Below are 52076 nucleotides of genomic sequence, written 5' to 3'. Positions count from 1 at the left end.
AGTAGATCATCCAGTCCAACCTCCCTGTTTAGGCCGGGTCATCCCAAAGCACATTACACAGGATTGTGTCTGGACAGTTTTTGAATATCTCCAGAGAGGGCGACTCCATAACCTCTCTGGGCAATCTGTTCCAGTGCTTGGTCGCTTGCACAGTAAAGTTCTTCCTCATGTTTAAGTGTAACTTTCTTGCATCAGTTTCTGCCGGTTGCCTCTTGTTGTATTACTTGGCACCACCAAGCAGAGCCTGGCTCCATCCTCTTGACACCCTCCCTTCAGATACTTATAGACATTGACGAGGTCCTCTCAGTCATCTCTCAAGGCTGAACAGGCCCAACTCTGTCAGTCTTTCCTCAAAAGAGACGTGCTCCAGTCCCCCAATCATCTTTGTTGCCCTCTGCCGGACCCACTCCAGGAACTCCACATCTCTCTTGTGCTGAGGAGCCCAGAACTGGACATAGTAAAATACAATAGTATTACACTTAAAAATTAGTATAATAGTAATACATTATGATCACAAAGTCATTAAGGTTGGAAAAGACCTCTAAGATCTTCAAGAACAGCCATTAATTCAGCACTGCCAAGCCCACCACTAAACCATGTCCCCAAGTGCTACATCTACACGTTTTTTGAACACTTCCAAGGATGGTGATTCCACCACTTCCATGGGCAGTCAGTTCCAATACCTGACCACCCTTCCAGTGAAGAATTTTTTCCTAATATCAAATCTAAACCTCCTCTGGTGCTACTTGAGGCCATTTCCTCTTGTTTTACACCTTGGTACATGGGAGATGAGACTGACACCCACCTGTCTACAACCTCCTATAGGGTAGCTGCAGAGAGCATTATATTTATGAGGTGGTTTTTATACTAAAAAAAAATGTAAAATGCCAAATCAAGACGGTTTTTACATTTTGTGGGTCTCTGATGGTGACACTGTATTTTCTGAGCTGTCTGTGGCTGTTTAGCTGCAAACCTAAATTCAGCTAGTGCTGGTAATCAGATGCAAACTTATGTTCTCAGCAGAAAAATAAAGTTGATTGTCTCTCTGTTTGATCAACTATCAAGCTGATAACTGAAGGCCTCAGAGGAGTGTGAAGTTAACATTTCCAGACTCAGAACTGAGTGGAAAATAGCAGTGTACTCATAGGGGAAAAGCTTACATGGAATTGGATAAATAATTATTTGTTCTAAATGTAAACAGCTTTTGTGTAAATAGATGTAGAAGAATACGTAATATAAACAATGAGAAATGCTATAAATAAATTTAAGAAGTACCATGAGAAATTGTGATATATGGGGCACCAGTGCTTGCATACCTAGCAGAGACATGTTGTAGCCAACAGGCACAGTACACGTTGAAGGCAGTGCTTCCTTGTCAGTAATGGGAAATATCTGGTTAGGAAACAAACAATGCTTACCTGTGTATTGTTTACCTACATATGCATGTAATGGATGACCAATGAAAACAGAAGGAATATAATTGAAGGTCTGCTTATACTTGCTTCTATTGCTCTTAAAATTGGGTTGCCTTCCGTCTTAAAAAGAGGTTCTTTATTCTGTAAGAAATGTTCATAATACTCTTCACTGTATGCTTATTCAAAGTGTGTTGCAGAACAATCTGACATACCCATGTTTGTCCTGTCAACACCTGGTGTCAATACTTGTCCATCCTGGGCAGATGGACTCATATTTTATCAAAATGGCAATGCCCAGGATAAGTGTGTACTCAAATTCTATGCCAAGCTCCTAATCCATTCCCATAGTGACCCAGAAGACAACTGGAAATGCAGCCCCAAAGAAGTTGTTTTACTCATGCTAATACCTTATTCTTATTTTGAGGACCAGTCTACTGTTTTTACTGTTTTTCTGCCTTATTGCTCTGTCACACTCACTGGCTAACAGCCATTCCTATCCAACCTTATTATGTACCACGATACAATCTGTCCACTACTTTGTGCCTAATGCAACTTTACCTTGATTTTAGATCATTAACCAAGTGGCATTCTAAATGGTACTTACCATGCCAGCCCAAATCCAACTGGTCACCGTTATTAGACAGACTTGGTCTAATCTTAGCTAGAGTCCTGATCCACTACTTGTCCCAAATACTATACTATAGAATTTTGAGTTTAAAAACTCAACCACTCAACCATAATAGCCTTGAACCCCCAAAGAGGTCCAAACGGTGATTTATCTCCTAAATGAACACCTCATCTAACCAGATCTCATTTTAACAAAACTGAACTACCTATGATCCTATATTTGTGTAGCAGAGTAGTAGAGAGAAGACTCTTGGTCAGACACAAGAAGTATGACACTGGTTATGTGGATTATTATGATTAGATTTATTGCTAATACAGTATCTAAATATTGCCAAGACAGTATACAATAATAAATAATAATAATAATGGCCAGTCTTCGCAAGCGAAGATTTGGGAAAGGTCATAAACCCTTCGAGCCTGCGCAGTGGATTTTTTAGGTGAGACACAGCGTGCGCTGAACTGAGCCCACCCTTTAATCCTGAGGTTCATCTGCCGGGGCCGAGCAAAGCTTGGACAGTGGCAGTGAGGTCCCCAGGACGTAGCTGGATTGCCATACAAGGCTGACGAGCTCCAACTGCCCGGGGGGCCGGGAATTGAACCCAGGTCGCAGCGGTGCGAGTCCTGCACTCTAACCACTAGACCACCAGAGGCCCCACCCAAGTATACAATATAAGAATGTCAAAAGGATTATCATATAAGCAGCTAGGAACATACAGGTTTACATTCTTTGTCCTTACAGAATGCACAATCGCAAAGCATCAAAGGACCTATGGAACTATTTCAAGATTTTATCACCAGATTTTGGTGCTTTTACTCACCCATTGAAAAGTGAGCGTTCTTTGGGCTGGACATCCTCTGCAGGTGTCCCTACCAGGATAGGGGGAACTGCCTGGAAGTTGCCTGCAATCTTGGGAGACCAGTTGGCCCAGTTGGCTCAGTCTCCAGCAGTATTTTAAACACTTTTGCAAACCAATGTGTACCAAAGTCAATCAAAACCATCACAGCTCCTGGTCTCTGGAATGCATCATTATGCGAGCATCCAAACAGTTCCTCCTGTAGTGCCCACTGGGTGTTCTTATCTTAGTAAGATCATATTTCTCATCAGAGACAATTGCAAAGGAAAGGGTGTGCATGTGTGGGGAAGGGCACATTCAAAGACCTGGCTATCTTATCTCAGTCACACTTTGGCAGAGGATCTACGTATTGGGGTGGAGCTGAGGGCCAGGGATGCCACAGCAGAACAGGCATCTTGCTTTGCCTAAGGGAGCCAAGTGTCCATGAGGAGAAAGAGTACTGCCCTTCTGTGATGGGATTGCACCCAGGTGTCTGCCAAGGCATGAACTGCTATCAGACTCTGTGTTAGGTAACAGAGAGCCACACACCCCACCAAACAAGGAAGAAAAGCAGCATTTGCGTGAGGATGAAATGACCCTCTTCATCCAGAGACAGAAAAAGAGACGCACTTTTCAAAATAACTGTAAATATATTACTCTGGCAAAAACACCTTCATCAAAATGACCATTTGTTTATGGATGGAAACATTTATGAGAAAAATGGTTAAACTTCGGAGTTCTTTTTCCTGAATGCCATTCATTTTAGAAGGTGGATGATAAATGAATATAAAGGTGTCTTTGAATTCATAATATGTAAAGCTTGTCTATTTCTTCATGGTCTTAGAGAACTTAGCTGTAGTAGTGAAAATTGAAAGGGTCTAAAACACAATGCTCTTTAGAAATTACTCTCCCTATTTTCCTGACATGCTTGCTGACATGCATATGTCAGAAATGTTCTGCCTGAGTTCTTTGAAAATATCTTCCGGTTTTTGAAAGTGCCAGATGAATAGAGGACTACAATTTAAATATAGGGGTGTGGGTTTGATGGTACCCTAGCCCTGCCTTTGTGTAGTATCAGTCTGTATGCAGAATGGTCACTTAAATTTATGATTTAGTAACTGAAAACAGAAAAGATAATAGATAATTATTTCCTTCTTCCCTGTTGTTTTCTTTACTCTTAAGTATCGATCATATTGATTGCTTTTTTTTTAATGTGAATTTTCTTTTGCTGGGACGAAAAGAAGTATTTTTATATGTGTGAGGCCCTTGATCTTTAAATAGAAAAGTTTAGGTTCTTGGTTAATGTTTATTAAGTTTTATAATCTTATTTTATTGGTGAGAAATGTCATAGAAATTCATCACATGGGTAGTAAAGTATGTGAAATTAGAGGAATGATTGTGTAAAAGTAGCAAAATCGAGTGTATGAGATCACATCCTGTTCATTTTAGCTATTACTGAGCAGTGCTTAAACAGCCTCAAAGCCTTCTCTCTGAATAGCCTGGGGGTGCACAAGAAGTTGGGAGGGGTTACACCTGGGATTCTGACCCTAGCTGACCAAAGGGATACCTCACATCATATGAAACAGTGCTCAGCAAAAAAACTTTGGAGGCGGAAAAGGAAGGAATGATGGCGTTTGCCTTCCTAAGTAATCATTACATGCGATGGAACACTGCCTTCCTGGAAGTGGCTGAACACCCCCCTGTTGATGAGAAGTAATGATGAGCACCGGATTTTGTTTGTTCGCTTTATCTATTAACTGTCTTTATGTGAAGTCACTTTTTTTTTCTCACTTTACCCTTCCTGTTCTTCCCCCCTTCCCACAGCAGTGTGAGAGGATGTGTGGGGCTGAGCTGCCTGCTCAGATTAATGTGCTTTTTGGCACCCAGTGTGGGGCCAGAGGGATTCAAGTTAATGACAGATTTGATAGGAATATGCTCTACTGGATTTATAGCTGGTACATCTGTTTAGCTATTAATTGGTAGGCTGTTGCTCTCACCACAGGACTTTCTTGCTTTGCTCTATATTGGAGTGCAGCAATTGGTCTTGGCTGTCCTTTGCTGTAGTGCTTTTCATTTTACCTTCCTATGCTCAGGAACGTTTTGATAACAGCACTGGCTTCGTGTCTGGGCTGGTGGATGCCCTGGACACTGCTGGTGTTTCTATACTGCTGTGGTAGGCATGCTGTAATTACAGTCTGAAATCTGGTTAAAGGGTCTGTTAATAACTCCGTGCTGGAGCAGATGCACCTCAAAGTGTCTGTGGCTGTGGATAGGTCCATAGTGAAGCAGGCACACCCCTGAATCACAGAATCATAAAATCATTTAGGTTGGAAAAGACTGCTAAGTCCACCACTAAATCATGTCCCTAAGCACTACATCTACATGTCTTTTGAATACCTCCAGGGATGGTGACTCAACAATATCCCTGAGCAGCCTGTCCCAACGCTTTACAATCCTTTTGGGGAAGAAATTTTTCCTAAGGCCCAATCTAAACCTCCCCTGGTGCAAATTTCCTCTTCTCCTGTCACTTTTTACCTGGGAGAAGAGGCCAATCCTCACCTGGCTATAACCTCCTTTCAGGTAGTTGTAGAGAGTGATAAAGTTCCTTCCTGAGCCTCCTTTTCTCCAGGTTAAACAACTCCAGCTCCCTCAGCTACTCCTCATAAGATTTGTTGTTCAGACCCTTCACCAGCTTCATTGCCCTTCTCTGAACATGCTCCAGCACCTCAATGTGTGTCTTGTAGTGAGGGGCCCAGAACTGAACACAGACTCATGGTGCAGCCTCACCAGTGCTGAGTACAGAGGGACTGCCGTGGTTCTGCTGGCCACACTACTGCTGATACAAGCCAGGGTGCCCTTGGCCTTCTTGGCCACCTGGGCACACCGCTGGCTCATGTTTAGCTGGTGGTCGACCAGCAATCCCAGGTACTTTTCTGCGAAGTAGCTTTCCAACCAAGGAAAAGTCTGCAGCCTGTGGGTAAGTCCATACCAGCATAGCAAGGGGAAGATTTAAATGCAATATTAAAACTTATAGCCTGGTTCAAAGGGACCAAGTATGGAGATTGTAACGGATATAACTTTAAACTGTTGTAACCCATTGTTTGAGTTGCGTTATGGGAAGTACTACAGCAGAAACCACCTGAACAGAGGGCAAGGCTCACAAGAATACCTGCAAGTGTGACCCAAATTGAACAGATTTTGGCAACCAGTAGCTCCACATAACACACTGCCTCTCCTGTCCTGAGCAATCACCATAACAGCTGGAACCCCAGTCATGGAAGGAGGGAGCTCAATGGGCATTTCATAGACATTTTATGGGGTGGACCATAGAGTAAAGAAGTGATATCTGTCTATAAATTAAAGGACATGGCGTGCGTGTGTATGATTAATGGGGATACACTGGATAATGTAGGTCTTGAGCATTACACAAATGATATAGAATATGTAGTAGAGATTGTACTGGTTTGGGCTGCAATGGAGTTAATTTTCTTCGTACCAGCTTGCATAGTATCATGTTTTGGATTTTTTTTTTTCTTGTAATTATAAATTTACTTAAAAGTTGCAGTTCATGTGGTGCTCAACTTTAGAATTAGATCAACATCTGAATAGTTACACGTGTGTAGCCCTAGTACACTATAAAGGTACATTTTCATAACAACCAATCATTCCATTAACCACCAAATTGAAAACCAAATAGATTACACAAAACTTTATTTTTTTATTGGCTTTGATTTGTCTGTATACCATTCATTTTTAGTCAGTACCTCCACAGCTACTGAAAAAAAAAACAAACATATAAGACGCTGAAAGAAGAGTGAGACAAAGATGGATTGAAACTAAACGGGAGGAATCCTCTGGTGCTAAATAAGGGAAGGGATCTGAAAACATAGGCGTGACACAGAACACGAAGTAAGAAACTGTCTCCTTTCGTGTTGGTTTCGTGTATTCGACACGTTCTTTAAAGATAACAATTCTCTGGGATTTTAACCAAATAGCTGAGTACTTGAGTTTGCATTTTATCGCTTAGTAACTCCTAATCTCCGTTTAAGAGTTTGCCCAGTACCGTTCTTATCTTGAAGAGTTCCCTGAACACAGATAATTCTTTTCAGCCTTTGATCTTTCAGGGTCGTTTTCCTGCTTCCTTTGGCTTTCTGCAAAACTGACACTGATGCAAAAGCTAAGATCTCATAAAAAAACTTACGAGCAAAGTACTAAGAACTCTTGAAGCAGAAGTACCATCTCACTCGCAGCTAACCCAGCTGGGGAAGACAGAAGGCGCCCAGCTGAGGGGCAGATCTCGGCAAAATGGAGCTTGAGGATGGTATCACCAAGGATCACAGAGGATCTTTGGAGGAAGTATCTTTAAAAACAACAGAGTACGTGAAGAAAAAAAGCGTCCTGAAGTACAAAGTCATCTGTGTGGTAAGTAGGTGCTGCTCTTCAGTGCTGCTAGTGTAACAATTCTCAAATCTGCAGGATTTTTAGAAATTTAATTCTATTATAATCATTCAGGGTAACTTGATAATCGGTGGTTAAAATTTTACTGCATGACTGCACTAGCTTCACTGGCAAATTTCTGAAGTTCTTCTGATACCTATCAAGCAATTTATTTTTTTTTTCCGGCAGTTTTTGTTTTACCTCGTTAACCTGACAGCTTTATTGCTCAGCAAAGACATTGCTTCAATATTTTTAGACATTCAGTTAAGACAGATGCGTTTGTGGCCAAAACAGCCGCAGTTCCTTTTGCTTACTTTTTTGTTTTTCGATTTGTCGTTAACAAAACAGATCATGTAGGCAACACGTTCGCAAAAAACACTCAGAAAGCAAGGCATGGGAAAAGCCTAATTAAGCATTTCGTTCAGTATTGTCAGTCCCACATCTCAAATATGGTGTCAACTTTCCCTCTTTCCCAAGGTTTTAAGAGTCATGCAGTTGCCTTATAAATAATAATGTGTTTTGTTATGGCTTTAAAACCTTTTGTTGTAACTTCTGTTTGTGACCACACAAGAAACAAACTTTAGATATATATATATATTTTAGAAAGACTCAAGACTTAATTTTGAAAAGAGCTCAATGAAAAAAGAGAATCAAGATACTTTATTTTTCAGCTCTATGTCATCAGAACAATTTCATATGATACGATTTCCTATTTAATGCTCCATTGTTCAAGGATTGCATAAAACATTAGGCAAATATTGGAAATTGTGAAAAAAAAAAAAAGAAGAAGAAAAATATGACTTTTTTTCCTTAAATCTCCAGTAAAAAGCAATGAATCATGAGAAACAATGTAGGAAAAATGCGTGACTGTGAAGGAAAGTAAAGTGTGCTTTAAAGCGCTACTTAGAAGAGTAAAGTGCATATTCGTGCATTAGTTTTCAAATGCCTACCTATACGAAACCCAAAATCTAAATACTGGAGGTGTAAGCTGTTAATATTCTACACTGTTTATCTATGTTTTTGATAAACTATAAGCATGAAGTACTTCCTTGGCAACTTTTTTCTGAAAGCTTAGGCAGAGAATTGTATGCTCATTAATAGTAATCACACTGCCTAATAAATCCTCCAGAGAACAGAGCATATGCATTAGGAACAACTTTTCTATCCATAAGTAGCTGTAATCTTGAATTTAGACATAGAAGTTAGCTGTGGAAATCTTGAAGATTTGAATAGGTGCTATCGATGCTATTTCACCTTAAAAATTAATGTCCCAAAATCAAGAGTCTTTGTGTAAATGTTATAATAAATGCAGCATCTTCTCTGGGTACCTAATACAAGTTTTGGGGATTAACTTCAGCTGTCTTATTACTTGTAGCAGTTGAATTACTTGCTGCTGTAATAGCTGTACTTTCAATTTAGTATCATCTAGTTATGGTATTATTTATTATTAATTTCAATTACAAATGTAATCTCCCCTGTTACAACACGGGACTAGCCACAGGTTAAAAGGCCTTGACTTGTAAGCAGTTCACAAGGTGAACTGAATTCTTATGCTTCTCTTGTCTTCAGGCTCAGAATGTCTCCAGTTTTTTGATTGACAAGTTCAGAGAAGGGATAAGTTCAAAAGAAATCACATGTTCATAGAAATATTAATCATACAGTTAATTTCTAATAAACTTAACAGTTTATCACAGTTGTGAACTTTGGTTTTCCTGTGTCTATGAAACAGGTTCTGCTGTGTGCTTTGGTGGCTGTATCCCTGGGACTAGGTTTAGGACTAGGACTGAACCGTGGTAACCAGGAGCAAGGTATGTATGTTTATGATACTTTCAGCATAGTTACCAATGAAGCTGGATCTGGTAAAGGCTTTCAGCAAAGGCTCTTTTATAGTGTAATGTAAATGATCTGTGGAAACTCACCACCTGTGAAAATAAAGCTCTTGCATTTTTCAAGTTGGACTGTAAAAACTGAACACTCACAGTCTATACTCGAAAAACCTATTCTAAACCTTGCTGATCTTTCCAGAAATGTGAAACTTAGTTCACAACAGATTTGAAAGTTTTATTATATTGGTACTTTTGGGAAATTCGAGATATGCATTGTCTTATTACATATGATGTCTTTCAATATTTTGTAGAAGAAATATTATTGGACCACCTTCAGGACTCATACTTTGAGTATATTACTGCAGGTGGTTGATGCTAATACTGATCACCAATTTTCTCTAAAAACTTAAATTTCTGTAAAACTATGGTAAAAAGGGCATAATGGTTTGAATTGATGAAATGTTATTTTTTAGTTAGAAAAACAAAGTAGTGTTTTGATGAGCTGGATGAGAACAAACAAACACAGCACACAGTGAATTAAATAAAACACTTTCTTTAGAATCAGAACAACAGTAATCTCACATTGGAGGAGTTCGAGGAAGCACAGTCTGTTTCTCATTCCTAACCAACACATATTCTAGTTGTTTACCTAGTAGTTTATCAGGTCTTAGCTCCTTCTGAAGTCTTTCAATGCTATAGGCCTAGCAAATAAGGTGAAGTAGAACTGTAATTGTTTTTTGATGATGCGTGTGTTGTATTACAACTTTCTGTGTAAAATGTGTAGACACTTGCTGGTTGAGTCTTCACTGACATTTACTTGAAGAACTTGCTCATAACTGAAGTAAGTAATGGCACCAAATCAGCATGTTATGATTTTGGTGCCTCTGTATGCAGGTGTTATAGAGCAACCCTAAGTAGGGACTGACTAACTTTATTTGCAATTTTCATAACCAGACTTACTTGGGAAAGATGAATTAGCAGCCCATGGTATTGCAGTGCAGACTGGGAGGTGCAACCTCAGCCCTGAGCATCACGCACCTTTGTGCAGCTGCATTTGCTATGAGTGCAGTGGGAAAGAGTGTTGCAGTTAAGGAACAAAAGGAGTCACAGTCGAGGTTGGTGCTGGGGGATTGTGATCTTGGGAGAATGGGCCTAGAAAGGAATCAGGATTATCTGTCATTCTCTATGTTTAAAAATTAGCACAGAGATTGTGTATGGTGATAATAAAATTGTTTTTGTATACTTGAGTTTATATACTCAAGGTTAATTGCCTTATAGCTCCTGTAATATTATTGACTATATCAAATAAAAGTTAATGAAGTACTAAATTCCTGACCTTGCACAGTTGTGTAAATATTGTGAAGAATTAGAAACACGGTCTGAAAATTATAAGAGGTATGAACAATTCCATTACAGACAGAGGAAAAGGTTCATATTTTTGTATTTATTTTTTTCTGACTCAGACTCATGATTCTGTATCATTTTAAATCACGTAGACCACCTGAACAACTCTATGTTGTTCTAAAGCCACTGGATAGAGAAAAAATAAAATTAAGTACTCTAAATTTTAGCCAAAAAAGCACAGCATATACTTATGTATATTTGTGAAAAATTCTAACTCCTTCTTGACAGAACAGACTCCAGTCATAACACACTTAACTGTCAATTACTTCTTACCATCCCTACTTTTGACATGTCCATTTATGACCATTACATATATTGTTTATTATTATTGTAGTTATTTGTAAGGCTTTCTTGTGTTGAACAGTAGTTGTTGATTTAAGCACTTCAAGTGCAAGGTACAACATGAGAACTTTCTACATGTGAAACAAACTGTCTAGCTTGAAAAAAGTCTTTTTAGCTCTGCGTGGTTTCTACACAGTGGATATGAAAGCCCAAATTTTGTAGGCAGTGCACCCTGCAAAAGCACAAACCTTCTGGGAGTTAGAATTGTACTGGCAAACCGGAGTAGTTACTTATACCTATCCCTGTCTAACACTGTGAGTAGAGAAGAAAACTGGAAATGCAGGTGCTCAGCATGGTTCAAACAGTATTTCTGCAGTACAGAGAATGTGGATACAAGGTTTGTCCATGTGGAGGCTAGTGTGGACCTGCAGGTGATGTTTGGATCTTTGCCCTGGTGTCCCTCAGGTGCCCTGACCTGGCTATGGTGCTGGGGTGGGCCCTGGCTGCTGGTCCCTGCCCAGCTGCCCCTGGGGAGCCCTCATGGCTCTGGGTGCCCAGCCCTGAAGGAGCCCCCATCCCATGAAGCTTCTTGGCAGGTATATTAGGGAACATCCAAAGTGGGACTCACTCTTCCTGTTTTGTCTCAGACCCAGAAATGAGCAAGGGAGATGCCAGTCTCCCCCTGCTCATGCTGGGAGTGTGGAACACCCAGGCATTGCCTCCTGTGCCACTGCTCCTGGAGAGACTTGTTGCAGAAGCAGCCCTGCCACAGGCTGTGGGCCAGCATGGTCCCAACAGCTGTCAGGACCTTCAGCACCCAGAGGAATTTCTACAGCTTCCATTTTGCCTCGTTAGCTTGTGTGCTAGTGACTGCATTGGAAAATGACTTGGGAATTGGATTTGGGAAATTATTCAGCACGTTTCTCCTCGCAGCCTATGTCCATGACCCATTTAATCGACCTACCTGGGACAGGGTTATCCGAACACTCGGTTTTGCTGCCTTCTCCTTACAGTCAGCTGCAGACACAAGTGCCATGACCTACGCAGGAAAGACGTGCCTGGCTGCCAGTGTGACAGTGGCTGCAAGGAGCGTCGGGACTGCTGCTGGGACTATGACGACACCTGCATGGAGCCAAGTATGTTCCCCTACAAGGAGTGCTCACTGGTGTCCATTTTATTTTGAGTTTGTTTTTTTCATGTGACTGTAATAGGAAAAGGGTAATTCTTGTATTTATGCAGTTATTACAGAAGTTATGTCATATTCCCTCAGGGGATAGAATCACAAAATAACACAGTGGTTTGTGTTGGAAAAAGACCACTGGAGGTCATCTAGTCCAACCTCCCTACTCAAGCCAGGTCCCCTAGAGCACACTGCTGAGAATTGTGTCCAGATGGCTTGTGAATGTCTCTAGGAAAGGAGATTCCACAACCTCTTTGGGCAACCTGTTCCAGTGCTCTGTCAGTCTCACATAAAGTTCTTCCTCATATTCAGGTGGATGTGGCAGTGTCAAGCTGCCTCTGCAGTCATATTGCTAGAAGGCCATAACTTGGTGATCTGACAGGACACAAAATCTTCTCGTGTCTTTCTCAAATCAGATTCCTGTATTTTTGTCCCCTATGGATAAACAAAGCATTTGTTGTGCGTATTTCCTGGTACATATAAAGCTGTAGATGAGCATGAGCAGAAAACATACATTATCTTTAAACACAACCCTTGAAACGATTTGTGCTTTTGAAAATGATTGAGTGTTTCCTGGTCAGTTATGCTCTCCAGCCTCATGCGGACCTTGGTGAGGGCCTGGGATTGGCGGAGTCCATTTATCTTGCAGGGGACCAGCCCAGCTCTGCATCAAGACGAGGCTCCTCTCCAGTTACTAGCTCTGCTTTCCCAGCAGCTGGTCAGATATTTCTTCATCTTTATTACTTTTTCTGCGGGCTTCAGTCCTTACTTCCCTTTTTCCACTCTGCCAGGAATCATGTGCAAGAGCTGGAAAAAGATCAGTTTCCTTCTCTTTCTTCTCTGTAGGAGAATATGAAGTGGTTGAGATCTTCCTGGAAAGATGGAAGGCATTGAGGAGGATGACTTTGGGGACACCTTTGTAAAATAATTATTCTGTAACTCTATTACAGAATTCACTGGCCAAAGAAATAGGCTTTATGTGTTAAGTGTAATGTTGAGTTCTCCTTTCAAAGAAAACTTGTAAAGCTACTCAAGCAGTATATGCAAATTGTAATTTTTTTTCTTTACCTGTCTGGGGGATTTCCACACAAAGGAGCTTACATAAGGTTCTGGGACCTGAACCATAATATTTTTCTTCCTATTTTCAGCTCGATCTTGGAGGTGCACTAATTTCCGTTGTGGTGAGACAAGGATAGCTGGAAGCTACTGTTCTTGTTCTGATGATTGCTTGCAGAAAAAAGACTGCTGTGTAAATTACAACAGCGTTTGCAAAGGTAAATCAAAATGCAAAAAAATTTTCATTATAAATTATCCCATGAAATAGATAGATGGGCAAACATGGAAAATATAAATGTAAATGCATTTTTTCCTCAAGACTAGAGTCTGACAGTGACATTTTGGAAAATTAAGGTATTTTGAGATAAAGCTTTTGGTATTTTTAACTGTGAAAAACAGTTTCTCGAGCGCAATGTGAATGTGTGTCATTCATAAAAAGACAGAATGATTTGAATATTGTGGAAGTATACCAAGTGTGGGGGCTTTGGGTTGTTTTCTTTTTCTTTTTTTTTAATTTTTTTTCCAAGAACAGATGGAGACATTTTTCTGCTTCAAACTTCATGCAATCCAAAGTACATATTGTAGTAATCATCCCTAATTTAAAATTTCCCATGTTTTTTTAGAACTCTATTTTCAGATTGTATTTCTTATGTTTTACTTATTTCTGAATATCTTTGTTCATGGCTAATTGTTGTCAGGGTTGACAGAGAACCTGTCAGCAGCCTGGCAATTAGTGATGAGGAATTTAAACAACTTTTAGGAAATACTTACTGTAATGCCGGACGGAACAAACGTAATGCAGCCCAGACCAAAGGTCACCAATCAAAATTTGTATAGTGTCACCAATAGCATGTCACAGCATGGACGGTGTCTTCAGTGTCACCAATAAGAGTGTGTGCAGTGTCTACAGTTTTTTATGCTTGAGACTTTTGACCAGTTGTGTTGTGGCACGATAGTGTACAAAGAGTATAAAAGAAACACTTGAGAGCAATAAACAGCTTCCTGATCACCTTACACCTGGACTACGTCTGATATCTGTGTCGCTTTGGCCGTTCCGACATTATCAGCGACAAATTGTTTCATACAGGTTCTAGCTAAACACATAAAGGATAGCACTGGTATATTTCGATTACAGGAACCATATCTGAGGAGTATACTGATGACATGGTATCTGTTATCAGAATTCTGTTATATTGTGAAGTGGCAGAGATTTAAGGCAACCCAGCCAAATTATATTTGTTATCTAAACACAAACTGAAGCTAAACGCAGTCAGGTGTGTGAGTAGGTGCTAAATTGATTGAGCTGATGTACTTAAGTTTACTGTACATCCCTGCCATTGGCTGCTAACCAAGAAAGAAATTACCAGCTTTCTGTGGTGAACTGAGAACTTCAGCAGACATTGCTTCTTCTATTTTCTTCATAATCTTTCCTTTTAAGATGCTTTATTTTTTTCGTATCTTATGGACCTCCCTTATTTCTTACAAAGAGATTGGCAAAGTTCAGGAGTATAGCTGTGAAGTACATGGAAAATGTTCAAAGGAGAACAGAAAGAATTACTTGAAATTTGAAAGCCGTGGTCAACAAGGAACGATTGAAGGAATTTGAGTGCTTTACAGTGTGCTGATTTTGGCCAACTTGGGGCTTAGCTTCCAGCTAGGGTTAAACCACGACATACAGAAAGAAAAAGAATGCTAAAGGGAGCCCTAGCAATCATCTCTAAGTGTGTAAGTGGTATCTGCAAAAGAAAAATGCAGTAATCCAGTGTGGACAAGATACAGTTTAAATATTTTTCATTTAAAACCAGAAAAAAACTAAGCTAAGCTTTCATAGTGCTGTCTTCTCCATTTTGTTTGTTTGCTTCACTCTGTAGTATATGTGTTTTGTTTTTATAATTATAAATAATTAGCCCTTCCAGGATTTGAGGGCTTAATAAGTTGATTTCCAAAGGTATCTTTAGCACTACATTTCTGTATCAAAGCAGAAAAAAATCCAGGAAGTGCTCTAAAAAGATCATTCTGGAAAATTCTTTGTTCTTTTGGTGTGGGTTTTTTTTCAATGCTAACTCAGTATTTTCTTTTTCTTTTAGGTGAAATATCTTGGGCAGAAGAACCATGTGTGTCCCTTGAAACTCCTCAGTGTCCAGCTGGGTAAGATAAAAAAATTTTGTCTTCTGAGCAAATAAAATCCTTGTGATGGTCAGAAATACTGCAGTGTTCTGAAGCAGATTTTCATATTTACTGAGAGTAAGGTTCCTGCTCTGAGGAATATTCTACAGAAGTGGTTGTGGCTAGGAATGCTTTTTCTTTCTAAAACCTTTGTCATTTTGTTGTACATTCATTGATCATTTACAGTTTAGAGCAGAGTACAGGAGTTCAAATCCAGATTAAAAGTCAGTCTGCAAAGACCTGGAAAAATTATTAGACTTATCTCAAGGTTCATTTATCACAAATTGTTCATAGTCCATTTTATGTTACCGTATCGTATCTGTGGCAATTCAGATAAATCACCTTATGCAATCAGTAATAAGTGTTAGAATCTGAGATTGCAATTCTTTAACCAGCAGGGTTGTTTTGGGGTTTTTTTGCTTCAATTATTTGTGGGAAGAAAGGTGTGTGAAAAAGAAAACTATGAAAGTAGCTTTATATCTAGAAATGCTAAAACAATTTTGCTATTTTTGCTGTGTTGCAGAATCATAGGTAGAGAATAGACAGAAACATAATTTTAAAGTTGTCCTCAAAGAAAAATGACTAAATTTCTGGTTCAGTTATGGTATTTGTGATGTTATCCATTATTGTATTTTACTGCCAATTTAGTTTAATTATAGCAGTAAGACCATTAGTATTGTGGCTTCTTCATGGGTTCCTGCATGCACCTGCTGACATAGGTATAAAAATATACTTTTTAGGTTAACAAATAACTTGCTGAGTTAACACAGTTTCATAGGCTAAAGCTTAGAAACTAGGAGAGGAGGGTTTCTTTACACCATTATGATATAAAGCTCCCTTTAATTTCAGATTCAAATCAGGAAGCTGTTTTATACAAACTGTATTTATGCAAACTATTGATGCCAGTGTAGTTCTCTCTTTTGGAAAGACAAACAAAGAAAACGAAAAACAAACTAGGGTAGTGATTACTGCCTGATGTCAATATGTAACTTTTTTTTAATAGTTACGACTCAAAGTATTACTCAAAAAACTGGTGATACTATGCGTAGTGAAGCCTGCTTCAAACTACATTTTTATAAAACTACATTTACTACATGGTCATAATTTTTATGTTTCTTTATATGTTTCTGAGGAGACTGCAGAATATATAATGATATTAAAATAAAGACTGAGTTTGCAGAACTAGATGACTTATTGATTTTGTCACTCGATATTAAGAGGTGCTATAGCACCAGCACTTCATAACCACTTTTTTCCACTTTTCTAACCATTTTTCTTTAGTAGTCCTTTTACATTGGTTAAAAGAAAGCATCCTTAATAACTTTGAAGTTTATTTCACCTTCTAGTTTGAATTTTTATAACAAGTATTTAAATATTGTTCTAGAAATCAGCTGCAGTTTGTGTCTGTTTTATTGTACTTACAGTGTGAGTTCAGATCTGAGTCTGTTATCCTTGTTTCTTTACCCAAAATCTTACCCTAAGCCCATTAGCAGCTGCTGCTTTTCTTTTGTAGCTTTAAGCTTAGTTTGTCAGGGGCCTGGAGGCAAAGAAGTGTTCTCCAGCTCCATGAGAGTTGGTAAACTTGAAAGATATAATCCACAAAGAGCACGGGCTGCTTAGTGATGTCTTCATAAAGGAAATGTGGTAAGGTAAGGGGTTAGCCAAACCTGACATTGCAAATGCATGACATTTCTCAGCACTGAGGCTAATTGACTATAACTGCTTGCTGGGAGACTGCTGTACTTTTGCAGTCCTTGTGTAGCTGCCCTGAAAGATTTTTTAAAATGCATTAAGACTCAGGAGACTGAATTTATCCCATTTCTATGTACGTATGTACTTTGGCTGTTCTTTAATCTGGGTTCGTATTTGGATGCTAGTCTGCAGAATTTCTGTTTATTCGTACTTGTAATTAAATATCTTTAATTAAAATATTAACAAAGCCCAGTTTCTTTTTCCAGACTTATAAAGTAACCAACACTCCAAACTTCTTTATCAAGATAAACTCCTATTTTCTTGTAGTTTTGATCTGCCACCACTTATCCTTTTCTCAATGGATGGGTTTAGAGCAGAATACTTGCAAACTTGGAGTTCTTTGCTGCCAAATATTGAAAAACTCAGTAAGTTACCAAGAGTGCTTTGACTACATTCTTTAAAATCTGCATGCAACCTCTCCAGTCCCTTTTGCTCCTGTCACTCGTATATGTTGCTCAGCAATAAAAAAAACCAGAAATCAGGTTTCCCTCATCTGTTGTATATTTTCATTATTATATATTCTACATTAATTCTAATATTTGACTGCAGAGCAAATATGACTTTTTTTTAACAAGGCCTTTAGTACTGGTCAGCACCTTTTTATTAAATAAGTTGTTTAACACTGAGAAAAAATTATGGGGAAGAATTTCCTGCATTCTCTGTTCTGCATTGAAAACCAGTTGAATAGCTGTTAAGGAGATCAACATTAAAGTATAATACTAAGAGAAAATGCATTGGATTATTGGGAAATTTTCCTCAAAGATTGATTTTTTCAAGTCAGATATTTTAAGATGTTAAAGAGAAGCTCCATGTTTAAAAGTCTGACAGTGAATATGATTATATTAGACTTAAATGAAATATAAATTAAATATTGGTATAATTTAATATCTTGATATTATTGCAGTAAGGCTCAAGTAGCTATTTTCCGGTATTACTCAATATTGGGAGGAAGAGTAAGTTGAAGTTCTTCTGCGTGTGCTCTAAAGGGCTCTAAAAATGAGAGCCATTAGTGTACACTTGGTTAAAATTTCCTCACTTTATAGAGCTCTCTAGACACTTTGTACATGGACAAAATGTCTCCATATTTATTCATTTCTTCTCAGCAGTAATATTCTAAATTGACAGTATTTGTATCTCTTCTGAATATGTCATATTACATTTCTATAGTGCTCATTTGGAAACTTCACCTGAATGTTACAAAGTACTAAATTTTACTAAATAGTTAACAATCTTCTTTATGGATAATGACAATATCCAGAAACCTGAGCTTGAAGCAATGTGCAAACCTGACTTCTTGTGCAAATGGTTTATTCTTTGATGTCGTTCTGACTTGAAGGAACCTGAATCATTGAAGAAATCATGCATGCTGAAGTAGTGCTCAGTTCCAGTCTTTTGAAACAGGTGAAAAGGAAATGCCAAATTGACAAAAGGAACGAATACGATGCAATGAGTATGTTTCCAAAAAATAATTTCAAAAATGTACAGATATTATTCAGCATTACTCATCTTTGTGGTCAATTACTTATGGACATTCATGCTTATATTTCTCATAACTCTACAGGAAATGGAAATTCCTTTCTTTGCAAAAGAGAAAATGTACAGATATTATTCAGCATTACTCATCTTTGTGGTCAATTACTTATGGACATTCATGCTTATATTTCTCATAACTCTACAGGAAATGGAAATTCCTTTCTTTGCAAAAGAGAAAATGTAATGTTGATTTGTAGCATAAAATATTTTCTCTTTATTAACTCCATTAACCTAGAACTTTCCATAGAGCTTTCAAGCTAGTTGTTACAAAATATGTACACTATGAATATATCCCCTTTACTGTTCAAGAGAAATCCATAAAAAATTATGCTGATTTTCTCATGTATTTGTCAATTATTCAGCCCTTCTTCAAACACTCTTAAAGCCTTTTTTTTTAGTACCTACTGGCACAGTTTTGTTGAAAACTTTCAGACTTTCATTATTGCATTGTTTAGTTGAAATCAGCTTCCATTCTTTGACTGAAATTCTGTACATCAAAGAGTAAATTATTTGAGTATGAATGAAATAATCATCTGGCTACAGCTTAATATAGTTAAGAGTTAGATTTAAAAATGGCATTAAGACGTCTTCCAGTCTTCACCTCTTTCTTTTGTGGTTAAATAAGTTGGATACTACAGTGGATTTAGACATTAGAGATGCTCAGGTGCTACATACCTTGGATTCATGAAAAATAATGCAACGTTTGGAAATACAGGTAGGACACCTGGCGTGGGATTTGCTATATAGCAGGACACCTACATGTCTACATGTGTCTACATTTGGACATATTCTTGGAGGTGTCTGCATGTGAGATGTTGAAATGCTCATTGAAGTCAGTGCCTTCATGGTTAGTACGGTCTGTACAGTGCAGTGCAAGAGCCTAGAGAACAAGGCAGCTCAACTGACAGACAAAGGGTGCCACAGGACAAATTCTTGCCTTAACCTATGTATTTAGTATTCTTCAGAGTGCCATGGCCTTCAGCAACCATGTCAGAGGAGCACAGATCTGCCAACTTTCATGCAGATGCCTTGGACATTAGAGGATATCTGGAAAAGGCACTCAGCTCCAGTACTTAAGCAACTGGTCCTTCCCTACTGGTCACCAATCAGCTCTGCAGAATATCTTGCTTGGTCTGATGTCAGGCTTCAATCTCATTGCATAAATATCTATGTCTAGGATATTTTGGAATATCTGAGAAGAAGTATCTGAGAAACTTATTCGGGTTGGCAGACAGGATGTAGGAGCAGCATCTAAGGCCAGGCAGGATCATAAAAGACTTTTCAAACAACCCTAGGCCTCTAGGATTTAGGCAGCTGAATTAAGCATCCAGGTCCACTGAGTACAATGGGACAGTAGGCTTAGCTCACAAGGAGACACCAGGAATGCAGGCATCTTATTTTGGGGTCACATTTCTCCATCTATTACTACAGCAGCTGCCTGTGGTGATTTTTTTTTGTTTGTCTGTTTGTTTGCTTTTAAGACTGTTAGTTTTCAATTAAACAAATTATAAAAAAATTTATATTACTACCATGATCTGTTGCAGAAACATGTGGCACACATTCAAAATACATGAGAGCTGTTTACCCCACGAAAACCTTTCCAAACCACTATACTATTGTCACAGTAAGTGAGAATTTGCTGTTTTTCCTTTTCATTATCTGGATGACAGAGAAAGGATTTTGTGGTGCCAGTCTTTCTCTGGGACGTGGGAACTCAAGCTATAGTTATAGAAGAGAGATAGAGATGCTGAGGCAGGCATGATCTATGTGGCTATATATGTATGCTATCTGACCCTGGCCTGTGAGCCCATTAGTCTTGATCTTTGTCAGTCTAAGTGGATACGGGTGAGTATGGGTGCAGACACAGTCTATGGATGACAGTATGTGTTAGGATGAGTCTAGCAGCTAATACACAGCCACGTGACATATGGGTACTTAATCTATAGCACCTCATGTTTTAATGGGGCTGGGAATAAAATATGGAAATTCAAGGAAACTTGGCAGACGCACTAAATTCATTGGCAGGAAGTTGATGATCTGTGTGAATTAGGAAAGTTTGTTCTGTTTCTCTGATAATAAAGTCAAAAAAAACCTGCAGTGCTGTAGCATTGCTTTGAAACATAGTTTAGGCTCCATTTGATTTCAAGACTAAGCATTTTATTTTGTTTATTTTCATTTTGCAGGGATTGTATCCAGAATCTCATGGTATCATTGATAACAGCATGTATGATGTAGACTTGAATGAGCATTTCTCACTTTCAGGGATGGAAAAATTCAATCCTTTATGGTGGAAAGGGCAACCAGTAGGTTTCTTTCTCCTATAGCATTTTCTTAAGTCCAGAGTGACTCATGCGTCATACAATAAAACCACATAAAAAGGGAATAAAATGCAAAACTGTGCAATGTATTTGCAGTAAGTACTAAATAACCTGTAGACTGCCTACAAAATTGCTTGCTTTTTATGAAAGTAAAAGAGTCTTAAAATATTAATTCTGAGACATTTTCACTGGAAGTGGTATTAGTAAAAAAAAAGATTTAAATATTTTGACTAGTATTGGAATGGATTTCTTGCCACAAGGAACCACAGTAAATTTTTGGTATCATTTGATTTTGGGGTATTTTTTGGTTAGTCTTTTGGCAACTAACTACAAAACTAATTCCAAATTATATCAATTTACAAATACACTTAAAATGTTCAGGCATATAAAAGCAAGGAAGGGAATAACAAAAAGCTTGATTTCCAGAAAAATTAACAATTATGTATAACATATGACACATTTCATAACACTCCCCAATTGTACCTATGGCTATGGTTACTATTATTAGTTTAGCAGAAATATCAAGCTGTAATAATGGTACTAAAAAAAAAAAAAAATCACATAAGCAGTATATAGTACATCTACTAATATCATCTACTAATATACATTGTGATGAGTGTGTGTGTGTGTGTGTGTGTTTCTGTGTAGTCATGTTTATAGTATACTCAAATACACGGATTTTGGTGCTATTGATTCTTGAAGGATTCCATCAAGTTTGTAACAGAACCATAGCTGCACTTTTTAGAATTAATAGAAATATACTCTCTTATAATCAAATAATATAATTAGACCATATTTAGAATAAAAATAGGAATAGAATAGAATAGAATAGAATAGAATAGGATAGGATAGAATAATTTCAATTGGAAAGGACTTACGATGATCTTCTAGTCCACTGCCTGACCAGTTCAGGTCTGAGCAAAAGTTAAAGCATGTTGTTAAGGACATTGTCCAAATGTCTCTTAAACACTGACAGGCATAGGGCAGCAACCGTCACTCTAGGAAGCCTGTTCCAGTGTTTGACCACTGTATCTGAAATGTTTCCTGCTGTCAAGTCTGAATATCCCTGAGGCAGCTTTGAACCACTCTTCCATTTTCACGATCCATTCCACTGGCGTTTGCCACAGGAAGAAGGATCATTGCCTATTGCCAATTATGGAAGTACTTGTATGATTTTTTTCTTTGCTGACAATATCGAGGAAATGACAACACTGTTTCTTCCATGCTACTAATTTTTCTTCAGAATGTGCACATAAAAAACAAACTTCAAATCAGATATAGTCATTAGGCAACTGTGTGATGTGTGAAAGAAAAAAGAAAAATGCATGCTTGTAGCACATATTTCTGATCCAATTATGTATTTCTACTTTAGTGATCTGAGGTCCTCCAGTGATGTAAATTACATAAAATAATTTGTTTGTATCTTTACCCGTAGATCTGGCTGACAGCAATGTACCAAAATTTGAAAGCAGGTACTTTCTTTTGGCCAGGCTCTGATGTTAAAATTAATGGAACATACCCGAACTTGTACACCGTATTCAACAGGTAAGATTTAATAGGGCTTGTACTAAATTCCTGCAAATTACTCCAAAAATCCAGATTGCTATTTGACAGTTGAAGGAAGGAAGTTAAGCACAGGATTTTTAAACAAGTCTGACAGATAAATGCCATGTCACATCATCTAGGTTTTGCCATGGAACTACCAAAAATAGTTGAAATTTTCAAGACAATTCAGGGGATTCACAATGAGAAAGTCAAAGGGTACTGTGTATTCTGCTCTCCTAGATGGTTTTGAAAGTTTCAGCCAACTGCAAAACACTAGGAAAGCATCCTGGAACCAATTAGTAGCCACTGCTAAGCTGCACCAATGACTGCCATATTTCCATGCATAAAAATACACATATTATACAGGTCTTTAAAAATACTTGCACTTGAGAATAAGCTTTCAGATAACCTACAACCTAACAAAATGAACACAAACTTGGAAGCCATGGCAAGAGGCTATGGGAGACAGAAAGTAATTGAAGAGAGGATTCTGGATAGGGAAGTTACTAAAGGAAGACGATTTCTAGATCAACTCCCTCTAGTCTTGCTTACATGTTTAATAATGTGCACTCTGCTGCTGAATCATAGTTCTCTATGTTTTTTTTTAGCTAACTCATAGGTTCCACATGTGAAGTAACAATTACCTTCATAGTTTTTTTGTGGGTTTTTTTGTTGGTTTTTATTTGATGGTAGTGGTTGGTTGTTTGGGGTTTTTGGGGGTTTTTTTTGGTTGTTTTTTGGGGTTTTTTTGTTATGGAAGGCATTGTTATTAGTAAAGTATTTCTAAATTTTCGTGATGATTTCAGGAAATTTCCCTGTTTCTTTGCATTTACAAAGATAATCTAAAGCAAACACATAACTGTAAGTCTCTATAGATAACAGGCTTTGCAGTGATGTGTAGGATTGGTACTCAGAAAACACTTGAGTACTGTAAGTAACATGAAGCTTGTGCACGACTTTGAGGTAAAGCAGAGCTATTAATGGGTAACTTCTTTCACAGGAGAGAAAGCATGATCTCACAAAGATTTTGATGGGGATATTGCTTACTTTTAAAATATGAAAGTCTAAGGTTTATGCCATGCTAGAAAGAATAAAAATTATTCTGACTTGTACTTTAGATTTATTTCCTGAATTTGAAATCTCTTTCTTTTGCTTGCATATATTTATAAATATATGAGTAATCCCATCAACATCACATGTTTGTGTTTGCAAAATCAGGATGTGTCTAATTTACCATTAGTCAAGCAAAAATGAGAATAATAAAACTAATGACTGGTCCTTTGTTAAAATGCATAATTTTTGAGTTCCAAATCTGTGACTTTAATACATGACTAGAGTCTGGGCACTTTCTCTGTATCTTGGAATTAGAAGCACTTATCAGAAAGTCTTGTTAACATAAACTTTTTTTTTTTTCAGTTCAGTTATATATGAACAGAGAATTTCAAGAATATTGAAATGGCTTGATAATAACAAATCTGAGAGGTAATACTTAGTAATGTCCAAGAGACTATAGCTTAGAAAGGTTTTAATGCTTAACAATTGAAATTTCTGTAGATGAATCATCATCTCAATTGATAATTTGCAGAACTTAAATCTGTTCTATAAGAACAGCTGATAATTTTCAGGATCAGGCTGTAAATACAAAAGATGAAAAAATGAACATATTTCTGAATGGGGTGAACTGTTGTAAAAGTTTTATTTTATTGTTGTGTCCTTTTTCTTGATTCATGGCCTAGAGGAAACATGGAACATTCAGTTTCTGGTCTATGGATAAAAGATTTCATATGAAAGATATTGCACAACAAAGGTTAAATATTTGATAGTAATTGCAGGAAGTAATTCAAGATGGAAATTGTATATCTGTACCGATTGTGGTGTTAATTTTGTGACATGTAAGGAAGTGAAATCTTTTATATGATAATGTACAAAATCCTAATGTGCAGGTAGGAGATGCTCTCTAGAGCCTCACTGCTCAGTCAGGAAGAGATCCTTTAGATGGTAGTTCCATTTACATCTCAAAAAGGAACAGCTTGTTCTGGTGTCTGATGTCTTGAATTTTTTCAGAGTGATTTCTGGATACTGTTGAATACACTAGGTACTGTTTTGGAAATGGTAATAGCCTGTGTTGTTTAATTACAAAACTCAAAGGAAGTTGAATGATTATATTTGCTGTATGGACTTTTAAGGTTTCATTTAATATTTATTTTTCAAGTAAAAGTGTTCTTTTCAAATGTTGCCTCCAAATCCTCTTAATATGCTATTCTTATTTATTTCTAACTTGAGGCCTGATTTCTACACTTTATATATCGAAGAACCAGATTCTTCTGGACATTCATTTGGACCAGTTAGTGGTGGTGTAAGTAGTTTATACTTTTCTTAGACTAAATCACACTAAAAATGGTGTTGTACTATGAATTTAAACAATTTATATACCTGAATAGTAGATTAAAAATTGCCATGACTGTTTTATGAATTTTTACTAAGAACTTTTACTTGTATTTGAGCCCACTGTTGTGATTCCAACACTGTGTGTGAATCAAAAGAGCTGTATCCAAACAGACTAGCAGAAAACAATTTAAGATCATACTATTAGAAGTAATATTAATGGTTAAGTTCAGACTGAACTTTAATTATATTGCCAAGTGATACTTGGAAGCATGTGGCCAGACAAATCCTTAGAATTGTCTTTTATTTATTCCTAACACTGTACTTCAATGTTTCTTAATTTGTAACCCAAAAATATTATATTTCTGCTTTCATGCAGGCAAAACGTTCAGCCTTAAAGGATCTTAGGACTTATGATATCAGCTCCTTCCTGGAATGGCCTTCTTTAATATATTTGAAAATGGTCTTCAGCAAAAGGCCTCGTTGTAGTGAACAAGGACAGAAAAAACAATCTTTGTAGGATAGTTTTAGGGTCCCTAAATGGAAAGGGAACTCAGGGTTTTTTGGTACATAAAGGGCTTACTGTATGTGTAATTGCATATGTGCACATTGTCCAGGCACACAAGACATTTAAGAGTGCAGTAGTTAGGAGAACAAGTAGGGTGCAAGTGCTCAGACGTGGAGCTCTCAGACTCAGTTGAGCATCATTCTTACTGTAGGACTTAGAGAAGAAATATAAGTCAGCTGTGCCAAGTAGGAAGAGGCATCCTCTGTGAACGGCTGCAGCGTGGGCTGTGCTGGATTTCTTTCCTTTTACTTCAGTGGGGGTCAGTGTTTTTTTGTAGGAAGTTTAAAGGGACTGTATGTGTGAGACAAAGGCACTGTGCCTTCTTGGATGTTATACTGGCCTTACAGATAATACACGTGTGTTAATATCTTTGAAGCACCACTTATTGTTAGTATGATGACATGTTCATAGTAGAAAAAAATAGTATTTAATGTTAAAAATATGATATTTTTATATAAATTTGGGAGTGAGGAACAAATTTGATCTGAATGTGTTCCTTTATTCCTCTCAATAAACACGTTTTAACGCTTAGTTTTTCTGGAGTAGCAGAAAAAATTATTTGTGAGTCTTTTTAAGTTGAATATTCTGTGGTAAAGCAGTGGAATTCTGCACATCTATACTCTAGTGGTAATGGAAAGAGAAAAGAGGAAGCAATATTAAGAACTGGAAAACTAACAGAAAAGCTCACTTTTTTAGACTTTGATGATTGCATTTAAGTGAAAACTTGAAATCAGAAAGAAAAATTCTAAGGTAACTTGTTTATCTCACAGGTAATTAAAGCCTTACAGGTAGCAGATCAAGCACTGGGGATGCTTATGGATGGACTTAAACAAAGAAACCTCCACAACTGTGTAAACCTCATTGTTTTAGCTGATCACGGTAATATATATACTTCTTTTTTCAATCTGAATTTTACAGAGTAACTGTTTTCTTCCTCTGTGTAATATATGTGCTTACTAGTTTTAATCTATTTTATAATAACTTTATCTTCCTTGCCATATATTGCACATAAAAAATAACTGTTTCTATATTGTCCTTTAGGGATGGAGAAGACCTACTGCAAACAGTTAGAATATATGACTAATTACTTCAAACAGGTTGATTTCTTCATGTATGAGGGGCCTGCAGCCCGCATTCGAGCACAAAATGTTCCAAAGGACTATTTTACCTGTAAGTGGGGATAAATCCTGGGATTGCATAATCAATATAGCAGGAAATAAATATATAAATAAGGAAAATGGATAATCAGTAATAAACAGCAGAGTGAACCTAATCATCCATGGAAGTCATTTGGGTATTTTTTGCAAGAATGACCCCTTTAGATGAAATTGAAGGTTAGAAAAGCTTGTTTCAGACTCTAATTTGTATTTTCTTGGCATAGAAAGATGAAGCAAAGGTAGTTTTATTGTTTCGAACCAGAATTCAGGTCCTTTGTAAGTGCGTTGCTCTTCACAGATTTCTTGTACAACATTAGGCAGAGTCGATCTTTTTGAAGCAGAGAATATTTCTAACTGGGTGTACAAAGTTGTAGAATCTGAACCTTAGCACAGTGGAACCTAAGCCTTGGTTGAGCCCTTTAGCTAGTGTCACAAAAGAACAGAAAATTGAAACCATGTGAGCTGACTGACTTGAAATAGGTACCATTGCTACCAGACTGGAAAAAAAAAATCCCAAACCTTTCTGTGTCAGAGAATAGAATGCAGGTAAAATCATGGAAGTGCTCTGTGTATGGACTTTATAGAATTTTTAAAGTATTCTTAGAGGCATATTTCTTGCAGATCTCAAGTAAGAGCTGGGACCCTATTGCAATTTTTATTTGTCCTTTCTAATTGTATTTGTATATGTAGGCTCAATATTTATAGAACATAAATAAGCCTTTCCTTGGTTTAAGTAGAAAACAGTCTAAGTCAGACAGGCAGAGTAATGAGGGGAGGGGAAAATAATGATGTTTCGTATGTGTCTCAATCTCAATATAATTGTTGACTTATTTCCTTTAACAGTTTTACTTTTCTGTAGGAATTTTTCTTCTGTAAAATGCTCAGATTTGCTTTTAGAAATCTAATATAAAATGATCAAAGTCACTCTTTGAAAATTTGGAAGGTGAAAGTACTAAGACAGACTGAAATTTTTTTCTGTGACTGTTGCTGGAAGTGGAATACAAAATGAGTACTCCAGGTCCAGCCTAATGTAAAAAAATTTATACTTCAAACAGAGGTTAGATGAAACAAAAACCCTTGGGTCTGATGATCTATCAGCTTTAGGTGTTGGCAATCATCACCATGGCAGTTTTCTATGGTCTGCCTTGATGTTCCCAAAGTGCTAGGCACTTCCACAGGCACGCTTACAGGCAGTTACCCTTGGAAGTGTAACATTCCTACTTTACTGACAGTTACCCTTGGAAACATAACATTCCTACCTGTTATGTCTTCACAAGCTAGTAAAGAAAATCAATTTCAGAGACAGAAAGCGTGTTGAAATTTTTCTCATGAGGCTTTGGACCTTCAGCTGTTTGAATGTGTATTAATTCATCTTTTCTTTTTAACAGTTGACTCAGAAGGAATTGTTAAAAACCTCACAGTGAGTAAATATTTTCATAACATTTCCTCATAGCTACTCTTAATAGAACTAGCACAATTTGTAAAAAAATGAGACTACAGTGCCTGTTTAAATAGTGTACTGACTCCAGTGTACTGTAGGAGGCAGTTCTGGTAGTTGTTCAAAGATGATACACTAAGGTTTGCCATAGGGGACCTCTGTTCAGAGCAAAAGATTTTTCTGTACTTCACTTTGAAAGAGGAGTGGTGGACTTTACATGGAGAAAGTAGGATATATCTTCATTATAAAACACAGTACAGCACAGAGATGCTTCACATGACAGGCATCTATTAGCACTGGACCACAATTGCTGCAGCTAGGCTAGGTTAAAGTAACTTTTCCACACAACAGATAATGACATTGTAGAATATGTTGCCGCAAGTGTTGTAGAGGCTGGGAATAAAAATAGGAAAGGGGGATTTTAGACACATTAATACAGGACAACCCTGTAAGGGCTTATAAACATGATCCACAAGGAACCTCTGACTGAAAAAATTCCTGAAGCCTACAGGAAACCGAGCAGGTACAAGAAAGAAGCTTAATTTGATACTTGATACTTGTTCTTACACACTTTCTCTAAGTATCTGATTCTGGGAATTTTGGAGATCTGATTTGAAGCAGAGTACTAGGTGAGATGGACCTCTAGCATGAGGCAGTGTGGCTCTTTTAAGATCTTTTATGATGTATCACTTAAATACTTGCAATGCTTTCATGTATGTTGCACCACCCCTGGGACCCATACTGGTACTTCTGCTTGGGTCTCTGCCATGCTGTGTGGATGTAGCACTTAAGGGCAGATCCAAGTTTGCCTGTGTCTCCTGTATTGCTCCCATGGCTCTTTGTGGGTACACTTTGACAGCTGAGCTCTGAAGGATGCAAACAAAGGAGTGCAGAACAGAGTGCCAAACAAAGGAAGTCCAAGTCTATTTCTTTTATTGAAAGATGATGTGACAGTGCATGTTTATTTTTCTTACACTGTTTTAGATAGATAATTCACTGCCTTTTTTTTTTTTAGTGTTCAAGATATACATTAATACATCTGGGATGAATGTGGTAGACAGACTAAAAAACTTGTAGGACAGTTGTCTTTTTGCATTTCTTTGCATTTACAATTTACAGTGAGTTAATAATTTAAACTACTTACTCTCTATGTGCTGGCACAAATTCCCCTTCTTTTCTTCATTCTTTTGTGTGACTTGTCCTAGGACAAGCAGTAGACAGAAGTTCTAGTACTTTTAGAACAAATGCTTTCAGTTTGGAAAAATTCTGGACTCCCCATTGGGCATGTCTCTGATAAAGCACCACTAGATGTCTTCCTTTAACCTGTTTAACAGCTCAGTTATGCAATATTACACTTAGCTTTTGCCTGCCTTTGAAGTTCAAAGGGCGGTGAACCTTCCTGTTTAATTTTTTTTTGATTCTGCATGCCTAGGAGCATGTCCTTTATTCACCAGCATCCAAAGCAGATGCAGGAGTAGGATACCAATGGTTGGAAATAGCAGAAGAGCTTTTCAGTGCTACATCCCCTACCTCACTATATGACATGGAGTCTGTTGTATCAAAGAGCATTAGTGTGAGGGCAATATCACTCATGTTCTCAACCTCAGCTGAAGCTGTTACTGCTAATAGTTGCAGAGATGTGATATCTCTTGCCTTATGGGAATAGCCCGGTATCAGGATACGTCCTCTTTTCTATTCACAAATGGTTAGTGTATTTTGTCCCTCTCAAGTTCTCAGAATGAGGGATTTGGACAGAGAAGGGAATTGTGTGTTGTATATTAATTGCTGATCAACAGATTTAAAGTCGTATTTTGATTTCCTCTATTTTTCCCTTTAATTAAACCTCTTCTCCTGGGCTAGCAAACACATTGCTATTTTCATGTGCATGGATTCCTCTATGCTTCTTCGATGACTACTGAGGCACACATACTTCACATGTTAATCTCATTCTGTGCAGACCATACAACTCAAGTACTTAGAGGTGAAGATGTCAGATCAGACTCTAAGTATGCTATAGTTTGTACAGCCTTTGTGGTGAAAGCCACTTCTGTGGCTTAGCTACCTTGCTAACAGCACTTCCCTCAGCATTTTAGGTGTTCTGTGTAGTCCCAGAGCTGGATTCCTTATCAGGAGCAACACTTCTGAAACTTTGCCATGATGCTTGCAGCCAGGTGGAATGGCTTCTAATGGCCATGTATAGTTAAGTCTTAGCAGTATGTCATATGGTTATCATTAGGCTCTCAATTCCAAGCTCATTCATGACATGCCTACTAACACAGCAGTTTTGAATGATATTAACACATTAAATATGGATGTAAAAGCTAAGACCTTTAGCTAACAGCTGAGCAATGGACATTTACATAGCACTAAAGTACATGTTCAGGCTTGCAGCTGAAACCCTAGACCACAGTCTATGTTATGTATACTTGGCTTGCTTTGTTATTTATTGAATGGTAAAGTAACAGAATATGGCAGAAATAAACTGCCAGGGAACTTTGTCTTGTAAAGTGTAACTTTACCAACTAGATGCCAGTGATATTAGTAGGAACAGATAGACTAAACACTGCTATTGAATGTCTTTCAGCCTTGGGTGTACCTTTACCTCAGTATTTGTGGACTTGGTATACATATTATATATACCATATTTTTGAACAGTTCAAAAAAAGGGCCACTTTTCCTTCCACTGCTTTCTGGGCCAAAAATGACATCTGCAGGTTATCTGAGAAGCTATCTGTGAATAATGGCCTCTGTGATTACATTCATGTCAGTAAGATGTTTGTGGTAATTTTGAATGATGGGTGGTTTTTTGAAACAGTGAAGCTCATGACTGGACTCTTTGCTCTTGCACAGTGCAAAAGCTCCCCTCAGCACTTCAAGCCCTATCTGACGCCTGACTTGCCAAAACGATTCCACTATGCTAACAACATTCGTATTGATAAAGTTCATCTTTTGGTGGATCGACAGTGGCTGGCTGTGAGGTAACATAATTTGTGTGACTGTTACCCTATTTTTTTTCATTCCATTCTCATCCTTTTTATTTCCTTCACAGACACCTCATTTCCTTTAGGCTTGTTACATTTCCATGTTTGTTAAATTTAAAATCTGTACTATGTGTAAAAAGGATACATACCTCATACATAAAGCCAAGAATGTGTTATTAGTGTAATTCAAACTTTAATAGTCTAATACAAGAATCATCATTATTTCAGATTAAATTTTTACAAAAAAAAAAAAAAAAGTAAGTAAAAAGAAAGTAAAGAAATGAATACTACCTCACAGAAAAATTCTCAAAATTCACAGAATCACAGAATATGCTGGGTTGGAAATAATGCAATTAAAATTGTTATATAAAGCATTCTAGTGTCTAGCCCTTTTCTTGACATTGCAGTCACCCCTCCACTGCCCTTCTGGGTTCTAAGGTTGATGGCTTCAGTCTGGTGCATGTGTGGATACGGCCAATGACAGTCCCTCTGGAGTCCTTCACCAGAAGGAATGTGTCCAAGTTTCTTTCTCACTCTGTGATCCAAATAGGTTCTTCCCATATGTGTGCTAACACTATAGTTTGCTCATTCTTCACTGATCTGCAAGTAAACATTACTTCTCAGTTCACTAGATATGGTGCATTCCACAAGTGTCAGACGTACTTGTTTATCGTGCGAAGATAGGTTGATAAGGTAATGAGTTAGACATAACCACCTGGTCATTACCAAAAATTGCTGTAAGAGTGAAACATTAAAAAAATAGCTCTGAGCAAGTCAAGAGCAGTTCAGACAAGCCTTAGACCCAAGGCTTTGAAAAATCAATTCAAAATCTGTGGTGTTTGCAGCAATACTGTATCTACTGAGTTACAGTATTGCAGTAGAAGCAGCATGATCCAATTTGGAATTTCAAGACTACTAGAAGAGTAGAAAATTCCTGATCTAAATGAATATATGACTTGATTGTTTTGATGCAACCAAATAATCATCCTGGACATATAAAAAGAAATGTCCACTGAAAAATCTTATAATCACTCTTTTTTGAACAGTGCTCAAATGTTCAATCCTCTGAAAACAGGATGCTTGTGTTTTGTGCATTGAATTAATATGGGGTGACCATCTCTTTATCTTTCCATGTGTCTCAGCAATGGGTAAATTAAAATAAGTGTTAGTCACTATGTCAGACTATTCTGACATGTTATTAATCCTATAATCCAACCCTATACTTCCACATCTCACCTTCACCCTTCAGAATCCATGATGAAAATGTCTCGTCTTGTAAGGCAAAATTCCTTGCATTCTTATCTATATTATTCTGCAGAGGCTGGTATCAGAGTTCTCCCCTTATGAATTTTCTGTTAAAATGCAAACACCACAGAATATAACTGAGGAATTCTTCCTAAGCAGATCACACTTGTTCTGAAACTTGTAGCTAGGTGAAGTCCTTGTTTCAAAAGTAGCCATTTTTTCAATTTATTTTGAAAACATTGTTTCACTGTACACTTATAGCCACCTAGGATAATTTATTTCTGTCCATAGCAATTTCTGTTACAGGAGAAAGACATCTTCATAAAAATGAACACTATAATGAGCAGTAAGTACTGCAATATTATGTCAGAGTCAGTTCTTAAGACATGATCCAGAGTCCAATGCATCACAATGACTGTTATTAACTGGTTCTATTTGTGCCATTTTTATTTACACTCTGTGGTGGTTTCTCCTTAGGGATGAAAGTTACACTTTTTGTGATGGGGGTAACCATGGCTATAACAATGAATTTAAAAGTATGGAGGTAAGATGATTTCTATTCAAGTCTTGCACTTTATTAAATACAAAATCATGGTTTGCTGGGTAAACCACCAGAATACAGAATACATGATAGTTTTTGCAGTGTGCTTTTTCTTCTATGTCAACAAGATATGTAAACTGTTAACACACATTCTACGTCCACATATTTGTGTTGCCTTCCATCCGTATGTACAAGGGCTGCTTCATTGGGGTCCTGTAGTAAAACCTCTCTGGGCTTACCTTAGCTGCTGGGAGCCAGGTAGACTACAGCAAATCAAGTACACCACGTTTAGCTATGGGACACTGAATTCTTTTGTTATTTCATTCTTCTACCAAGACAATGACTGAAAAATCTCCATAGGCTTTGGATGTTCACCTAAGCATCTGAAAGCCTGTATACTTAAATAAGCCAAATCTCATTGTCTGTGCTTATCTTACAAGAGTTAATCATATCATCAGAACAAAAAAGTTGGTGTAGTTTCATCTAATTTTCATTTCTGTTTACAATGAAAATATTTTGAGGTTTTGAGCTTTTGATTTTTCATGTACTTTCTGTGATGTGAACCTTTAAATATTATCAAGCATGCCATTACATGTCCCATATTCAGTGTCCAAGAATCAAATTCTTCCAGATCTTCACAACTTTTTTAAAACAAAATGTCAGTATACTGATCAGAATGATGCTGAATGTTTGTATGGAAAGAAAAAGTAAATTCTGGTTACCCTGGAAACATTAATCATAGAAAACCTTATGCTGGTGGCACAATGACCAATGCAATTTTTTTCTTTATAAAGGAGCAAATGTCATCTTTCTAAAATAAGTTAAAAATTCCTTTTCTATTACGGAAACATAATATTGCTTTAGAACAGGTCATTGCCCGTTTTAGTCATGTTTCCTGTGTCTTATGGGAGAGAGCTTAGGAGGGTTATAAAGTAGTAGAAATTACTGTGAGATTGTATGTAGTGTCAGTGTTTTGCTACAATGCTTGCAAACTCCAGCAAGGGTCATCCAGCACTACGTTGTACCATTGGTGATACAGATGTGAGTTTTTTCTGAGCTTGGAATGGGTCTCCACAGTTCCCTGCTGACTGCTTTAGCCATGGCTATAGACTCTTGAGTGACCCAAAGACTTAAGAATGCAACGGGTTTTAAAAAAAAGCCCCCTAAACCCAAACAAGAGTCATTATATAGTTCAAAGTATCTTGCTAAATGAATTTATGTTTTGCAGTTTTCTTCAAATTATATGCAATGGCCAAAATTTGCCTTCTTTACCAGAACAATCCTGTATTTTTAACTTTTATGACTGCAGAAAGACTATTTTGTTTCATTGTCCCAGTTTCCATAAAATGCAACTGAATTATTTTTGAATTTTGATTCCTTTAGATGACCTTTTTTTTTTTTAAATAATAATCTAGGCTATATTCTTAGCACATGGCCCAAGCTTTAAAGAGAAAACAGAAGTTGATGCTTTTGAAAACATTGAAGTTTACAATCTTATGTGTGGTGAGTAGAAACAATCCAGTACTTGAGATAATAAACTGTTTTCAAATACCAGTGTTATAAGTGCTAAAAGAAGAGTAACTAAAAATTCAGTGAATTCATTCAGAAATTAGATTTTTCCCACAAAACACTAAAGAAATGCTCTTATGCCTTCTGTACAGTGCTGAAATGTTAACTGCCAAAAGTTGTTCTGCTTTGAAGGTTTTTTCTGTTTGCAGAAGAATTCCATTAAAGAATCAGAGAGAACAATACCTATCATGTGGGCTTGCTGTTAAAATGATGCCTGTGGAATTGTGGGATAAGAATCTTGTAGCTTGTAACGTATGAGGGATCGTTGCAGTCCTGGCAATGAGCAATAATGAAGTATGTGCCTCAGGAAATATGGATTAAAGCATCACAGATAAATGCAATAGGCTAGGATGCTTCACAGTATAACGCAGTTGGAATCACATTTGTACTCCACATTAAATCATCTAATCTTGTGAATGTTATGGAAATGTATAAAACTATACCAACGGTACTCAAGTCTATAATTACTAAATTTTGATGCAGTGGAAGATAGCAAAGAACCCCCCTACCTAGAAAATTGCAGGTTGATGGGTGTAGTTACCATCATAGTTTAGATAATGGAAAAAGCTATGTCTTCTACATTTAGAATGCATAGGAGGTGTGTAGAATTGCAAAGTGAGTGACTTTTGAAAATGCCATTTTATTCTTCAAATATGTTTACAAATTTCAAATGTTCCAACAGATTTGCTGCGTATAACACCAGCACCAAACAATGGAACACATGGCAGCTTGAATCACCTCTTAAGAAAACCTTTTTACAGTCCTTCACATCCAAAAGAAGAGTCGCCTCCTTCTTCGTGTCAAGTTTCCAGTTTGATTCCTGAAGATGCACTGGGATGCACATGCATGCATGTAAATAGGGACTTCTGGTATCATTTTCAAGTGTGTTCTGCTTTCTTTGTTTTTTTCTAAACTGTGGATTAATTCTGAATGATTCTCTTATACTTTACAGATGGCAGAAGAAACACTAAATGAGAGGTTAAATCTCACTACAGAAGAAAGTAAGTAACAAAATTGAAAAGTATATCAGTACTTTTAAATCTATACTTGGTTTATATTTTGTGTAGTTGGTATCAGTGGGGATTTTTGCAATGTTAATTACAGTTGGAAGTGAAGTAGGAAAACCAAGTCAGAAGCATACCTTTTTTCCTTTTTCCTTTGTGTTTCTTTAAAGAATGCCAATGGATACTGTTATAGCAACATATATATATATATAAGAATAGGATCTGAATTCCATTAAAATCTTGGAAAAAATTATACAGGTTCCAGTGGTCTTTGGAGAAAATCTGAGTACCTCCAGCCTATACGTTGTAACTCTTGTTTCCTACCTTGTATCCATAACTTTGTCTTTCTCTAATCAAAAATTCCCATAGATATTTCTGTGTGCTTTTTTGTGGTTTCTGGAAATTTTAGGAAACATTGTAATGCTTCCTAGCCAAATAAGATGTCATTTTCACTGCACTCCAAGATAAGTTCAAAATATATATATTGGTATGAGATTTCAAAGAAAGAAGAATTTAAAAATCTGATACATTGGCTTTTGTACATTAAACATAATAAGAAAACTATTTTCTACATTTTTTATTCCACTCATAAACTAAAAGCTTAAAGAAACACGTATCTATGTTTACTGGTGTTTTTTATTTCTATTTATTAAAATTTTAATTTAAATTCTTTTCTCTTCTCTCTTAAACCTTTGTGCCATCCAGTATGTTAGAGAAGAATAAATCAATAATTATTGTTTAAATTTTAGTAAAGAAGGCAAGCTCACAACATTTGCCATATGGGAGACCCAAAGTTCTTCAGAAGAAAAATGTATACTGCCTTCTTTCCCATCATCAGTATGTGAGTGGATACAGCTATGATATCTGGATGCCACTGTGGACTGCATACACTGTGAATAAGCCTGTAGGTTATCATATATCTGTACTATTCTTAAATATATGATATAATGGTTTGAGAATGGGGTCCGTTCATCAGGAATCCTGGTTAAGTACTGATGGCCTAAGGCCCTTACGTCTGAAAATGAAAAGTGTCTTTGATATCATTTAAATTTCAGCTACCTTAAAATATAGTTTTAAAAAAGTGGGAATGGCCATTTTTTAGGTATAGAAGAATAGAGCTGCTGATAAGCTGGTTCCCTTCAGCCTGTTCTGTAAAAGGGATATGCTGTCAGCACAGTGCTCCAACTTGTCCATCAGTTCCTGAGGAAAAGCAGGCTGTGATTTCCAAAATCAGAAGCTTTTAAGCTTTCCTAAGAGTATCGTGATCTTTTCCCTATTTGGAAAAAAAATCGGAAAAGATTTCCTATTTCTTTTTCCAAACTCTTCAAGACAGTTTGTACTAATGCATATTTCTGTATGTTGTGCTTATTTGCTCTCTGTTACATGATATCATTTCTGAAAAATGTAATTATAGTTGAATGAACCTCTCAGGGTTCAAGGATATGTTGCTCCAGAATAAATGGTTTGAGTTTTCAGGGTCAGTAAACTAGTGGACATTCATGGGCTTATTTTCCCCCATAATTTGACCCTTTTTCTAAGTTGTCTTGAGGAAATAACTTCTACATTGATTTTCCCGTCTGAAAAGGTCTGTTACTGGTGTCTATGAGATTTCTTATTTTATCAGCACAAATATGGGGAAATAACAGACCATAAAAAAGTTAAAGCTGTTGTTTAATATCACAGCTTAATCATTAAGTTTAAAATACTAGTTTCTTCCATGACCCTGATCCATTAAGCTTGCCTTACTGATTTGGACACTATAAAGGACAAATTGCTCAAATGAATTGGATATCAGATTTGTACTTGGATATACATTTGCTTAACAATGACGTGTGATGTGCTCAGGTGGCAAAAAAAGACTTTTGTATTATATATTTCATTTCATGTTATATATATGTTTTCCATTAATATACAACCTGATCATAATATGGGCATCTGAAAGAATTTTGACTAAAGAAAGTAAAAAATTTAAATCCAAGAGTACAAAGAGGCACAAGAAGAACATTCTAGTTCTTTATTTCTACTTGGTTTTAACCAATCAAAATAAACAATCTACTGAAAATCAATTTAGATGTTTATTCTGTTTATAAAGGTATAAAACAAATAAATACGTTCAATTCTTACAAAAATTAAAATAAATTATATGAAATCTATATGTACAGGATGAAAAAGAAAAGCACGGAAAAGCATATTCAGATTATTTAGTTAATGCTATTGCAAAATTCTGAAAAAAAGGTTGTAGAAAAGGTTATAGGAACAAAAGTTAAGGTTATAGAAACAACTAAACACATCAGAATCACTTTTGGCCAGATCTTATCTAGTGCGCATGTTAACATGTCTCAGTGAACTCAGTGAAACTAGCCAGTAAAATGTACCAAATTTACTATGAATTTCTTTAGATATAACTCTTCAGCAGCACAGATTCTTATGGAGACAGCATCCTCAGATGCTAAGATGAGATGATAGTGTCATTTTTGTATACTAGCTGCTTTCCAGGAGGATATGACATCAAGTTTGTGTTTCCAGAAATATGTAAAAGTGACAAATGAGTCAAATGTCATCTGTTTTTGCCTAAGGTATAACCTTATTTTGCTACTACAATTTTACATGCTGCATAAGGATTTCCCTGAATTAGCTAAAAACAGAAGTAGAGGAAAAACACTATCCAGAAAACATTAGTATCCCTTACTTGCAATGACCTGATTCACTATGAAAATAGGAGAAGATTCAATGAAGTCCATTCTAGAAAATTAAAACCATACAAAGCATTGGCTTAGCCACAGCCGTGGGTGTAATACCTTTTTATTTTTTTCCTTTTCACAGGAAAACACATCTTCTCTTCCTCCCACTGTTTCAGACTGTCTGCGGGCTGATGTTAGAATCCCGGCTGCTCAGAGCCAAAATTGTTCCAACTACCCAGAAGGGCTGACCTTCACCCGCAGTTTCCTCTATCCTCCCAGTGAGCATGGTTCTTTTTATAGCTAGACCTTAGAAAGTCTTAATCAGCTGGATGTGGGTTTATGTTTAAACATATACCCAAACACAAAAAAACCTTCTTTTGGATCAGCATGTTGGGCAGAAAAAGGTTTCCAGTGTTTGCAGACTGACTAAAAGCAGGACAACTGCTACTTGTATCCAAATATTTTCAGTTTAGAACATTTAAGTTTTTCTTTAAAAAGTGGAACAACTTGAACGTGATGAAAACTGGTTGGAAAGATGTAAAGGGTTAGAAGGAAGGACTATGCCTTTTCCTCTGCATAAATATTAACTTCCTGTTGTCAAAGTTGATAATTATTATTTATTGAACAGATTGTACAAACAAATAAGGTGATATGTTTGCAGTAGGATCATACGCTCATGCTCAAATATAAAATGTAATTGAATTACATATACCTGCAATTCTTAGTGATATATTGTCTTTGTATAGTATTCCATTCATTTATACTTTGGTCTTTTTATATAGACTTCAATTCATCTGCTGTTGAACAGTATGATGCCTTACTTACCAGCAATATTGTTCCCATGTATAGAGCTTTCAGAGGTAGGTTGCAAGATTTTTATTAATTATGATTAATTTTCTGTAACTCTGGATTTGATAAAGCTATCACAAGGACTTAAAAACATATATGCATGGCCTGCTGTATATCCAGATGTTGTGAAAATACATTTAAAACTTTTGAAAACTTTTGAAAAGAACATTTGCAATTTTGAAACACGCTTACATGAGTTATTTTTTTTTCTGTGTATAGTCCTGTCTGATCTCTGCTTAGGTGTACCTGTTCAGTTTTGAATTTTCTCTTCATCTACCAACATGAAATGGAAACTCTCAAAAAAATATCCTCTTGGGAAAATGCCCAAGGTGAATGAAAATGGCACTTTTTCCTTTTGCAGAATCTCAAGAGAAGACAGAACACAATTTGTAAACAGTGTCCTGATAAAGTGCCTGTTTCATCAAGCAGAAACTCAAACCAGATAATATTAATCTTGGAGTATTTTTCTATAATAGATCTTTCAATTATACAAATGTAATAAGCTACATTAACTTTTCTAATGAAGCCTGACTCACATTTGTTTGTAATCACTGATAAGAAATTTTCTACAACTACATGTCATCCTGTTTTACTCTTAGGCCTAGGCTCATTTTCTTAGAAAAGAGATAAAAAGAGGAATTGTGTAAGGCAAAAGCTGGAGAAAAAGCAGTGATGTAACTAGCTTTCTAATGCATTCAGACCTCATTTAGATTACGAAAAATTTTTCCAAGTAAAACTACGAGAAATTCACTAGACCATGAAGAAGAGGAAAATCAGTAGGATATGCTCTCAACCCTCAAAACACATTTGTTCTTTTTTGCCATGCTAGTTATAAATATTTGATTAGCCTCACTAGTTTATATCTTACAAACTGTGTTTTCTCTAATGACATCTGTGAAATAGGCCAAATTTGTCTAGTGATATTAGATGTGAGTTCTGTAGAGTTAAACTGACTCTCAGGTGGTGAATATTTCCTCACAAAACCATTATCTCAGTTCCTACCAATTGTAATATGCTAACAAATAGAGCAGAAATGAATGACCTCTCAGCTCTAGAATTGTAGCTCAATTTCAGATTGAATGCATTATATCTCCAGTTGTGCAATTCACCTTGCAGAACTATAATAGCATTTACTGTGCCTCTTTCAAAGGTGAGTGAGAATATGTCCCTTCTGATGAAATCCAAGTTTTGTGTAACAAAGAGTTGATTTTACAGGCAGTTGACTTCTGAATTTTTTATCATTAATCTATGGCAAAAAGAGAAATATTGGGTTTTTTTAGTGGTGAAATGACTTCAAATTTATATTAATTATGCTTTCATTTTCTTTTAATGACAGACATATGGGACTATTTCCATAATGTGCTTCTTCAGCAGTATGCTAGAGAAAGGAATGGTGTAAATGTTATCAGTGGACCAGTGTTTGATAACAATAATGATGGCCATTTTGATAGTCTTGATGAAATTAAGCAGTAAGTACACAAAAAAGCCAGAAGTCAAATTCTATATTATTTCCACTGTATTTCCACATAAGCAAGTTATTATTTAAAAGGAACAATAAACAAATATCATGGAGATATTATTTATATATAATATATATGGAATATTCTCTTTATAATCCTACATCCACTATTACTCATAAAACAGCAAATACTCTTGCAAACAGATACACTACTGTAGAAGTTGAAGCTCCAGTAAAGAGTAAAAAAGCTTTGCAGATACATATGTATCTCTCTACACAGGCACAGATACAGACCAGTAATTAGTTTCCCAAGTTTTATGCCTTAGATTTTGGGCCTCTGCGACAGAAATATAAGGAGAATATATGGCATCTAATTATGCAGAAGAGATGCTTAACCATAATTTTCTCACTTTCATGTTGTGCTTGCTCACGTATTGGTTGTTTTTTCCTTTGTATCTAACTGGTGTGTTTTATCAAAGATCAGATTTCTGTGTTTGCCTTCACTGAATTGTGTAACTGGGAATGCAAAATGTAGCATTCCTGAGAGGTACTTTTGCATAGCTATGACTTACACAGCTCACTTCAACATCTGACATGTTCGAGGTACACATAAAACATAAAGACTATTTATGTTAGTGATTAAGGACAAAGGGAAGAAAAAACAGAATTAGAACTACAACTTAGATTAAGGAAAATGCCTTGTGACAGTAAGAGCGTTTATGGAGTAGAAAGGTGCTGACAAATCTGCACAGCTGAATATGTCACTGGAGATGTTTTATTCAAGGCTAGACTTCATACCACATCTGTTAAAAATGGTTTGAGAACAGGAAAATCAGCTCTGCCATGCAGTAGGAGCGTGGAAGGGAGGAGAAACTACAACTTCTTTCCAAGCAGAATGCTGTAATGCCCAGCTGACCACACAATGTTGCCTACAGTTTGGAATAAGCATGTTTTATTCAGGATGGTTAGTCAGTCATACAAAGCAGCATGATTTCAGGGATGGTGTTTTGTTGAATACTGAAGATATACAGAAAGCTTGGGAAGCGTTCAGCTCCTCATCAGTTTATACACAAAAGTGACCATGTCCACAGAATAGTCAGAAAAGGGTGGCAAAGACATTTTCAATTGGTTATCCTAATCTGGTTTCTATAGCACATAGCCACAACTCATAATTCTGGCATTTCTTGGCATTTCTGGCAAGGAACCTGAAGTTAATTTTCTCATCACTCTTCTCCAGTTCACGGGGTTGAAATTCTTAGTGTAATGAAGGGCAAATATGATGTTCTATCCTGCCTCTTCCAGATGTAGATATCTCTGGTTTTGTAAAAATTAGTATTGACCTGTAAGCAGTCCTGTTGGTTTCAGTGGGACTGCTTGTAGCAGAAGGAATAATCCATGCCTGCTTGCTGTTCATGAAATAGATGAACAGCCTATCCCATCAGGTATTTTTTTTTTCAACTATAAAAGAAATTTAGTCATACAGTATTGAAAGATCTATGCTGAGAAAAAGTCTATATATTGTTAATGGCATCAGTGGTTTTAATACTTGATAGTGCAATGAATGTCTTAATTGATGTTTATTTTGTAGGTATGTAAACAATACAGAAATCCCTGTCCCAACCCATTACTTTGTGGTTCTGACTAGCTGCAAGAACAAGTCCTATACTCCACTGAACTGTTTAGGGTCCTTGGATGCTTCATCTTTTATCATTCCTCACCGACCTGACAACACTGAAAGCTGTGCTGTAAGTATAGTTCTATGCTCCTGTGTGCCAATGAGCTTTCTGAACTGATTCGCATTGGAATCCAGTCATCAGGAGAATCTTTTTAATTAATTTGTTCCAAATGGGTTGAGAGTGAGTTGAGAGTCAAAAAACAGTGACTGGAAGAGCAAGAAGCTCCAGTAGAGGTAGCCTGAAACTAATCAGCTGATAGGAAGCAAAGAAGAAGAAAGGAAGGTGTGACAAGGTTTGAGTTGGAAACACTGTCACCTAGAACAGCCAAGAACAGCAGTACAGGCAACAGGGTAATGAGATATCTTTATGGAAGATTACAGCATAAACTTACTCCAGAGGTGTTAAAGGACTTCAATGTAGGTAGAAGAATTCCTTCAATCATTTGTTCCATCTCTATGAGAAATTGGACAGCAGGCATTTAGATGGATGGTTCTGCAATTGAAATTCATACTTGGATTAAATAAAATCTATGTTTAGCACTAACAGTGTAAATCCCATGTTTTGTAGCAAACAAAACAAGTTATCTGAGTCTAATATGTATTGTTGTGCCAGCTGAGTATCTATTCTGCAAACTCTGGATTGCAGAAGGCTCCTTAACTCAGTGTGTGTATTACAGAGTCTCCAGACACAAAAATAGAGCTGCATGGACTTGAACTGGCTCTTAAAGCCAGTTTTTAGTTTATTTATAACTTTGAACTCATAACTCAACACAGGTGCAAGTTTGTGCTACTTGGAAACAACTTCTGTGTCTCCTCATTTGTGGTGTGTGTAATCCACAACTTACCAGTGATCCTTTTGGTAGTTAAGAGTTGACTAACTGTACAAAATAAATAATTAGAATTAATTAGCTAGCCTTTATACTTTGGAAATTAACTGTTATTTCTAAAGTTTAGCAAACCCCCCCAAAATTGTTGCACTTCATATTCATTGTATCTTGCAGTAACATAAATTTTGTGAGCCATTTGTGTTAGGAGCTGATATTATTAATGGAAAAGCAAATTACCATCTCTTTACAAAAAAAACCCCTTTGTAGTAAAAGAGCTGAACAGTAACATTTTTGATTGATTAGTGGTTACATTTTCATTGTTTTCCCCGTCTAGCTAGCAACTATTACTGCTGTACAACAATCAAGACTGAGCTGTTGTAAGGACTTTGTTCAGGTTGTCAGGTGCCTGTTGTTGGACTAACCTGAGCACTGCAGCTGTTTTATACTGTAGCTAAAACTATCCCTACTTGTGTGTTTAAAACATGACTCATATGTACTTAGTAGTTAAAGGTATACTTGCCATTTCAGCACAATTTGCTTCTTTGTGGTTTTGAAAATGGGGAGGTGGGAAGAGGAGACATCCATTTGATTCTGTTTAAATGAGATACCTAAAAGCAAGGCTGTAAAGATGCCTAGGAAAACCCGAAAGAAGTTTTACCAACTGGAGGCCTTTAGCCTGTCAAACTAGTTCAAACACTGGTAATTGCCTAGCATCACCACCAAACAACAGAGTGCCTTTTTTGTGTTTGAACGTTGTTCTTGTTTGTTTTGACAGGAAAATAAGACACTTTCCGAATGGGTCGAAGAAAGAGTTCAGGCTCATTCTGCACGTGTTCGGGATGTGGAGTTGCTAACTGGGCTTGACTTTTACCAGGAAAGAAATGAACCCATCTCTGAGATCTTAAAGCTAAAGACATTTTTGCCAATATTTGAGACTGAAAATGACTGAGTACCTGTGAAAAAAGTGTCAGCACACAGAAGAAAGAAAATTTAAGTGATTTCACTTTTTTCCTTGCTAAAGTATGTGGGAAACATGACTCCAGCTCTCCTATAGGAAAACACACTTAGAGGAGATAATTTCTTTTTTTAAATTTGTGTTTTTTGGTCAAGGGTTTTGTGCCAATAGAAATTGAATAAAAATATGAATAAAAATTACCTAAAGTGAATTGAATCATCATTGTTGAGCCAGGCTTTCAAAATACAGATTATATTTTTATTATATAAAAATCAATATACAACATTATATAAAATACACAATATAAAATGTTAATATAGATATTTTATTAGTCGTGGGAAAAAACCCAAACCTGCAAAAGGAAGGTATTTTATAATAGAGAGATGCCAATATTATAGAGAGATGACATCTCTCTATAATAGAGAGATGCCAGAGACTGTACACAGAGACTCTGTAACTCACACTGTGCTGTACACAGATTATTACTGAGGGCAGGTAAGTAGGACAAGACAGTGGAAAGTCCCAGACTCTGCTATTATACAAATGTCACCCATTAATAGTGTTGAGCTGATTTACTCCATTGAAAATGCTGGTAAATATAGGTATGAATAACAGCAGATAATTGATCACTTGTCTTATTTGTAGGTACAGTGGGGGCATTTTAAAGAACCGTGTCAGAGTGTTTCAATCTGTAACTAACTGTATACTGAAGAGGTATATCTGTTTAAAAAGGGAAACTTTAAAGTCTGCACAAAAAATCCAAACCCACTCCGGGACACTTTTTCCCCCCAAGTCTTGATCATTGTAAGCCCACACATTCCAAACATAGTTTAGCAATATTGATCTTAAATCATGATGTGGGATCAAAGATTTTTATCTTTGGTTAAGCCACTACACTGTCTCCTTGAACATGGAATTGTATTTCACCACCCTATAATACTACAGCATCTAAGTCTGCCCATCTAAATCAGAAACTTATGCTAAACTGCCCCAATTAAGACTACAGCTGATTTTTCACTGCATAGTAAATCATACCTAACTCTAATCAATAAATTTACACAACACATACTTACTTAGGCACGTACATTAACTAGTCTAAATCATAAAATGAATTTCAGAGATAAAAAGAAACAGTTTCTTAAGAGTATAATATTTGGTATGTCTACATTAGCAATTTGAACTAGCTTGAACAATGTGATGTTCTTGTGACTTGATATATTTAAATTTTAATTAACCCCTACATTACCAACCATGGCAGCAATACAAGCTTCAGGACAATACCCTACTTCAATTATGAAAGCAAATTTCTGGTGAGATAAGCCTTTGTGAACAGTTACACTTATTTTTGAATTATATATATCTCTGGGTACCTGCATGATGAAATAATATCTTTGAGTTTTGTGCAGACTTCTGAATATTAATTTCATCCGTGTTCTCACACATGACAGGTACTGGATTTAGCAACAAAATTCATAGCAGCAAAATTGATTCATTGTTCTCCTTCACAATATTCTTTCAATATTCTTACATATCAAAATGCCTAGCCTCTCCCCAAAAGAACCCCATCCTGCTGATGAAAGTTGAGCCGCTATGTGTAAAGGTCCCTGCGTATCAGGCTGATAAAAACTGTACTTATTTTCAGTATTTGTGTAGCATCTAACACAAGAGGCTCTTGATCACATATTTGGGTTTTACACAAACTTTTGTGGTAATGGTGTCTGAAACTGCAGTTTTTCTAAGAAAGCAAATATGAAAGTGATTTTGCTGTAGTCATGTTTATTTCCCCCTACTCTTCATTCAGCTGTCATAATATCTAGCATTCAAAAGTGAAGTGGGTCATTTACAGGTAAAAGTATAGACATTACACAGGAATATCCCACTGAAATTTTTCTACGAGGAACCTTTATTCTTCCCTTGGCACTGCTGGCTGGGTACTTTCTTCATGTTGCAGAGTCTCCAAGTGGCATTTCCCTATTCAGTATCATACAGCTTCTGTCATGCCTCATAACATAAACTCTGATATAAACTGCTTTGGGCCTCCTTAAACCTCATGAATTTTTTGTTACTTAGACAAACAATCCTGGAAAATTTTCTTTCCCTCATCATTACTAAGTTCAACTAAGGGTGTTGAGTCATTGACTGCTTTAGAACACATCTCAATTTCTGACTAATTTGGTGGAAAACTGTGGGCTAAGTTTTCTTATTTTCCCTTCTCTAGTTGCATGAGCCAGTCCCTGTGCTGGAGATTGGGAGAACTACTAGTGAAGTTGATAGAATGTTGATTAGGGGACAGATTTGGATCTGTGTACAACCCTTGCATCACATAATTAAAGCTGCTTATAGAAGGAGCTCCTCTCCCAAACCCTGGAGATATGTGCAAGGGAAATTCACTAGTGTTTGGGCTTTGGTGACCTTATCTAAAATTTTTAACAAGTTCATAGCCTTGAACAGTTTGTTTATATGTGAACATAAATGTATCCATTTATAGAAATAAAAAAAATCTTTCCCGTTCATAAGAAAACACCCAATACTGTGTACATACGGTTACATTACTGGTAGAGATACAGCCTGAAGCTTATGCAGTTCTCTAAGACATTTATATGGAACTTTTCCCTTTTTGAAATAGAGTAACTTCTGCAATTTGCATGCAGATAGAAATGAATGGCTGCCTCAAACAGATTTCATGCTTGAGGATAAGCTATAAACGTGCAAAAGCTACAAAAGACTCTGAGAATCTAAAAAAAAATATTTTATTCAATGACCTGGAACATTTCACTCATTTATATTTCAAGATTTTCAACCAGTGGTCCTGGGTTGCATTTCAAAAGCAGAGAGAATACTTATGCATTAAACTTACCAAATATATGGAAGTTCTGGTATGTAGAGGAGGGTAGGAGGGGAATAAATTCTCTCTTGCATTTCAAAGGCAGTAAAACTGTACATGACATTGTAAGAAGTTTACCTGGGACATGTTCCTTACTATAGGAGACCAGAACAAAAGAACAGTGATTGAACGTATAAGATAGATTGGTTTTTTACCTCTGAAATGCTAAGAAATTCAAAAGTTAAAATAAAGAAACAACAAATAGACAATAACACATAATAACCCCCCCATATTTGATTTAAAAACATACTCTTCCTTCGATAATCGCTCTGCTTTATCCTGAATACTAAGAAATAATGCTGCTTCTGAAAGTTTCAAAGTTCTGTTTCCTACGGGATGTGGGTATACCTTCCCCAAAATGGCAGTTTTGAAACTCCTGAAGCTGAAGTAGAATAGACGTAAATTAAATCTGCTGCCTGTAAAAGCAGATGATGAGTCACAGCTCTTATAGCCACTCGACATGTGAGAATTAAAAATGTAAATTCTCTAAAATATGATTTTCCATAGACCATTATTGAAGCTGAGAAACTGAGCGCTCCTGTAGACATTGAAAATCCGAACTCTGGAGGACCTTGCTCTTTCCCTCTCTTATGCTTGGGTCCTTTTGAGTTTTAGAGTATTAGAACCAAACCTCTAAGCAAACGCAGAAATTTGGCACTACCTATATATGGTCTTTTCTCTGTAGCAAGGCAGAATAATAACAAAAGAAAGCAGGCAAGGGAACCACAGCCTACCCTGGTCCAGAAAAGCCAAAGCAAGGAAAAGCTTAACTGATGTTTTTTTGTTACGTGCTGCTGTTTCTCTAACAGCATGCCCTGGCTCTGTGAGACTGTTACCATATAAAACAACCTTTTTTTGTTTGCTTAATACTTATTATAGAGAAAGCTGCCTTTTGTCAGTACCTCACTGACACCTATCTCAAAGCTGAGTGCAGACATTGAAGTGTCGTGGAATACCCTTTACTCCTACCTTGAACATCCTCCCTTAAAGGAAAATAGTATCAATGGACATACATAGAAAGGCCTGGGTTTTTTAATTAACTCCTACGCTGGTCCCACAATGTTTGCACATAGGAGATGGGAATTTTCATATGCAAAATGTGCAATTGTGTACAGATGTGTAAAAAGTACAGATGTTTTCTATCCTCACTGTGCCATTTCTCTGCAGTGGGGAATTTTCGATCTCTGGGTAAAAAGATGTCAATAGGGAGGCAGGCAAATCTGTCATGTCTCTGGACCCAATGTGTTGGCAAAAATTTAGGTTCAGAAGTGTCCTCTTAATCAAACAGCACTTCCCTGTCCCATCACAATTCTCATGGGGAGGAGGAAGTGAAGACTACTGGAATGACTTTCTTTACCATAGTCTGAAAGCAGGAAATCCTTCCCAGACCCTGAAGCATGAATCAAAGAACAGGACTGTCCTCTGAAGGATGAAAAATCCAGGGCCAAGACTTGGGACAGCTTTCAGCTTTGTGTTTGAGATAACCAGACGCAAAGTTGGAGAAGTGCCAAGGACACCAATTGCTTATGAATGTATACTAAGGAGACCTGGCAACTGATGTGTTGCATAAACCAACCTGCCCCCAGTCCAGGAAGGTCACCCACAGTGTGCTTTGCCTGTAATGGTTTGAAGCTGGAAGGAGAGAAAGTGCTTCCCAAGACTACTTCCAAGGAAGTGCAGATCTCCAGTTCTTACTCCATGTGCGAGAAACATGGCTGGAGGGAAGAAGACATCAGTTTTCCAGAGGCTTTACAAGGAAAGGCAAACTTGCAGAGCTTTACTGCCTAGCTAGGCTCTTATCAGTGAGTTAGATTGCTGCCTAACAGATGCAACAACTCCCTAAAGCATGTGTGGTTTCGCACAAGATTAGGGACTGTATAGAGCCAAGAGGCAGGGCAGCCTCATCTGGGCAGGTGGTGGGCACAGGCTTTCCTTCCTACCAAAGAAGAGGCTTAACTAATCTGATATTTGGCAGTAAGGATGACATTTCTCTGGCTGGTCATACCTCTGCAACAGATCCCAGAATCACAGTTACAGTGACAGCAGGACATTATTTAGAAACCTCTCCCAGGAGAGCCACAGCTGGACAAGTGAATCCTGACCACTTTGTAACTTCCGTGAGATCAACAGTTTACAAACAGATTTGCCAACCATATCAACTCCAGCTGTGCTTGCAAGGCATACAAAAAAAGACAACTGAGGGTTTTTTAATCATTTGCATAACTGCCTGTGGTGCCACGTAGCTGAAAGAAAAATGAGCTATTGGTCTGCCTCCACATTTTGATGGGAGCATAAGCCAAAGTTAAGTTCTGTCATTTTGTTAAAACTCCCAGCTTTTTAACCCTCATACTGTCCTTTGGTAACCTGTGTTCTTAGCCAGATCCAGGAAGGATATCTACAGTAATTCAGGAGGATTGCAGGGTGCCTACAAGGCACCACAGGGTAAGATGGAGGCAAAACTTGAAAGGACCTGTAAGGTTAGTCTAGATGCATTTTATAGATCATTGCAAACATAGTGAAAGAATTTTTTTCTTATGTTTAAGCTGAATTGCCTGTGTTTCAGTCTGTACCCATTTCCTTTTGTTCTGTCACTGGCCACCCCAGGCCTTCTCTACTCCAGGATGACCACTCTCTCTCTCTCTCTCTCCCCCCCCCCCCCCCCTCTCTCTCAGGGGCTCCCAGTCTCTTTCCTTGCAGAAAAGATAGTCCAGTCCCTTAATCACTGTAGTAGCCCTTCACTGGACTTTCTCTGCTATGTCTGTACTGGGCTCCTGCACCAAGAAGCCCAGAACTGAACGCAGAACTCCAGATGCAGCATCACTACTGCAGAGTAGAGATGAAGGATCACCTCTCTTGACCTGCTGGCAACACTCCTAGTGCAGCCCAGGGTACCATTAGCCTTCTTTGCCCCAAGAGCACATTGCTGGCTGTGTTCAACTTAGTGCATAAGGAGCCCCAGATCCTTTTCTGCCAAGCTACTTTCCATCTGGATGGCCCCCAGCATATGCTGGTACCTGGAGTTGGTCCTACCCAGGCTCAGAACTTTGCACTTCCCCTTGTTGAACTTCTTGAGGTTCTTGTCAGCCCATTTCTCCAGCCTGTCGAGGTCCCTCTGAATGCAGCATGGCTGTCTGGTGTTACCACTCACTCCTCCCAGTTTAGTGTCATCAGCAAACTTGCTGAGGGTATGCTCTGCCTCATCATCCAGATGTTGGACACTACTGGATACAGTATAGACCTCTAGTGACTACTCAGCAATGGGAATGCCTCAAAAGTTTCAAGGCTAAGATCTGTGCTTTTTCTGGAATGCTTTTCGAAGGCAGTGGTTTTATATATTGTGATGATTTTTTTTCTCAAAGTCCTGTATTTCAGATGTCAGACTTTTTTTGTATGAGCAGCTTAACAGTCATCAGCACAGAGGGAAGCTATGTCAGTCATCTGTAAATATAAAAGACTCAATTTGATCAACCAAAAAAAATTTTCATTACAGCTATGGTAACTAACGATCTTTCTGTCCTCTTGTTATCAGAGACAGGTCATCCACAGAATTCTCTCTCAAATCTCAAAAGAAACCAGGTCTCCAGGGGAAAAAAAAAAGGACTTACAGGGAATGACTGAGAAAAAGCATTTTGAAAATAAATACTCCCTTTGCTTTGCAGGAAAGCTAGTGAATATAATTTCCTTCTATTCAGCTGTACTGGTTTGGCCTTTTTTCTCCATGGCTATTTGTTTTCAGGGGAAAAGCTGATAGATGTGTGCCTAACTATCAAAACTACAGCTGTGAATACCATTTCTATCATCTCTAGAGCATTTGGAGGATATTCCCATCAGCCAAGAATGCAAAACAGGATTCAGAAATGATAGTAGGTTTTAATTTCTCCTCACGAATTTCTCCTTCATTTGAGGGAAAACGATGCCTTTTCTGTATCTGGGAACACATTTTCATGCAGCAGCATATTCCAAAGAGGTTATTTTGCAGCCTACTTTTTCTCTCTTCCCCAAGAGGCATTGTCCACATCTTTTCATCTCACCAGTTTCTATTCTTTTAAATTTTTTATTCAGATTACAGGTGCTAGATATCTCCCTAGCACCATTAAGCATTCCAGATCAGTGTTCAGTTACAAGGAAGAAGAAGGGCAGAAAAAAAGCACTATCTGAATGCAGAAAAAAAATGAATATTCAAATCTTTGTTCCTTTGTATTTTTAAGACCTTGACTGTAAACCCATGGGAAAAATGAGTTCAAGCTGTTGCTTACTCTAATTCTTTCCACAGAATGAGAAATTTTGCCTCATTTCTTTTAATCGGTTATGAGTTAGACCACATTTTATGTGGTATGTGACTTAATCTCATGAGCAGTACACAGTTTTGGAAACAGTTTAGCTGCATAGGCTTAGGAAACACATGATAGGAGCTCATATTTGTTTCAGTAGATTTGTATTGGTGAACATTTTCAACAATTTTTGTGTGCTGTTTGGTGTATCAAACTTGCTTTTGGCAGTTTGGCAGCAAATAATTCCCTATAATCCTGGTTCCTGAAGGCACTGTCAGATGGAGTGATAGCAAACAGGATGCTGTCTGGTGGAAATGCTGTGGAATGAGAAAAAAGGAGGAGATGGCAGTGAGGCGTGTTTCTAAAAGGACTGGTAATGTTTCCCTAGGAGACTGTGGGCTGTGGAAGGCACAAGGATTGCCCAGTGACCTCTCTTTGCAGAGACCCATAACATTGGGTAAAAGAAACAACCACACAAGTTTCTATTTTTTGTGTAATGTGTTACTGGCTGTATCTTCTGTCTAACATCTTCTATTTCCCATGGTTCCAGCTTATCATTTCTCTTATTCCAGTGTGTCTTCTTCTCTTCACAGCCCCCGTCATGTTTCTTCTCAGTGCTTGTGTCTCAATGTGATCTTTGGCTTCTCCAGCAGTTGCTACTTATAAGGAAAGGAGTCTCTGTTCCTTTCTCCAACTTGGCCCTTAGCATTTGGCTCAACTGTTCACATGCCAACCATACTCCTTAAACGATTAATTGGGAATAGAGCCAGTATGTAAACTAGCTCCATGCTCAGTCTTTGGGACTGTGATCACTGCCACCCATGCTTTCTCTGACCAGAAATCTTACTACTTCTGCAACTCAGGACTTTCAGAAAGTTTAGTATAAAAGTGATTAATTTAGTCATTAAAATCAGATGGCTTCTGCCAAAGAAATAGAATAAGCTATGGGAAGCTCAGAAATAAGCATTTTCAATTACAAAAAACTTTTAACATGTATGGCATCATAACAGTTCTCTGAGCTACAGATTTAATTTAATGTACCCTAAAAAAGACCCTTAGCTAGAAAAATTCTGTTGGTCTGAGTAACTTGTTGTTGAGAACTTCTAAGTAACATCATTGCATTAGAAATGCTGAAAAACCATAAGGTGGGTTACAGAAGTGTATATATAGTTTTTCTTTTAATGTCTTCCTCACAAGCAAAATGTTTAAGAGA

The 52076-nt window shown here is 37.2% G+C and overlaps 1 protein-coding gene across 1 annotated transcript; it reads left to right on the top strand.

Annotated features, from left to right (window-relative positions):
- Positions 1 to 6969: 6969 nt before the first annotated feature.
- On the top strand, positions 6970 to 44072 carry ENPP3 (ectonucleotide pyrophosphatase/phosphodiesterase 3). Its single transcript, XM_064649471.1, has 25 exons — positions 6970 to 7297; positions 9042 to 9120; positions 11838 to 11960; positions 13153 to 13278; positions 15148 to 15208; positions 17246 to 17343; positions 20056 to 20135; positions 20695 to 20814; positions 22265 to 22374; positions 23791 to 23856; positions 24658 to 24730; positions 26098 to 26206; positions 26369 to 26497; positions 27873 to 27904; positions 30773 to 30900; positions 32626 to 32692; positions 34105 to 34192; positions 34941 to 35110; positions 35211 to 35259; positions 36012 to 36166; positions 38086 to 38221; positions 38726 to 38803; positions 40129 to 40261; positions 41840 to 41996; positions 43529 to 44072. Exons 1-25 carry the CDS (start codon positions 7181 to 7183, stop codon positions 43700 to 43702), a joined length of 2658 nt encoding a protein of 885 aa, XP_064505541.1. The 5' UTR covers positions 6970 to 7180; the 3' UTR covers positions 43703 to 44072.
- The last annotated feature ends 8004 nt before the right edge of the window (positions 44073 to 52076 follow it).

This window comes from Pseudopipra pipra, chromosome 3 (genome assembly GCF_036250125.1).
Source record: "Pseudopipra pipra isolate bDixPip1 chromosome 3, bDixPip1.hap1, whole genome shotgun sequence".
NCBI lineage: Eukaryota > Metazoa > Chordata > Aves > Passeriformes > Pipridae > Pseudopipra > Pseudopipra pipra.
This window is presented reverse-complemented; position numbering and strand designations above follow the sequence as displayed.

What these genes read in the sequence shown, in the direction of transcription:
- ENPP3 (XM_064649471.1), top strand. Translation starts at nt 7,181, where the DNA reads ATGGAGCTTGAGGATGGTATCACCAAGGATCACAGAGGATCTTTGGAG. An exon ending in CGACACCTGCATGGAGCCAA is followed by an intron (nt 11,961 to 13,152) that starts GTATGTTCCCCT and finishes TCCTATTTTCAG; the next exon opens with CTCGATCTTGGAGGTGCACT. An exon ending in TTGGACCAGTTAGTGGTGGT is followed by an intron (nt 24,731 to 26,097) that starts GTAAGTAGTTTA and finishes TTTATCTCACAG; the next exon opens with GTAATTAAAGCCTTACAGGT.